Source organism: Arvicola amphibius, chromosome 6 (genome assembly GCF_903992535.2).
Source record: "Arvicola amphibius chromosome 6, mArvAmp1.2, whole genome shotgun sequence".
Lineage (NCBI taxonomy): Eukaryota > Metazoa > Chordata > Mammalia > Rodentia > Cricetidae > Arvicola > Arvicola amphibius.
In genome coordinates, this window is record NC_052052.2 from 21,956,823 (window position 1) to 22,010,796 (window position 53,974).

At 49.9% G+C, this 53,974-nt stretch overlaps 1 protein-coding gene across 1 annotated transcript; it reads right to left on the reverse strand.

The window, feature by feature from the left end:
- Positions 1–755: 755 nt before the first annotated feature.
- Positions 756–43,606, reverse strand: Nkain1 (sodium/potassium transporting ATPase interacting 1). The gene is made up of 7 exons (XM_038334599.1): positions 43,553–43,606; positions 9,899–10,036; positions 7,682–7,762; positions 4,385–4,582; positions 3,455–3,515; positions 2,691–2,772; positions 756–2,504 (listed from the first exon to the last, which is right to left on the reverse strand). The coding sequence occupies exons 1-7, from the start codon at positions 43,604–43,606 to the stop codon at positions 2,495–2,497; spliced, it is 624 nt and encodes a 207-aa protein (XP_038190527.1). The 3' UTR covers positions 756–2,494.
- Between the last annotated feature and the right edge of the window lie 10,368 nt (positions 43,607–53,974).

The following is a 53,974-nucleotide window of genomic DNA, read 5'->3' on the forward strand; positions in this document are numbered from 1 at the left end:
CAGGAATATATAATAAAGGCTAAGCAAGCTGGTGCACACTCATAATCCAGCACCGAGGAGCCAGAAGGAGGAAGAGTATGAATTCTAGGATAGAGTGAGCTACATAGTGAAACCCAGTTTCAAGACAAACCCAAAATGGGGAATTAGCTCCACCGGGAAAGGCACTTGCTAAGTAAGTCTGGGAGCCTGAGTCTGATACCTGGGACTCACATGGTAGAAGAGAACTGGTTCTAGCGAGTGGTGCTCTGACTTCCATGTGTGCTCTGTGGCTTGTACATGTCACTCCACTCCCACACCACACACACACACACACACACACACACACACAAACAGAATATAAGAAAAAAAAAGTAGGAGAGAACAAACTCCACGAAGCTGTCCTTTGAACTCCACATGAACACTGTGGCACACAGCCCCCCAACACAAATGATTACAAATATTTCAAAAAGGGCAAGTGTAGTGGCACACACCTTTAATCCCAGCACTTCAGAGGCAGAGGCAAACAGACATCTAAGAGTTCAAGGCCACCCTGGTCTACATAGTGAGTTCCGGATCAGCCAGGGCTACACAGAGAGACCCTGTCTCAAGCAGAAAGATAAATGTATGTATATATGTTAAAAGTGAAGTGACCACCCAGCTTTGCCCATTGTTATCACCCAGTTTTGCCCATTTTTTTGGCAGGGACTTTCCCATTTGGAGGTCTTTCTGACCATAGGGCAGGACAGGCACACAGTGAAGAAAACACCTTTTTTAATCAAACCACCTGCATGGATACCAGGGAGGTCCCAGTCCACAAGGTCTCACTGAGAAGCAAACCCAGTCCCTCTACAAAACCCGGCTTATAAAACCGAAAGTCTTCAAAGCATCAGTGGCTAAACCCTTCAGTAGAAAGAGGCCTGGGGAAGGGATGGGAGAAGCCAGGGCTGCAGGTGGCAAGAGGCAGCCTGGCCTAAAGGAAGTCTGTCGCCCTCTAATTTGGGCCACCAGCCAGGGACCTGTGAGGACCAGAGGGGCTCCTGGGCTGGGCTGTTCTGTGTGGCATTTTTGATGGGACAGTGGAGTAAGTTCGCCATCCTAGCTCAGGAAAGCCTGGAGTGGAGAATGGGAAGGATGTGGTCACCACGGTGTGGCATGAACTGTCTCCACTGCCCAAGCTCTCTGATAGGTTCCTGTGCTTCCTAGTTAGGGTGGCTCCAGTTCCAGAGATTGGGCACTGATGTCTACTCTCTGGACATAACTCACCAAGCAGTACTCAGGACACAGGGTCCTCAGGGCCTCTGTGGAAGGAGGTAATGAGGACAGGCCTCCTCTCTGCTTGTTCCCAGGAAGGGTGGGGTGCTGACTCTCCACCCACACCCCCACTCTGCCCCTTCAGTGCTCCTGGACACCATTTTCTTCCCCTCTGAGACCACAATGGTGAAGTACTTGTAGAGTTTAGTTGGATTGCTAGGGGAAGGGGGCGGGGTAGCAGCAGAGGATCATGGGATAGGAGACCCAGGCTTAAGGACCTGGTGGAGGGTAGGATGAGAGGGTGGCCCTGCTTTCCTGGAGGATGAGGTTCGAAGGTTTGCCAAAGAAGGGCAGGCTGAGACTACAAAGGTTTCCTGTGGGTCAGGCTGAACTCTAGGCTTTGGGCTCTGTCTGTCTGGTTCCCAACAAAAGAAGAAACTGGTATATTGCTTTAAGAGTGGAGCTGGTGAGTGGTGGTGATGGCATGTGAGTGTGTGGGAATGCCCACGCTGCAAGGGGGTGTGTAAACCAAGTCCGGAGGCCGGATCCTGGGTTGCAGAGTTTAAAACTACAGTCTGCGGGATTCAAAGCCTGCCTCCACTAAAGCCTTACTGTGTGGCTTCAAGCAAGTCAAGTCACTTCATGTCTCTGGGCCTCAGTTTTCCCATCTGCACTGTAGCCCAGGGAATTGAGAAATGAGTGTGCCAGAAGTGTCATCTGCCCAGGGATTATTTTAATTATCTGAGGTGGGGAAACTGAGGCCCAGAGAGAGCAAAGGCTCTGCCAGATGTCACGCAGGATGCCAGAGATGCCCCTGCAGCTGGAGCCCAGGAATCCTGCTCCTAGTTCATAGTGTCGTTCCCCAGTGCAGGTACACGAGGGATGAGATGGGGATGAGTCCGTCTGTCTTGCTGTTTGGAGTGAGGGCAAAGTACTAAGTAAGGAGCGAATCTGAAGAAAGAGGAAGACCCTGGCACGTACCAAGGCTGAGATTAAAAAAAATACAAACCCAGCGATTCCCCCTCCCCCCAGTCCCAACCCTGAAGTCCAGCTGCTAAGGGCCATGGCCAGAGCCAGGGTCAAGTCCAAGTTCGAGTCTTAGTCCGCATTTGCTCCAGGGGCGGCAGATTCAGGAGATGCTGCATAAGTTGCAGTCAGGCCGTGGGCAGCCAAGGAGCGCACCTGCCCATAGTGATCCGAGCTCCCTTACGGCGCGGCTTCTAACTCCAGTTGCCCAGGTACGCGGGTAGGTGCCGGGCAGAAGCTACCCCGACCTGCAGGAAACAAAGACGTTTTAGGGGGTGCATCTGCAGGTCTGCGAGTAGGTGAGCAGAGAGACCCGGGTGCCCATGCCTCCTCTGTGTCCTTCTCTCCACCAACACTACAGACTCCGCCTCCAGCCACACCCAGTCACCACCTCTCTGCCGCCTCCCCCCCCCCCCCCCCGCACAGGAACCCACGTGTACAGAGGTTGCAGCTGTAAATGCGACGTCTTCTGCGGCGCCTGGTACCCATAGGAGTCAAAGCCACCGATGAAGTCAACTGCGGAAGGAAAGGGGTGAGTTATGAGAGACCGAGTTCTGAAGGTGAAAAACCCAAGACTGGACTCCATTCCCTGCGTAGCCCGGCCTGATGAGTGAGTGGTGCCGGGAACGGCCATGCCCATGATCAGGATGAGGGCCTAGAACGGGGCGTGCATGCGTGCGAGAGGGGAGGGACAAGTGTGCCCCATACCCTGGTGACAGCAGTAGGAGAGAGGTGGCTAGGTTAAAGGAAGGCCCTAAGGCTCGAAGACCTTCAATTGGATTAGATCCAGCAATGGGAACGAGCGATTCTGAGTCTTGGACTTGGTCATCTGAGTCGTAACCCAGAATGGTTACGAAGACCTCATGCACCCTGCCCTCTCTTCTTTCCTTAGAAACGGGTCCCCAAGCTGACCCCGGGGCTCCCTGGAGGGAGGGGGAGGAAGCCCTGTCCACGGTGCTAAGACCTTCAATTGGATTAGATCCAGCAATGGGAACGAGCGATTCTGGAGCCTTGGACTGAGCACCTGGTCATCTGAGTCGTAACCCAGAATGGTTACGAAGCCCTCATGCACCCCTGCGCTCTCTTCTTTCCTTAGAAACGGGTCTCCAAGCTGACCCCGGGGGCTCCCTGGAGGGGGGGGGGGAGGAAGCCCTGTCCACGGTGCTGAAAAGACGGTCACCGGGGGAGCCGCACTTACAGCTGTCCTCCTCTTCCAGAAACACTTTGCTGACGTAACAGGCAAACACGAAGCCGAACAGCTGGCAGGGAGGTGGGGGGGATGACAGTCAGGAAGAGCAAGACAAGTTGTCCCTGGCCCCCTCTACCCACCCGACTCAGCACCCTGGCCAAAGCAAACACTTAAGTTAAATGCCAACGCTTCAAAGACTGTGTGTGAGTGACTTCGACAAGCAGCTTGTGTCTCAGGCTTCTCAGGTCGGCCCCGGGTTGTGCCTCACTAGACTGTTCAGTGAAAGGATTATCTGACCCTGCCTGGTAAAGTGCTTAGGGGCTAGCCCTCCGGTTAATGGTCTCAAGTAGCCCAGGCTGGCCTTGAGCTCTGGATCCTCCTGCCTTTACCTTCCAATGCTGGGGTCACAGGTGTACACCACCATGCCTGTCTGTGACCCCTATTTGGAGCCCCTTTCCTAGTCTCCTAACTCTGTAAGGTTGGCACTGTTTTTTCCCTGCAAACAGGAAGAAAGCTTAGGTTTATCCAAGGTCCCATGGTGTGTTAGATAGTGAAGTCCAGCAGGAGCTGGCCTGAAGTCTTGTCCCATTCATGAAACTTGTCCGTGCCCTTCTTAGAAGCTGGGGGAGGGGTGGAAGGGAGAGGGAGGTGGAGCCAAGAGAGGCTGGAGTACATAGGTTCCTCCCTCCCTCCCTCCCTCCTCCTCCCCCTCTCTGTCTGTCTCGGGTGGGGGATAGGAGAGTCTGGAACTCACTATGTAATCTAGGCTGATCTCCAACTTGTAATCCTGATCCCCCTGCCTCTATCTCTCCTGAGTGCTGGAATTGAAGGTATATGCCACCACACCTGGCTTGTCCTCTCTTAACTGGGACTAAAGAACAGGATGGGTTGGACTCTGCACTTCTGGGAAGATGGGGGTGGGTGATGAACAGGACTTACAGCTAGGAAGATCTGCAGGGCACTGCTGAGGGCTTCAATGTAAGGATAATCAAGCAGGCAGCCCGTGACGGAGATGACATGGTGGTCCTCCAGTGCCAGGCGGGAGTTCAGAACAGGAGTCACTAGGCAGCCTGGCCCATTCTCCATCCACCACGAGCGATGCAGGGATGTGTTGAAGGTCATGATAAAGTCCCGGTCCTGGGGGGCAGAGGGGCCTGGGATACTGAGCAGTGGGGAGGGACAGAAGGATACTTCCCAGGCTCTTGCTACCACCCACTCTCACAGCCTGCAAGTCCACACACTGCCAGCAGGTGGCAGTAGATGATCACGTAGACACTACCCTGCTATCCGTGAAATGGAAAAGGGTGGGTGTTGAGCCTCGGAATTTCAGAATTAGAAGGGACACTAACAGGCACAGGTCTAACTCCCCAGGCATTGGTGAAATCCTCAATACAAGCTTCCATTGTTCCCTTTGTGTGACTCTGCACAAATCTCTCTTCTCCTTGTTCCAAAATCTCCCATTTGTTACATGGAGAAGGGCATGGTGTGCAGCCTTGTGCCCATCAATGCCTTTAGTCCTTTACTCCTTCAGTCAGACCAACAGCCACCACGCTGGCAAGAAACCAAACACACAGGCCCGGGATCAAGCTTCGTCTCCTGTGTAACTACATGGTCTCTACTTTTTTTGTTGTTGTTGTTTTTTAAGACAGGTTTCTCTGTGTAGTCCTGGCTGCCCTAGAACTTGCTCTGTAGACCAGGCTGGCCTCAAACATAGAAAACTGCCTACCTCTGCGTCCAGAGTGCTAGGATTAAACATGTGTACCTCCATGCCCATCTTGTACTTTAATGTATGTGTGTGTGTGTGTGTGCGCGCGTGCACGCGCACGTGAATGTGCATGTGCACATACTGAGGCCAGAGGTCAAAGTTGGCTGCCCTCCTCAATTGCCCTCCCACCTTTTTTCTTTTACATTTTTTATTGTTGTGGTGTGTGGGGGTGTGTGTGTGTGCATGCATGCGTGTGTACCCAAGTGCCACAGGACATGTCCAGAGGTCTGAATACAATTTTTGGGAGTTGGTTGTCATTTCTCCTTCCACTGCAGGGTCCAGGTTTGAACTCAGGTCATCAGGCTTGCAAAACAAGCGTTTTACCCACTGAACCACCTCTTTGACCCCGCCACATTGTTTGAGTTAGGGCCTCTCAATGACCCTGGAGTTCACAGTGTGGCTAGACTGGCTGGCCTGCAAGCCCTTGGGACACCTCTTTCTCTGCCTCTCCCAGTATTGGGGTTACAGATACACACCACTGGAGGGTTTTTATTGTGGGTGCTGGGGATGTGAACTCGGGCACTTGGCCAATGAACCATCTCTGGTTTAGAGGAGGACGTGGAACGGGGATGCCGCTCAGGTGGAAGAGTGCTTATTTAGCATACGTAGCCTTGGGGTCCCTCCCCAGCACCACATGTAGTGGGGTACAACTGTAATCCCATCATTTGGGGTGAAACATGGAGGGTCAGGAGTTCAAAGTCATCTGTAGCTATGGAGTGTTTGAGGCCTTCCTGGGCTACAAGAGACCCTGTCTCAAAAAAAAAAAAAAAAAAAAAAGAGGGGTGGGGCTGGAGAGATGTTTCAGCAGTTAAGAACACCAACTGCCCTTCCAGATCAGGGTTTCAGTTCTAGCACCCGCATGGCAGCTCCCATCTGTCTGTAACTCCCGTTCCAGGGTTCATCTGCCCTCTTCTGGTTTCTGCCAGCACTGCACACACAATGTACAGAGAGACATACCTCCAGACAAAGCGCCCTGTGGTGGTTTGGATGAGAATCGCTCCCACAGAGTCATATGTTTGAATATTTGGTCCCTAGTTGGTGGGACCGTTTGGAAAGCATTAGGTGTGACCTTGTTGAGGGCATGTCACTGAGGGTGGGGCTCCGAGGCTCTACCAGCACCCTGATCTCCCTCTTTGCCTTGGGTTGTGGATCAAGATGTGAGTACTCTCCCTCTTTGCCTTGGGTTGTGGATCAAGATGTGAGTACTCAGGTGTTTCTGCTGTAAGCCCTTGCTCCGCCATCCTGGACTCTAACTCTGAAACCCAAATTAAACTCTTTCTTTTATAAGTCACCTTGGTCACAGTGTTTTTTATCAGAGCAATAGAAAAGTAACTACCACACACCCATACACATACGATAAAGAATAAATGAATCTAAAGAAAGAGCTAACTGAGGCACAGAAGAGGCCATTTGCCCAGTTGTCAAACTGCCAGGCAGTGTTCAGCTGGGACTTAAACGGAGCAGGGTCAAACCATGAAGACAAAGTTCTTATTCACATATGTGGCCTCCTTCATATCTAAAAACAGGAGCTGTGTCTCTCGGGCTTGCTCTTTGTGCAGCTTCACACCTCTACCTTCTTCAGCTCTTCTCCACATGGCATCGTGTGTTCAGTTTCCCCTGAACAAATGCCACTTAGTCTCTCCCTTTCTGAAAAAGATTGACCAGCCCTGGGCCCACCACGTCTTTGTGCCTAAGCGATAAAGAATGCACGTGTAATGTTTTCACCTCCTTCCTGAGCATCCTAACACGAGACCGACACACCTTCCCAAGCATCCTAACACGAGGGCAGCACACACCTTCCCAAGCATCCTAACATGAGGCCGGCACACACCTTCCCGAGCATCCTATCATGAGGCCACCACACACCTTCCCAAGCATCCTAACATGAGACCGACACACCTTCCCAAGCATCCTAACACGAGGCCGGCACACACCTTCCCGAGCATCCTAACACGAGGCTGGCACACACCTTCCCGAGCATCCTATCACGAGGCCGGCACACACCTTCCCGAGCATCCTATCATGAGGGCAGCACACACCTTCCCGAGCATCCTAACACGAGGGCAGCACACACCTTCCCGAGCATCCTAACATGAGGGCAGCACACACCTTCCCAAGCATCCTAACACGAGGGCAGCACACACCTTCCCGAGCATCCTAACACGAGGCTGGCACACACCTTCCCGAGCATCCTATCACGAGGCTACCACACACCTTTGGTTTTTTACTGAGCTTGTGGTCAACAGAGTCCTCAGCTCATCCTCACAGCAAATGCTCCTTGGCCTCATCGGTCTTATCGTTTTGGAGACATGCAGAAGAGGCCAGGGGCAGAAATGGAGGTCAAGCGGGCTGCACGGATTACTTGAGTGTACAGAGGGGGAAAGGTGTGTGGGGAGACACACTGTCCCAGTCCCCCGTAGGGACGGCAAAGGTCAGGCTGTGCCCTGCACACCACCAGGCCGGAGGCTTACCTGGGACAGCTGTCCAACCTCCAGGTAGAAGCAGATGATGAAGGCGTTCCAGCCAACCCAGAGCACCAGCCAGGCTGCGTACTGAGGAAAGCAGAGGTGTGATCAGGGTGGGGGCCGAGGTGGCTCAATTGAGACAGACTTCAAGGGCAGGGGGATCTTTATAGCAGAGGTTACAAGTCCACATCCATCCCTCACAGCCCTGCAGGGCAGGCAAGCATGTCATCTCCCCTCTATGAAGGCCCAGAGGAAGGCTCATCTTCTCTGGATCACACAGCTGGAAGGAAGGGCTGGCCCTTAGCCCAGGCTCTTGTGGAGTGACCTCCTCTATGTGTTCTTTAATTACATTGAATAGTTTATTAAAAATACAAATTGGGAGGGACTGGATAGATGGCTCAGAGGTTAAGAGCACTGACTGCTCTTCCAGAGGTCCTGAGTTCAATTCCCAGCAACCACATGGTGGCTCACAACCATCTGTAATGAGATCTGGTGTTCTCTTCTAGTGCGCAGGCATATAGGCAAGCAGAACACTGAATACATAATAAATGAATCTTTAAAAAAAAATAAAAATTGGGGTCTGGGCAGTGGTGGCACACACCTTTAATTTTAGTCCTCAGGTGGCAGAGACAGGTGAATCACTTAGTTCGAGGCCAACCTGGTCTATAGAGTGAGTTCCAGGACAGCCAGGGCTACCCAGAAAATCCTATTTCAAAATCAATCAATCAATCAATCAATCAATCAATCAATCAATCAACACAAAACAAAAACAAAAACCAAACTGGGGCTGGAGAGATGGCTCAGCAGTTTAGATGAGATTTTTGTTCCCAGCATCCACACAAGGGCAGGCTCACAACCACCTGTAATTTGAGGTCCAGGGGATCCAATGTCCTCTTCTGATCTCCTCAGGTACCCACACTCAAGTGCACCCCTTCCTAATTAAAAATAAATAAATAAAATCTTAAAAACACAAACTGCCAGGGCTAATGGGATGGCTCAGTGGGTGAGGAAAGCTGCCATCAGAGCCAGCATGGTGGAGCTGGCCTTAGGAACCAAAGGATGACCTAGAATGAGCAGGATGGGCCACCGGTAGCATGACTCTACATGTCCTTGATACCATAGGTATCAAGTATGGATGTAGGTTAATCTAGTAAAAAATATCGTCCTTGATATGGTTACCTGAAGAGGCACCGAGGCCCAGCAGGGAGCATGGCTGAGGATGTCTGAGGTTAAAAGTCTAGCAGACCATTAGCAGGGGAGGGCTCTGGGAATACTGTCATACCCCTGGGGCTGGAGCACAGGAACCACTGATCTCAAAAGGCCACCTCAGCTACCTTCAGACAAACCACGTTTGTTTGTTTGTTGAGATAGGGTCTCACTGTGTAGCCCAGGCTATAATGAATTATCGATGACACTGCCTCTGTCTCCCAAATTCTAGGATGACAGATATGCCTCACCATGCTGCGCCTGCCAGACCACGCCCTCAGTGAACGTCACTCAGTAGAGACCGAAGCTGTGACTTCCTGGTGGTTCCTTGCTGCTTCTGGAAACACAGCTGGATGTGTGTTTTGTCCCCATAGCTTATAGACGGTGACAGTGTAGGAAGGAACCCTCACTCCACACCTGGCTCTGCCTTTCTTAGCTGTGTGACCTGAGGAAGACTCTTAACCACTTTGAGCCTCTTCCTCAGCTGCGTGGGGAGGTGGTGAAGCTGCTTTAAAGATGGGACACAGAGGTAGAACTGAGCATTCTGCCTGGCCTACCCTGGACAGGAGACATAACTCTCTTTTTAAGATTATCTATCTATCTATCTATCTATCTATCTATCTATCTATCTATCTATCTATCTATCTATCTATCCATCCATCCATCTATCATGTATACAGTATTCTGCCTGCATGTATCCCTGCAGGCCAGAAGAGGGCACCAGATCTCATTACAGATGGTTGTGAGCCACCATGTGGTTGCTGGGAATTGAACTCAGGACCTCTGGAAGAGCAGTCGGTGTTCTTAAACTCTAAGCCATCTCTCCAGCCCCGTGTTGACATATCTTGCTTATGAAATATCTCATGTTTATCCCCTGGGAAGATTCTCTAGTAAAAAAAAAATGGCACCCTGGTATGTTGTGAGTGCATAACTTTGAGGTTTGGGTATTTGTGTCCCTTTGGGCTCATGGGTAGGAGACAGTTACAGTCAGAGGCAGGGGCAAGGAAAGGGACGTACCAGAATGAGATACCGGGATCGATACTGCACGGTGCCAAAGATGCCCAGGATGACAGCCATAATATGTAGGAAGTTGGCCAGGATGGGAGCCCACTGGTAGCCCAGGAAATCAAAGATCTGTCGCTGGAGAGCAGCCACCTGTGGAAGAGACAGGCTGAGACAACTGCCATGCAAAAGGACAGAGACTCAAGACACCCGGTCCCTCAGCCCAGAGTAATGCAAGAGGGAGTCCGGCCTCTACAGCTGACCTCTACAGCTGACCATGACTTTGGGGTGGGGTGGGAATTGGAGCCAGGGTCTCCTTCCTGCTGGAAAGCCCAGGAAGACCATCTCTCAAAACAAATAGACATGGGGTGGGGGTGGGACAGGATGGCTGAGAGGAAACAGGTGCTGACCACTGAGCCTGACTAGCTGAAGTTGATCCCCGGGACCCAAATGGTGAGAGAACCGAATCCCACAATGGGTCCTCTGATATGCATAAGGCTTACTCCAAATAAATGAATGTAATTAATTTTTCGAGATTGGGGGATTGAGAATATAGCTCAGCGGTAAAGCACTTGACTAGTACGTGCAAAACCTTAGGCTGGATTCTCAGCATTAAAACCAAACAAGAACATCTCCATAGACTGAAGCAGAGGGCTTGCTTAGGAATGAGTGTGTGTGTGTGGGGGGGGGGGTTTGGGTCAAGTGATAGATCCCAGGGTCTCTTCCTGCCAGGGCAGCAGGATGGTACAGGCTGATGCCACCACACAGATGGCACAGCTTGGGAAGAGACCAAAGAAGCTGCAGGCTTGGGCAGGATATGAGGGGAGCCTGGTCTTGCCAGGCTTGGGCCTGGGCACCTTCCCATCTGCCTCTTGCTGGTGACAGCCCTCACAGGGCTCTGCAAATGGTCAGAGGCATCCCAAGTTCATGTCTCCCTGCACACGCCTTGGCAGGAAGATGGATCTGGACTCCTTACGTCATCGTGAGAAGAGAACGTGTAGTTCAGATAGAACAAATGACTTGCCCAAGGTCACACAGCAGGCAGGTGGCAGAGTAGGCCTTTTGCTGCCACCTGTCTCATCTAAATACCAAGGTACCATGCTTCCCAGCGGGCCCTGGCTCCGGAGTCAAGGGGCACAGGTGGGGAGTGTGCCTCTGTCTGCTGGGGGACTTTGGCCAGGTCACCTGCCCTGCTGGGCCTCAGGCTCCTCACCTATACACAACAATTAATGGATTCCACAATCCAGCCCCGACTGGGTGGCTGGCTGACCTTGGGGAAGGACTCGCTAGGCACGTCCTCTTCCTCACTTCACTGAATTTTTTTTTTAAATTTTATTTGTGCATGCATGCCTGTGTGTGTGTGTGTGTGTGTGCGCGTGCTGACCAGAGGACAACCTGCAAGAGCCATTTCTCTTCTTCTACCATGTAGGTCGCAGGGATAAGGTTCACGTTATCAGATAGCATCAGGTGACTTTATGCCACCTTACTGTCCCCTGACTTCTATGCTTTCAGCAACTGGGTTTAGAACTGAAGCCTCCACCTCCTTTCCTTTCCTTTCCCCAAGCCCTCCTGGGTTGTGGAAATACAGTTTGACTCTCCCCTTCCACGGGTGGGAGGACCCCAGGTGGCTCCATCCCTAACCCTGGATGCTGCGTTCCTGCCCCTCACAGCCATCACCTATCCACTCCAGCACTGAGCTCTGACCGGGTCACCATCCACCTGACATGCAGTGTGTCCCACCCGCTAGCTCCTCCACCTCTCAGAACAGTTGGTACGCATCACTTGTGCAGGCCTCAGACAGATGTCAACACAGCCTTTATCTAGTGTGGTAGTATAGTAGTATACCCCATAATTCCAGAACTCAGGAGGGAGAGACAAAGGGACCCCAAGTCAGGGCCAGTGTGGGTTACACAGTAGCACCTTGTCTCAAAACACACACACAAAAGACACTTTTAAACATTCAAATTGGTATGGGAGTTGGGGGGGGGGATGGCTCAGTGGGTAAAGAAGGCACTTGCTACCATGTCCGACAACCCAAGTTCAATCTTCAAAGCCCATGTGGTAGGAGAAAACCAATTCCTGCAAACTGTTTTCTGATCTCACATGTACATTTTGGCATAAGCGGTCCTGTACACACACACTAAATTCATAAATGGAGAAAGGATGTATACAATAAAATGTTTTATTCAAGGGGCTGGAGATATGGCTCAGAGGTTAAGAGCACTGGCTGCTCTTCCAGAGGTCCTGAGTTCCATTCCCAGCAACCACATGGTGGTTCACAACCATCTGTAATGCAATCTGATGGCTTCTTCTGGCCTGCAGGCATACAATGGAGATAGAATATATGCATTAATAAAAAAATTAAAAAATGCTTTATTCTAATTTGCCAGCTAAGCGTACCTTGACTCAAGATGAGTGGGAAAGATTCCCAATAAACATCTTGGATACTGTCTGGCATTGTGGCACTCACCTTTAATCCCAGCACTCGGGAGACAGAGGCAGGTGGATCCCTGAGTTGGAGGCCAGCTTGGTTTGCAGAGCAAGTTCCAGGACAGCCAGGGCTACACAGAGAAACCTTGTCTCAGAAAAACAAGCAAGCAAACAAACCCCATCTTGGATACTAAAGAACTTGCTGGGAGTTGGCGGTGTACAACCATGATCCCAGCACTTGGGAGGTGGGAGCAGAAGAATCAGAGTTCAAGTCCACCCTGGGCACACAGTGAGTAGCTCAGTTGCTGGTCTTGCACTCCCAGAAACTTCCTGACCTCTCTTCCTGCTGCGAGGCTCCCAGGTGTGCATCACCACCCTCTTTCATAAAATGCAACTTTATTGTTATTATTATCATTATACGTGTGCAGTGAATGTGCTACAGTGAGCATGTGGCAGTTAGAGGGACAACTTTTGGACGTCTGTGGCTCCCGGGATCAAACTCAGGTTGTCACGCTCGGTGGCAAGGGCTTTAACCACTGAGTCATCTTCCCAGCCCTTTATTTTATTATTTAATTAATATTTTGTTTGGCCACAGGGTCTCATGTAGCCCACTCTGGGCTTACACTCACCAGGTAGCCAAGGTTACTGGTGACATCCTGTCTCACTTTCTTTCCTGGAATGCTGGGATTGCAGGTATGTGCCACCAAGGTGTTTTGTGCAGCTAATGGTGGAAGGGCAGGGAAGGCTGCTAGAACCAGAAGCCGTAAGTGGTCTCTGGGGGTCTGTTACTTTGTCATACATTATGATTAATAACAGTAGCAAAATTGTGGTTATGAAGTTGCAAAGAAATAATTTTATGGTTTGGGGGTCACAACATGAGGAACTATATTAAAGTGTCTGTCGCAGCATTAGGAAGGCCGAGAACCACTGCTCTATGTAGATCAGGTTGGCCTCAAGCCTATGGGGTTATGTGAGGCCTCCCTGGGCTGTGCCACTGCCACACTGCCATCCCCTGACCTTGGCCCTATCCCATGCACTGCACCCTCCCAGAAGCATCCTCAGGAAGTCCGCTTCTCTTTCCTTCTCCCATGCTCCCAAAGTCCCAACAGGGGTTGACAGTCTTTGGATCACAACACTACCCTAAGGCTATTTCAGCACCTTCAGTGCTGGCCATATCACCCACTGGTTGGTCTCTGAATACAATTTTTCTTTTTTTCATACAGGATCTCGGAGCCCAGGCTGTTCTGCAATTCAAGATCCTCTTGCCTCAGCCTCCAGAGTGCTGGGTTTACAAACCCACTCCACCATGTCTGACATTCACTGTAAACCTAACCTTCTGGCCCTGTCCATTGCCAGTGTCCACTCCCCTGATGTGTCCAAATGCAAGAGCGAGAAACCTCAGTTCTAACTCAAGCGTCCTTCCTGCTCTCTAACACCCCCAAGTCTAGGGGTCACAAACGGAACAAGTCTTCCATCTGATCACGTTCACCATGCATGTTTCCTCCCACCTGGATGTCCCAACCCTCCTCTCCCAGATACCTCAAGCCTGACACACACACTCTCTCTTCCAAGACCTAGTCTGCCTGGCTGCCCTTCCCCAGGCCCTTAGCTCCCCACCCCCAAACCCTGATTATTTATTTATCGGGTGGCTGCAAGCTGAGGGGGATGCTGTTGCTATGGGAACCTTCAGCCCCTTGTCAGGGCTGCCTCTGGTCTCAGTAGGATGCTCTTGTCTGTCTAGACTCCAACCCCAGGAGCCCAATCCCAGGTGGGAACTGGAGTGGGGGTGGGGAATAATATAGATGGATGTACCGGAGGCAGGGAAGGGGCTGGGCAAAGGGCCATGGAACTTTATCTGAAGTCTCTGGTACCTCAGCCCTTGCCCATCAATTTTGCAAGTCAACTACTTCCCTGGCCAATATTCCAGTGTGCGGCCATATGCCTTAGTTGCAGAAGTCTGGCTGTCTGGGGGAAGAGGAGGGTGGCGCCCTAAGAGTCCCAGAGGAAGGGAAAGAGCAGCCCTTCTGCCTCTGACTGATTCTGAGGAGCAAATCTTCCCATTTGGGGTCCGGCAGACTGGGATGGAAACACAGTTTAGTGACTCATCCTGCAACCCTGCAACTCCCTCTTCAAGCCTCAGTTTCCCCACTGGTGAAGTGTTCTGTCACAAAAAGCGCTCAGCTAGCAGGGTGTCTGAGGCACAGCCCCTCGTGTGCCTCGAAGCCCCCCTTCCCAGTGGATTTCTGAGGCAGCTGATAAAATTACACTTGACTCAGCCCCTCATCCGTGAAATGAGGGGGTGGGCTGAAGCTGATGCCGCAGGCTGGAAGGAGCCCAGAGATCCCCCTAGTGCAGCCCTCATTAGGACTCAGCACAGTGACAGCTGGGAGGGACAGCCACTTGCCTGAGGGGAGGGGGCTCCCAGTTCCTAGACTGGACCCACCTCGGGGGGGTGGGGCTCCACCTGGGACCAGCACTATTGTGTGTCAGCTGAAAGAATATCCTAGCTGGCTTAAAGGGAGTGTGGTGGAGACCAGGTGGGGCTTTTAACAAGGGCAGGGAAGGGATTTAATCCACCGAAGAGATTTCTTAAGCGCCTTCTGTGCCAGGCCCCAGGGCTAAGGACAGGGGGATGTGAGGCAGTGAGCAAACCATGTGGCCTCTGTCTTAGAAAGCAGGGGTCCAAGATGTTATGGTGGCACGCACCTGCAGTCCCAACATTTGGGACTGAGAGACAGAGGCAGGAGTGCCTACTGCAGATTTGATGCTAGCCTGGGTTTACAGTGAATCCGGATCTCAAAACCCAGAAGTGGGGGAGAAAAGAAAGTAGGAAGAAGAAAGGACGAAGGGAGGGAATGAAGAGAAAGGAAGGAAGGAAGGGGGGAAGGAGGAGGAGGAGGGACAGACCATGGTCTCTGGCGGTTGATATGGGGACACTGTACAGGCCCCCTCTCTCCTGTGCCTAGTGACGTTCGGGGACACCACTGACACATACACACTGTGTCCCTGCCTTCTCTGGGAGCCTCAGCCGCCCTCCCCAGCCATGATCCCACTGGAAACCAGCCAACGCCATCACCGTTAAGTTAAAAAAGCAAGTGGCAGAGCAGTATGAATCCAGTGTAAAAAACAAAAGACACAAAATGCCTGTGAGAGCAAAGGCAGCATCAAGAGACAGGAAAAGGCAACGGTTATGAGGGGTCATCTCAGGGGAGCAGAGCAGGGGACAGGAGACGAGGCTCTAACACACACACACACACACACACATATCTGGAGCTGTGAACTGGCTTGCAACTAAGATAATAAGGTTTAAGGAAGTTAAAATCAGCCAGGTGCAGTGGTGCCTGCTTTTAATACCAGCACAGGGGGAGGGGGGATTGTGGGGCAGAGGCAGACTGATCTCTGTGAGTTTGAGGCCAGCCTGGTCTATGGAGTGAGTTCCAGGTCAGGTTCCAAAGCTGCACAGAGAAACACCATCTCAAAAAACAAAACAAAACAAAACAAAACAAAAAAACAAACAAAAAACAAAAATCTAATCTACATGAGAAGTAGAAAAAGGCAAGATCTCCTGAGTAAATTGGGAGTGTGGGGACTATGGGGAGAAGGTAGAAGGAGAAGGGAAGGGAGGGGAATAGAGAAAAACATATAAAAATATGTTAAAAACAATAAAAATAAATTCTAGCCGGGCAGTAATGGTGCACGCCTTTAATCCCAGCACTCAAGAGGCAGAGGCAGGCGGATCTCTGTGAGTTCAAGACCAGCTTTGGTCTACAAGAGCTAGTTCCAAGATAGGCTCCAAAGCTATAGAGAAACCCTGTCTCAAAAAAACCAACCCCCCCCAAAAAAAGATAGAAAAAACTCTAAAAAAACAAAAACAAAAGAATTAATTATAATTTATTTGTATTTAAAAATAAAATAAAAAATTTAATTAAAAGAACCTGCCTTTGCCTCAACTACATTACAAAAGTAGGAGAAATTATCTGGTAAACTGTAGCCATTGAAAGGGTTGAAATTTGAGAATGTTTTATTCAATATATTCTGGCACTGTGAAAGACAAAAAAAGAAAAAAGGAAAGAAGGAAGGAAAGAAAGAAAAAGAAAGGAAAAAAGAAAGGGTTAACGTTTGGAGGCTGGAGAGGTAAATGGCTCCGCAGTTAAGAGCATTGGCTGCTCTTTCAGGGGAATTCCCAGCACCCACATGGTGGCTCACACCTGTTTGTTATTGCAACTCCAGCAGTTCTGACACCTTCACACAGACACACATCCAGGCAAAACACCAATGCACATAAAATAAAAAATAAAGAAAAAAGAAAGACCGTTAAGGTGGCAGGTGAACAGCTGAGGGACAGGGCTACTGTGTGTGAAACTGACTCAAATCCCAGCACCTACACACACACACACACACACACACACACACACACACACACACGTTCTCAAAAGCCAGGTGTGGTAGCATATACCTATAATCCTGGTACTGGGAAGGTAGAGGCAGGAAGATCAGGAATTTAAGGCTAGCCTCAGCTACACATTGAATTTGAGGCTAGCCTAGGCTATATATATTTAAAACAAAACAAACCACCACCATCCTCCAACAAAAACAAACAAACAAAAACCAAAGGAGCTGGGCTGGTAAGATGGCTCATTGGGTAAAGACAGTTGCTGCCAAGCCTGACCATGACCATGGGCTACAAGACCCTGGGCTAGCCTGTCCCAGACTCTTCCTGCCCCTGGTTGCTCTGCCTCCTCCAACCCGACTTTATCCAGATTCACCCCCTTTTCTTTTTCTTTAAAGAGTTATCTATTTATTATGTATACAGTGTTCTATAAGAGGGCACAGATGATTGTGGTTGCTGGGAATTGAACTCAGAACCTCTGGAAGAGCAGTCAGTGCTCTTAACCTCTGAGCCAACTCTCCAGCCCCTCCCAGGGGTTGAACTCAGGCTGTCAGGCTCGGCAGCAGCATCTTCACTGCCTGAGCCAACTCAGTGCCTTTTGTGGGCCAAGTCCTGAAAACTCTCTGGTGAAAAATGAGCTCAGCTCCTACCTGGGGACACGGCTCATGTCATTTTTTTCCTCTAAGGACACTAGTACTAAGCACAGAGAAAGGGAATGAGGAACACAGACAAGTGAGGAGTGTCCTTCTCATACTAAGGGACAAGCAAAGCCCCCAGGACAGTGACAATCTTAAGGATCTACCTTAGTGTACTTTATTAAGTACCACTGTATACTGACCTTCACTTCCGTGTGACATCCCCTAATCCCACCCCAAGGTACAAATGAGGAGGCTGAGGCCCAGAGCTGCGGAAGGGCTCATGTATAGACACTGGAACTCAAGTTTCAGCCACGGTGTGGCCCAAGCTCTCACTATTCCCTGCCCCACAGAGCTTAGCAATTGAGCCTGTCTGTACTACCACTTAAGAGGCCTGCTGGAGGGGCCTTCTGCTCTAGAAGCAGGCACCCTCTTCCTCATTTCAGATCTCTGGATCCAAACCCCAGACTGCCATCTGTCTGTCCTCGGGCCCTCCTGCTGTGGCACAGCCCTCCACTTGGACTGGGTCAGGGGGGAAGCTGGAGAGCAGTTGGTCCTCACCTTCTGGGTAATTAATCCTCAGAGACCAGCTGGGAGCTTTAGTGAGGCCCAGCAGGCTGATCTGGCCAGTCTGGTCCTGTCAAGAGGCAGGACTTTGGCCTCTGTATCCATGGTAACCCCACCCCTTCATCTCAGTGACCACTGACCCATACCCCTTTCTCAGCTGGGGGCTCCTTGGGCCCCTTCTGGACAGCTCTGTCTCACTATATCTTTGAGCTGGCAGCTCCATTAGCGCAGGCTGACTGGTAGTGATCCAATTAACATAAATCTACATTAATTTGCATAAACCCCAGAACAGCCCAGGGCAGGGCTATGAAGGGAAAACCAACAAAAAATCAAAGTACCCTCACCACTCCACTGGGCCTGTTTCTTCATTCACCACCTGGTAAGCCCTTAGGGGAGGCAGTGCAGAAGGCAATCAATGCGTCCGTGACTCAGTTTCCTTCTCCGAAGATGGAGACAAGGCCATAATCTTTGCAGTATTGTCTGGATTCACTCTGAAACCCTGGGACTCTCCAACTCAACACCCCGTCAGTCGCTCGGTACCCAGGAGAGCTCACAAAACCCTATAGAGCTTGCACCTGAATCTGGGGCTGCAATGCCCCACTTCCAGCCCAGATGCTGCCTGCCTAGACCCGGACCCTCATTTCTGGGTTCTGGCATGGCATGGATTTGAACCTGATTGCCAACTTGTGGACTTGACTTTCTGATGGAAACCTCCTATGGGCTTTGCCTTTGAGGTAGCACATTTCCCATCCCCCACCCCTTCCCTGGCAGGCTCTAACCCTGCTCTGGCCCCCAGCACCACACACTCTGGATAGCAAGAAGCACTTTATGGCGATAGCGAGAGGCAGAAGGTGCTCTGAAGTCAGACTGCTCCAGTTTATGATGCTACTATGTGAGCTTGGGTTCATTTTCCCTATAAGCCCCGGTTTCTCCATCCTATGACCTCCCTACTTCCTGGAGTTGCAAAACTAAATGAGTCCACATAGCGATCATTAAGATGGTGATGGGGAGGGCTGGGGTGAGGCGAGCTCAGTCCATAAGGTCCTTGCCACACAGGGACGAGCACCCATCCTGATTTCTAGATTATAGGTAGAAAGGGCAAATGCTTGCCCTTTTGATTGTGCGCCCAGCCTTCAAAGGCTGAGCAGTCACTCCAGTCTGGCACACATTTACTATCCCAGTGCTGAAGAGGTAGGGACAGACAGGTCCTGGGGCTCTCTGCCCATCCTTAACTGGGAGGCTCAAGTTCCAATAAGAGACCGTGTCTCAGATACACAAGGTAGGAGGCTGGAGAGATGGCTCAGTGGTTAAGAGCACTAACTACTCTTCCAGAGGACTCAGGTTCAATTTACAGCACCCACATAACTTACTGCTAACCATTCTCTATAACTCTAGTTGCAGGGGATCAGACACCCTCCTCTGGCCTCTGAGGGCATTGCATGCACAAGGTAAACCTGTATACCGGCAAGACACCCAAACACATAAAATAAAGCAAATCCTTCCCAAAATGTAAAGAGATCATGTTAAAGCAAAACAAGAGGTGGGTGGTGGTCGAGGCGCACACCTTTAATTCCAGAACTCCGGAGGCAGGGGCAGGTGGATCTCTGAATTTGGGGCCAGGCCAATCTACAAAACGAGTTATAAGACAGCCAGAGCTACACAAAGAAACCCTGTCTTGAAAAAAATCAAACCGGGGGGCTGGAGAGATGGCACAGGGGTTAAGAGTATTGACTGCTCTTCCAGAGGACCGGGGTTCAATTCCCAGCACCCACATGGCAACTCACAACTGTCTATAACTCCAGTTCCAGGAGACCCAATACCCATGGAAAAATATCAATGTGCATAAAATTATAAAAATAAATGAATTTTAAAAAGAAAAACAAAAACCAAACCACAACAAAAAATAAGTTAGCTCCTAAAGAACATCTGAGGTTGACCACCCATGACCCCCACACAAAGCACTCCTGCACAACGAAAAGACAGAAAAGAGAAAACCCCTGGAGTCCCTTGGGGAGTTCAGGAAGGCTTTACAGAGATGGCATCTGAGTTTGGCAGAGCAGACTGTCTGCACACAGTGGGGCACAGCGTAGCTGCACACTGTGGGACACAGCGTAGCTATTACAAGAAGCTATGAAAAGTGGGCTGGACTATGTATGATGTGGAGGCAGGCTGCAGAAACATGTGGACGGTATGAGGGGAAAGGAGACGGCAGGACAGAGATTTTGAGACTCAGTCATGGCTCTGTAAGGCTTTTCCTTTGAGGAGTAGTCTTTCATAAGGAAGCAAAAGTACGGCATGAAATAAGTCACGGATGACAAACATACACAATCCCTGTGCCTGAGGCAGGTAGACTAACCATTCCCGATTACCTGGGGGTTTCTTGGGGCACAGCACTTTGGGAGACAAACAATAAAGTCCTAGGCAAGTTGGGCCAAATTGGGATAGTACAGATGACCGGATGGATGCAGATGCAGTGAGAGGTGACAGGAAGGGGAAGCTGAGGTTGCACCTCAGGCTCCATCTGTGGTCTAAGGGGCAGAGAAATCTTTTTCTTTTCCCTTAAGATTTTTCTTTCTTCCTTCCTTCCTTCCTTCCTTCCTTCCTTCCTTCCTTCCTTCCTTCCTTCCTCCTCCTCCTCCTCTTCTTCTTCTGTTTTTGAAACAGAATTCTCTATATAATAGCTCTGGCTGTGCTGGAACTCATTACGTAGACAAAGTAGACCTCGAACTCACAGATATCTGCCTGCCTCTGCCTCCTGAGTGCTGAGATCAAAGGCATACCCCACCACTACCCAGCAAGATTTTATTTTTAATTATGTATGTGTGCACATGTGTGAGTGCAATACCAACAGAAGTGGGTGTCAGATCTCCAGTACCTGGGATTATAAGCAGTTGTGAGCCACCTGGTGCAGGTGATCGGGACATCTTAACTAGTGAGTCATCTCTTCCTGGGGCAGAGACATTCTAAGCAGACAGTCGAGAAAGTTGGGGCTTTTGAGGAAGCCGGACTGGAGACGGGGTGAAGAGATGAGTGAGGTGCTCCTGGCAAGCTTAGAACAGCACCCAGAATTCTTCTCCAGGCCTGAGTTCCAGTTTTCCCAGGACCCTCAGATCCTGGCAATGCTGACATTGCTTATCTTCCTCTCTCCAGACTATTAGCTCTCAGGAGGCCCAGCTTCCAGGCTCTGGAGCAGGCAGGGAAGGCCTGCAAGGAGAATGTCCTCTGAAGAGGAGCCCTGAAGGCAGGAGGAGGTTCTTCCAAGCCAGGCGACCTCAGCACAAAGACCTCCCCAGAGATGCTGGCTGCAGACATACATCCAGATAAATAAAACACAATTCGTCAGATCCCCTGACTAAGTGCAATGCACACCACCCTATAATTAAGCCAAAATCCCCGCCAGAAAGCACCTTAACGGAGCCGGAGCCGGCACTTAGGCACAGGATTAATTATGGCAGAGCTCCCGATTGTAGGAGCGCTAAGTGGGAAGGAGATAAGGTGGGGAAAACCAGAACAAAACCAGGCTTGGTCCTTTTTTCCCTTTTATAGATGGGAAATGGAGGCTGAGGGAGGTATTAACACTTGCCAGAGGTCACACAGCTAGTAACTGACAGAGGCTAAGAGGGTGTGTTAGTATCTTCCAAAATGATCTGCAGACTCTGCTTAGTCTCCATCCAAACAGTAACAACCTTTGTTTTTAAAGAAATGGGCGGGGCATAGTGGCATATAACAAGCACTCAGGAGGAGAGGTAGGTAGATCTCTATGAGTTCTAGGCCAGTCTGATCTACACAGTGAGTTCTGGGCCAGCCAGAGCTATCATGGTGAAACTCTGTCTCAAAAATAAAATAAAATAAATGGATAAACTGATCTTTAAAAATCATACGTATGCTGGGTGGTGGTGGTGCACGCCTTTAATCCCAGTACTTGGGAGGCAGAGGCAGGTGGATCTCTGAGTTTGAGGCCAGCCTAGCCTAGAGTTCCAGGACAGCCAGGGCTACACAGAAAAACCCTATCTTGAACCCCTTCCCCAGCAAAAAACATACATACACTCACACACACTTTTTAATTGGGGGGTAAAAAGAATGAAATCAGAGGACTCATGCATTGATTTTTAGAACCTGGGACAACCAGGTATGGTGGTGTGTGCACTGTTAATCCAAGCACAGAGGCAAAGACAGATGGATCTTTAGGAGTTCCAGCCCAGACAGGGCTATCTAGTGAGACTGTCTCTAAAATAAACCTACACCAAAACTACAGCAAAGTGGCATGGTGTGCTTGCCTTTAACTCAACACCCAGACCAGTGGAACAAAAGCCCAAGAAAAACCCATCAATTACGGTCAGCTGACACGTGCGTGTACGTGTACGTTTTGCTCTGTTTGCTGTCTTTTGAGACAGGGTCTCACTGTGTAGACCACGCTGGACTCAGACTCAGAGAGCCATGCACCTCTGTGCTGGGATCGAAGGCGCACATCGCCACTTTCAACAAGGTGCTGAGACCACTGGATGGAGAAAGTGAGTTTTCAGCAAACTGCACTGATAACTGGCTCCGGATGTGTAAAGGATGAAGACGGAGCCCTGTCCCACACCGCAGATACACATTCGCTCAGAAGGAACCAGCAACCCACCTGTAAGAGCTGAGTGTGAAACTCTGGGAAACACAGGGCTAGTAAGGTATGGTAGCACACCTTTATTCCCAGCACTAGGGAGGCAGAGGCAGGTGGATATTTGTGAGTTCAAGGTCAGTCTGAGTTCTGGGCCATACCACTACATAGTGAGACTCTCTGAAAACAAAGCAAAAATCAGGTGGTAGTGGCACAGGCCTTTAATCCCAGCACTAGGGAGGCAGAGACAGGAGGATCTCTGTAGTTTTGAGGCCAGCCTGGTCTACAGAGCGAGTTCTAGGACAACCAGGGCTATAGAGAGAAACCCTGTCTTCAAAAACCACAATAACCAAACAAACAAAGGTATAGGTCTGATCCTGCAGGACCTTAGATTAGACAACAGCTCCCTTGCTATGATATCAAAACCACAATCAGTCAAATAATGAAGCAGGCAAGTTGCACACCCTGAAAATGAAGAACTTGCTGGGCCTGAGCCAGGAGAAACCACAGTTCAAGGTCTGCTTGGGCTACAGAGTGAGTCTGGAGCTGGCCCGGGCCATATGATTCTTAGTCTCAAAAAGCTTTTGTAAAAAAGTAATGGGGCTTGGGCTCAGTAACTGAGTGCATTCTTAACATGTAATATATGAGCAATACACGTGAGTGTACTTGTGCAGACACACACAAATACATATATACACACACAAGGGAAATTTTATAACTTGTCAATTGCATCTTAATATCTCAAATCTTTTTTCTTTTTGTTTTTCAGTAGCTATGGAGCCTGTCATGGAACTCTCACTGTAGACCAGGCTGGTCTCGAACTCACAGAAATCTGCCTGCCTCTGCCTCCCAAGTGCTGGGATTAAAGGCATATGCTACCACCATCTGGCTGCATCTTAGTTTTTAAAGATATTTTTATTTTATGTGTGTATGTATAGGCACCAAATGTGTTCAGTGCCCAGAGAGGCCAGAAGGTGGTGGATCCTGAAACTGGAGTTCCAGGTGGTTTTGAGTCACCTTATGTGGGTACTAGGACTCAAACTCTGGTCCTCCAGAGGAACTGCCAGTTCTCTTAACTGCTGAGACATCTCTGCAGCTTTTATAACTCAACTTTCAAAAGAGAAGCAGGAATGGAAGTGCACGCCTATGATCCTAGCACTTGGGAGGTAGAGACAAGAGCATCAGGAGGTCAAAAGCTAGCCTCAGCTATATAGCAAGTTTGGCTTACACGAAACTTTGTTTCAAACACACACAAACACACCCCTATAGAGCAAAATTACTCTGTGCTCTGAAGGGTCCAGGAAGAGAGCTGCAGTAGGCGTGGTCAGGAAGGCTTGCCTGAGGATGGGACCTGAAGGTGAGGAGGCAACAGGATTAAAGCAAAAATCTTGTGGAGGGAGGAAGCCTGGAAACACCCATTGGCTAGAGCTGACAGCATGGAGGGCACAATGTGAAAGGCCACTGTGTCTGGAGGACAGACCTGGCAAGACTGGGGCAGAGCAGGAAAGCAGCCTAGGTCTGGGGAGTACTCCAGTGGGGCTCAACATTACCCTGGAAGCATCCAGCACCTGATGTGGGGCATCCCTCCTGGCTGATGCCACCCTTCCTGTAAAGTGAAGCAGGGAAGGAAAGCGCCCTATCCCTGGCTGACTTAGCGGCTCTCCTGCCTTGAGGCTCCGGGGAAGGAAATGCTGATGAAAACCAGCCTCACTGCTATGGCAACGGCAACCACTTCTGCCTAAGAGCCAGGTGGGGAAGTCTGCCTAGCAACAGTAGTGGGAGCCAGCAGCCAGGAGCCAGGAGGCAAAAGTGCACAAAAGACCCTCTACCTCAGGATCCCAAACACTGAGTGTCCCTGCCCCAAAAGGTGCAGATTGAGTTACAATGCCCTGGGACATGTTAGCATTAGTCCTACGGGATGGATGGAGGGGGCAGAGGCTTGAAGGGATGAGGGAGCCTGAACCATTGGCACCCTTCCCCTTTGCACTGCCCTTACCCTCCACATGCTGAAAGTTGATTGCATAGATATTAGAGCCATTGGCATTAAGGACTCAACAATAAATAAATGGAGAGACTGTGGCTCATGCCCACATCCACTTTCCCTGGTTATCTACCTGTCATAGGGGATAGGTTTGGCCCTAGTAAGGACCCTGTGAAAAGCTATTTGGGGGCTTATGGGTATAAAGTGTGAGAAGGCACTGTGGGAGAAGGGAGGGCTGCACAGGGCATTCTAAAGGGATACCCCCTTGAACAGACTTGACAGATTTCCGCTCTGAACTTGGGCACAGCTAAGATTTTGCATGCACCGACAGTACCAGGATTTGTGCCAAGCACTTGCACGCACCATCTCATCTAGTCCTCACGATCACAAATGACGAGTGGGTCATCAGCCCACTCTTCTGTGGGTGACAATTTCTAGCCCAAGATCTCAGAGCTAATAGGGTAGATCCTCAGCAAGCCAGGTGGTATGACCAGAGCCCAAGCTCTTTCTCAGACACCCACGATCTGCCCAGGGTAGGCCTGGAGATTAAAGAGGGATGCCGGGGGGGCCAGGAGGGACAAAGCCTGGCTACCTTTTGCAATCATTTCCTGACCCTGAGCCAGAGTGCTGGCAGAATCCATGTGGAGGTAGGGGGAAAGGCTGGCTGCACAGGAGGTCAGAGTGGAGCAGATGGGGGGACCTTGTTCATAGAACCCACTATGTGCTAGCGCTGAGAAGGGCTCGTCTCAGGAGGCATTTGGTCCTATAGCTCCAGAACGCCAAGAGAAAGTAGCATCAGCAACACCTCTACGCCATGGACCTCTTGGTTCTAGAAAGCCCCCATTCAGTTAACCCTCACAGACATGCCGCACAGACTCCGATCTTTGTACTTGAGAAAACGGAAACACAAAGTAACTGGTATGGTCACGGGGCTGCCGAGGACTTCCACCAGGGTCTCTGGCTGGAGTGCCAGCTCTTGCCACACTCACCGCCCATGAGCTGGTTCACCTTCTCTTCACGAATGAGACCCTTCCTGAGTTCATGGGGGTTGTGGGTTGGAGTTTTCCTTCCCGGGAATGTCTACAATGTTATGACTTATGCAATGAGACTTCCAGGCTGTGGGTCACCTGCCCGTCCTGTTCCCCATGCACTGTTCCCAGGAGCACCAAGACCACAGAGCAATGCTCAACAGCAGACTCTTGCCCACAGTCCCCAAGAAGAGAGAAGGCAGCAGCTGCCACTTGTCAGCATATTGTCTGGAATTGTGTCCCCCAACTGGATCCTCAGTAGGAATGACAGGAACCTGCTTTCTAGAACAGTCCTTAAGGGGCCACTGATGCCAGGGCCCCTGTCCTTCCCTGGAGAAGAAAGGAAAGGAGATCGGGACTGGGTGCCATGCCCTTCTCTGGGCCCATGCTAGAGGGATGCCTTCTTATATTATAGGAGCCCGTGTAAAAATGTAGAGCGTGTTCACACTAGCCAGCAGTCATGACTGAGCCTGCACAGACACCCCTCAGAAAGTCTAGCGGTGTGCATGAAGGCCACTATTACTTCAGCCACCACTTGCAAAGTCTTAGTTAAATGCCAGCTGGACATGGTAATTCACATGTGCAACCCCAACTTAGGAGGCTGGGGCAAGAGGTCAGCCCGGGCTACAGAGTTCCATCCTGAGTAACGGCTCAGTGAGTAACAGTGTTCACTGACAAGGCTGATGATACAAGTTTAAACCCCAGGACCTTCATGGAGAGCGAGAAAATCAATGTGTGCAAGCCATCTCTGACCTTCCTTTCATATACACACCATGGCATGCATGTGTGAACTCACAAGTGTGCACGTGTGTGCGCATGCTCACACACAAACACACATAATTTGTTCTGGCTAGTTTTATGTCAGTTGACACAAGATGTAATCACCTGGGGGGGGGGGGGCGGAGAGGACCTCAACTAAGAAAATGCTTCCATAAGATCTGGCTGTAGGCAAGCCCTGGGGCATTTTCTTAATTAAGGGTTTCTGTGGGAGGGCCCAGCCCATGGTGGGTGGTGCTGTCCCTGGGCTGGTGGTCCTGGGTTCAGTAAAAAACAGGCTGAGCAAGACAAGGGGAACAAACCAGCAAGCAGCACCCCTCCATGGTCTCTGCATCAGCTCCTGCCTTCAGGCTCCTTCCCTGCTTGAGTTCCCGTACTGACTTCCTTCAGCGATGAACTATGATGTGGAAGCTAAATTAACCCTAACTAAAACAACGCTAAATGAATAAATAAGTGTAAAACCCAAAACCACTAAATTAAAGAAACAAATAACTAGGTGCCAGGTGTGGTTAATCAGCACCTCCACTTTCTGGAAAAGGGGACCGGCTAGGAGAGGCAGAACAATTGACTGCTGCTCATGCTGGGGGAACAGGAGCACATGGCAGCATCTCTGCAAGACAGAGAGGGCTCACCACTGTCCAGGGCAGTGTGGGTCCCCCATCAGGCATCTGACCTAGAGAGTCTTCATAAACCGTGTCTCCCCCTACCCTGCCATGCCCCAATTCCTGTGGAGGAGCCCGGGCTCCCACAAGCCTGGTCTCAGACACTTTCTCACTTCGGCAGAGGGATCCTTGTCCCTGGTGACCTGTCTTGGGAATGACAGCTTGTGGCAGCTTGGGGACAACAGTCCACTCAGCCCGTGGGGCTGCTGACCAGCAAACAGGAAGAGACAGGCTGAGTGAGCAGCTGGTGGTGCCAGAGGCTGATCAGACCCCTAGGGGAGTCTGAGTCTGCACCCTACACCAAGGTAAGGCCTTCCTTTAACAGCTGAAGGCCTCAGGACCAGGGAGGAACAGCAACAAAGGCCCATGCATTTGTATCTGAACATTTAAAAGTTACGAGCAGCTAGGTGTGATGGATCATGTGGTTAATCCTGGGACTCAGAAGGCATAGGCCAGGTGATCGCTGCAGGGATGAGACCAGCCTCAGCTACATACCAAGGTCCTCCCAACCCAGGCTACACAGCAAGAAAACAAACAAAATAACAGTCATGAACTAAGACAACAAACCTTAAATAAAGTATATTCCATTTTGATTCTTGACTTCGTGGTCTGGAAGCCAGGCTGAGTTTTTATCTCCCTGGCTGTGGAGTCCTCTCCCAGAAGAAGGGACGTCTCTGGATATTTAGGAAAAGCGGCCTCAGGCAGCCTTGCATTTCTGGAAAGGGCCTCATATACAGGTCAGGAGCCACCGTCAGGAACAGCTGGACTTGGCCCATCCCCTAGCAGCTGGGCTCTGCTGTTGAGTGAGTAGACTCTTATCTAACAGCAAGGGGCCTAGTCAGAGCAGGCCAGGCCCCTTAGTAAAACCGAGGTCCCCTGTAAGGACTGTGGTGTCTGCTATAAACAAACTGCTAAATCCTCACTGGAGACCTCACTTTCAGAGGAGAGTTTCGGGGTTACCCAAGTTCAGTGCAGGGTTTGAAGAGCTAGGGGCTCAGCATCAGGAATGCCAGGTTCAAGTCCCAACTCCACCACATAACAGATGCAGCCCAGAAAACTCACCTGTTGGGTCCAGCTTGCTCCTTGACTGGACTGAGGAGGGATACAACGGCTTGAGAAAGGTTCATGCCCTCCTTACACACAGACTTACGAGCTCCACACTGACCTCCAGGGGGAGCTAAGAAGCCCTTTCTATGGTGTCTTCATCTCCATTTTTTCTTCAAAATTGTTGTATGAGTTGTACGTGTGTGTGGTGTGTGTATGACATGGCACACATGTGGAAGTCAGGGGACAGTTTTGTTCTCTCTACCTTTAGATGGGCTCCAGGACCCTAACTTGGGGGAGAGGGGGAGAATTCCTTGGCAAGTATCTTTACCCACTGAGCCGTCTAATCTGTCCTTTTTTGTTTTGTCTTGTGAGACAGTCTCATGAAGCCCAGGCTGGCTTTGAACTCACTGTGTTACAGCTAAGGATGACCTTGAGATTCTGAATCTCTAGCCTTCACCTCCCAAGAACTAGGACAATGGTCGATGCTATGCTGGGCCATAGTCAGGGCTTCATGCATGTTAAGCAAGCACTCTCCCAACTGAGCTACATTCCCAGCCCTGCATCCTTCTCTCTTCTGGTCCAGCACCCACAGTATCCCCACATCACTGGCACCACTGAACCCCAGCACCCGGCACACAGTGAGACCAGCCAACGTGTCACCAGCCAAATGAACCATAAAGCCCTTCACCCAAGTACCCCATAGTCATCAAGGGCATTCAGCGGACTGTGCTTGGTGACAAGTTCTGGGAAAGGATCCCAATTCAGCCTGGGGGAGGAAGTAGGGACAGGGAGTCAAGGAGAAAAGATAAATTGGCTTTCCTATCCGAAGAGGAGGAAACAGCGAACGCCAGGGCCACAAACTGGGAGGGCCTGGGTGTTCAGGTGAGCGCGGCTGAACGTGGGGACATGGATATGGTGGGAAGTCAAGGCTGAAAGTTGAGCAGGAGTGAGATGGCTGAGTGGGTAAAGATTGACAGATGCTGCCAGGCCTGACTGACTGACAGCTTGAGTGAGATCTCCAAGCCCCACATGATAGGAGGAGAGCACCAACTCCCTAAAGCTGTCCTCTTGCCTCCACAGGCAAGCCATGGAGAGCACATGTGCGTGCACGCACGCACGCACGCACGCACGCGCGCGCATGCGCACACAGAGACACCCCCCCCCCCCGACACGCACAACATAAATAAGTAAATGGAAAACAAAAAGAAAACTCAGCAGGACAGCTTGGATTGACCACAGTCTAGACCACTGATTTATTTAGTACCTGGACCAGCAGCAGCAGTGCCACCTGGGAAACCATTAGAAATGCCAATCGAGGGTCCCACTCCAGACCTACCAACCAGAAGTTCTGGGGGATGAGACCTAGAAATAGTTTGTTTCTTTGAGACAAGATCTCACTATGTAGCCCAGGCTAGCCTTCTGGAGGTTGTCCTGCCCTGTTTCTAGGTGCTGGGATTACAGCTGCCACCATTCCATCTCTCAGAAATCTGCAAGCCCGTTGGGCAATCCTGGTGCACACACAAGTTTGAGAAGGTGGCTTCGCTTCATTTAGAAGGCAGGAAGGCAATGAGGAGTCGTGGAGGGTTTTAGGCAGAGGGGGATATCAACATTGTATTCTCGTAAGATCCTGGCAGCTAGTGAGGACAGATCCAGGGCTGACAGTGAGGGGCAGGTGAGACGTAGAGGCCCCACCTCCAGTTAGACAGAGCTGCAGCCAGCAGCACAGTGTAGCTTTCTATTTGAAAGGGAGGGGCCGTGACAAGTCACAGGCCCCTGCTGGGCAACAGGGCCTGTTGCCAGGGTGACTACCTGTCACTCAGAGAAAAAGGGCAGGGTCCCACAGAGAGGTCAATGATGGGAAGCTGGTTGTCATGGCAATTTCCCCTAAGGTAGGTCAGGGAAAGGGAAGAAAGGGGGCTGGTTGTCTCCAGATGCCCCACTATATCCCTCCATTTGCAGAAGGGAGTCCACTAAGCCACCGGCCCCTAAGTTCCCCTCTGACTCCATCCAGCTCATCATCCCAGTTCTGCCCCTCTATCAGGAAGCCACAACCTCTGGTCTCAGTTCATGGGCTGGGGGGGGGGGGGAGAGCGGCTGTCTCCATGGCTACAACCTTGGTAGCCATGGTGATCTCCCCTCAAGAGGCCAGGGCCTCTCATTCTCTAAGCTTTGGCCTTCCTTTGCCAAGAATGCTGGGGTGGGGGCAAAGACCAGTCCCGGGATGTCGACTCAAGTCAGAGGTGGAGCACGAGAAAGGTGAAAACGGAACTGGGAGGGGCCATTCCCAAGGAAGAGCACACTCAACAGTGTCTCAAGGCCCTCCGCAAGGAAGCGCAGGGTGATGAGGGCCTAACGGGCAGATTTTGTCATGTCCTGAGACTCAGTTTCGCCATCGGTACATCAGACCAATGTCCACACAATGGTGCTACCACCCAAGGTCACCAGCAAAGTGAGGAAATGGACCTGAGAGGAAGGGTCCTGCTGGCCAGCGCTGACTTGGTCCTCCTGACCCTCACAGAGGCACAATGAATCCCGGTGGCTTCTCCTTGCTGGTGGGTCACCACGTGGAGAAGAGCAGCCAGCTTGGTTTAGAAATGTCCCATAAGGCTAAGCACAGTGTGCATGTCTTTAGTTTCAGCACTCGGGAGGCAGAGACAGGCGGATCTCTGTGAGTTCGAGACCAGCCTGGTCTACAAGAGCTAGTTCCAGGACAGGCTCCAAAGCTGCAGAGAAACCCTGTCTCGAAAAACCAAAAAAACAAGCAAACAAACAAACAAACAAAACAAGTTCCAGGCCAGCCACTGCTAAGTAGTAAGACACAATCTCAAAACGAAACATCAAAAAGCTCAGTACGTATTGGCCAAGGACCCCTTTATTATTAATTTTTCTTGTAGTGGTTTGTTTTAGAGACAGCGTCTTACATAGCCCAGGACGGTCTCATATTTCCTATGTAGCTGAGACTGACGCTTGCATTGTGATCTTTCTGCCTCCACCTCCCAAAGGCTACTTCTGTTGGTTTTTGAGGCAAGGTCTTACTATATGGCCTAGACTAGCCTCAACCTCTCCATCCTCCTGCCCCAGTCCCCAGAGATCTGGGATTATAGGTGTACACCACTACACTCGACCTATTATTAATATTAATCATTTGGCAGTGAACGGAGCCTTAGCTGGTAAATGGCTCCCTCCTGGTGATTTATAACGCTCTGCCCTCCTGGCAGTCCTTATTCACTACAGTGTGCTAAGCAGGCTTGCTGGAAAGCAGGAGCCATGAGGCCTTTTAGTTTTCTCGCAATGCGTGGCTGGGGATCCCTGGGAGGGTGAGCCCGAGAGCTCGGCACTCAGTCATTGGGAGACTCCTCGCAGGAATGCCTGACTGTGCGTGCAATGCAATGCCGAGAGCCTTCCTCCCGAGCCCCGTGCAGCACTTGAGTGCTTCAGTGCCTCCGGAGAGTGGTCCTTGTCCCTGCTGAGGGTGTCCCTGTCTTTATGAGTGAACAGAAGCTGAGTGGCCACTGCAGAAGCTGGTGTGGGGGGGAGCTACAGGGAACTCCCAGGGCCACCCCACCCCTGCTGGTGATAGGAGTGGCTCTAATTACGCTCTAATTGCTTTCTTCCGGGCAGTTCCTCAGGAGCCAGGGAGTTCAGAGTTCATGAATAAATGAAGAGGGAGGAAGCAGGAAAGGATGTTTATTGATCCACAAATCTCTCTGTGCCAGAGTCTGCCCCACAAACGCTCAGGTCTGCAGTCGTGTGCAGTTTGGAATGTGTACAAACATGTGCCTACAGCACGGACAAACTCCTCCTTCCCTATAACCAACTGGTGCCTACGTCATAGATCCTAACCCTTGGGAGGCTGAGGCTGGAGGACCAGGAGTTCAAGGTCCCATCGTCACCTCCACACTGAGTCTGAGGCTGGACTACATGACATTTGGTCTCAGACAACAACAATACAACAATACCTTCTCACCTCACAATACACTGGTAAGGCTTATGGGAGAGGCTGAGAAAAGTGTCCCAAACTTACTTTGGGTCCCGGTTTCAGTGCTACCCTAACTTATAAGAAGTTTAGAACGGATCAGAAATTATCTCTGGGCTTTAGTTTTTCTGATTAGTGCAAGGTGAAACTGATGTCTGACGGACCAACTCTTCAAAAAAAATCTAGGATTTTTCACATACCAATTAGGGAATTTGCAAAGTTAGAACAGTCCTGAGCTTTGCCAAGTAGGCAATGACCCTCCAACCAAATGCTTCATTCTCTTAAGAAAACTGGCAAGATGTTCCAGAAACATGATACCTCTGTGGGGTGAGATACAGCGTGGCTGAGATGCCCGCTCTACCCCTCAGGGGCTGTGCACCCTGGACAGGGCTCTTAAGCCTTCTGGACCTCAAGCTGCTCCATCTATTTAGTGGGAGTGGGTGTGTGGAGGAGGTCCTCGAAGGGCAGACAAGGCTCAGTCTAGCACCCAGCATACAGTGCCCGTTAGGGAACAAACTGCCCTCTGCAATACAGGTCAGGTCACTAAGGTATAGGGCTGGGAGTGTTGTTCCCAGGTAGAGCCAGGTTCTGCTTCAATTATCAGTACCACAAAAAAAAACAAAAAACAAAACAAAAAAAAAAACCAAAAAAAAAAAAAAACCACCACATGCTGGGTGGTGGTGGTGCATGCCTTTGATCCTAGCGTGCAGGAGGCAGAGGCAGGCAAATCTTTGTGAGTTCTAGGCTAGCTTGGTCTACAGAATGAGTTCCAGGACAGCCAGGGCTACACAGAGAAACCCTGTCTCAAAAAACAGAAACAAAACCAGTCAAACAAACAAATAAACAAACAAACAATTCAACCAAGTGATGCTGATGCCAAGGCAATTTGATCAACACCATGCACTAAGTGGCCTACTTTGCCTGACCTATCTGTGGTTTTAGGAGCCAGTTTGTAGTAGGTACCCATAAATAATATTGGGGGGGGAGGGTTTGAAGAAATAGCTTTTTTTTGAAGCTCTTGCAGAGGATCTGGGTTTGGCTCACAGCCACCTGTACTTCCAGTTCCAGGGGATTAGATTCTTTCTCCAAGCTTCCTCGGGCTCCTGCATGCATGTGAAGGACATATGCAGGCAGGCTTACACATAACATAATTTTTCTTTTACAAAATTATGTTCTTGGGCCAATAAAACAGCATAGCAGAAAAGGGTGCTTGCAAATTTAAGTCTGGTGAATCCACATAATGAGAGGAGAGAAGTGGTTCCATAAAGTTGTCCTCTGACTTCCACACGAGCCCTCTGGCACACATATACACACACATCTCGCACACACACCATAATAACAAGAAATACACAATAATATTCTCAATTACAGGAAAACGGAGCAAAACCAAAACCCAAAAGCCAGGTGAAGTGGTGCACACCTATAACCCCAGCACTTGGAAGGTGGGAGCAGGAGAATCAAGAGTTCGAGGTCACCGTTGGCTACCAACTTGTAGGCAGGCAGACTATAAGAGACCCCATCTCAAAACAGACTCTGCTTCTACTGACCTAGGTAGGATCTGCTGGGTAGAAAACTAGATCCAAAATGTTTTCAGGATCATAGCATAGTGCTGGGTCTGAGGGACCCGGGACACCTTCCCTCCTGAGCAGCTGCCACCAGGTGGGGATGGCAGGGATCCTCAGCATACACCAGTGGAAGGAAATCTTTTAAACCCATCTTTACTTCTACTAAGAGCAACAGTATAAGGGGCTGGAGAGATACCTCAGAGGTTAAGGGCACTGGCTGCTCTTCCAGAGGACTTGGGCTCAGTTCCCAGCACCCACACGGAGGCTTACAACTGTTTGTTCTAATTCCAGGGGATCTGAGCCTTCTTCTGGCCTCAGCAGACACTGTATGCATGTAGCAGACATACAGGTAGACAAAACACTCATATACACATTAAAAGAAAGAAATCACAATGCAGAATCCTGACTTTGGGCACCAGGCGGATGCTGCACTGCAGTTCTGCCCATTCTTGGAGTCCTCAGCTGGGAGAAGGTGATGCTCTTGTGGGGACTGGACATGACCCTGGTGAAACCCTAGATCCCAGCCCTGCTACTACCTACCTGGCGAGACTGCAGTAGTCCTCGGATGCTGTTTCTGTAAAGAGGGATGACAGCTGTCATCACGCATGGATCCTCACACAGGAGCAGAGGGAAGATACATGGGTTATAGCAGGTAGAGCAGTTACAACCCGAGGTATGTCCTAAATGTTTGTCCACTTCTATGGAGAGACCTCGTGGTTCATTTCATATGTGGGGAAATAGAGTCCCAGAGAGGGATGGGAGGTGTCTGAAAAACCAGGAACAGCAAGAATATCCACATCTTGGCCTCTCCAATGACTTGGAGATGCTGAAACAGATTTCCACAAGACTGGGTCATCCTGCTCATGGCTGAAGGACTCTGGGGGAACTGAAGTTCCCTAGTGACTCAGGGACCGTTCAGGGCCTTCCTGGTGGACCCAAGACTAACTTGCACAGGGAGGAGTGTTGGAGGACAGGAAGGGCCAACCTGCCCTCCTGACCCACCTAGCTAGCACCTCCACTTCCAAGGATGCTGCAGAGGCCATGGAAACAATCCAAGGGCCACAGTACCATTTGTCAGCTTTGCATGGTGGCGGCAGGCTCATCTCCATGGCAACAGTGCAGTTCGAAGGCATCTCGGCATCATTAAGGAGTGCGTTGAGTAGTATAAACAGAGGCTGCAGTAGATTACATGCCTGTTATGAGCAGTCTCGGGCTCGGAGCATTGGTAATTATGCCTAATTGTGCATTTAATTGTGTAATTGAAAACCCACATCTCTGGTTCAGGCTGGGGCTCCAGAACTTGCCCCCCTCCCCAAAGCAAAGAAAGAAGACTTAGGAGCAACCCGGACTCTGAGAAACTCAGGTTGCCTCTTCTCAGGCAGGGAGTAAAATGTGCACATACTCTCATTTCTCTGCTTCCAGTGTCCAGAACTCCACAAAGCCCAGAATTAAGGAGAAATCAGGAAGGCACAGGCTCGGGTAGAGAGTCCGAAGAATACGCTTTTTATTTGTTACAGCGTTTTATGCTACTGACACTGTCCTCTCAAGACCCACCATCTGGTGGTTCCAGAAACCTGGGTCATCTTCAGATTTATTACAGATCCAGAAAGTCACCCAGCCTACCCATGAACTTAGTCACCACTGCAGATAGGTAACCTGCCACTCGGTTATCAGCCCCAACCCAGATGGCCACTGGCTTATGGAAGTGCCGCAGGATGAAGTTGAGGCAGAGTCTATAGCTCAGACTGCCCTAGATCTCATTATGTAGCCTAGACTGCTCTTGAACCCACAGTGATTCTTCATCGCTGGGCCTCTGTAGAGTTTGAAAATACTGATGGAGTTCAATACCTCCTCCAATTTCCCATTTCACAGACTGGGAAAATTAAGTCTAGAAAGTTGTACTGTGAGTATCAGGATCCTGAACTCAAGGTCACAGATGAGGGTGTATTTCAAACCCCATGATGAGCCAGCCTAGCTTCAGGTCATACTCTTACAGTCCTTTGAGACGGCAGCTGTCATTCTCCCACTTTACAGATAGATACAGGAGCAGCAAGTCCACATGATTAAACAGAACTGTTGCTCCACCCTGCTCCTCTGCTGTTGAGGAAGGAGACAGGCTTTTCCTGTCCCAGAGCATCTAGCACAACCTTTTGGCTCCAATGCTCTGCACTCAAGGGGATTTCCCAACAACATGCAGGCTGGTTATGATTACCTCAGCTTAGAACAGTGCAGGTGGAAGCTCAGAGATACTGTCTTGCCCAAGGCCACTGGACTACAAAAAGGCAGGATGGAACTCAGAGCCTAGGTAGACCTTGAGCTGGAGTTCCCCCAATCCACACCCGTATCCCTTACGTCTATCAGCTTTTTTGAGAACCTATCACTGGCACGCCTTTAATCCCAGCACTTGGGAGGCAGAGGCAAGCGGATCTCTGTGAGTTCAAAGCCAGCCTGGTCTACCAGAGCTAGTTCGAGGACAGGTTCCGAAGCTACAGAGAAACCCTGTCTTGAAAAACTGTAAGAAAGAAAGAGAGAGAGAGAGAAAGAGAAAGAAAGAAAGAAAAGAAACCTACCACCAAGTTCATCCCAAACCTCTGTGTTCAGTTTCCCACTCCGCTGGCAGAAATGAATATCCCCAGAAAGGAGGTGTGTGTTGACATTCAAGGTTTTCAGTCAGTCTCAGAATAACCCCTGTTGCTCTCTAGGTAAGGCCAGGGAGAGCCAGGGACAAGACAATCAGCTCTACTCCATGGCTTGGAGCCGCATCCTTCCTGAATGAATACACACACACACACACACACACCAGGATATTATGCAGTCCAGGCTAGCCTCAGACCCACTGTGTAGTCAAAGATAACCTGGACTTCTGGTCTACCTCAACTTTCTGAAGTCTGTGTGCACGTACTACCACATCAGTGTATGTGGCACTGGGACTGAACCCAAGGCTTCATATATGCAGGATATCAGGCTTGGCAGCAAGCACCTTTACCAGCTGAACCGGTTCACTTGCCCCTCCCCCGCCCCGCGAAGATATTACTATTGTAGGGGATGGAGAAACAGCTCAGTAGTTCAGAGCTCTTCCAGAGGACCTGAATTCGATTCCCAACACCCAAAGGGTGGCTCACAACTGCCCCATAACTACAGTTCAGGGAATCTGAGGCCATCCTCTGGCTTCTGTGGGTACCAGGCACACACGTGCGACACAGACATACACAAAGGCAAAACACAAGTACACACAAAATAAAATTAATTTTCTCTTGTGCATGTATACACGATGAGAGAGGCTTATGTGCCGTGAGGCACACATGGACGTCAGAGGACAACTTGTGGACTTGATTTCTCTCTCCACACTGTCATGTGGGTCCTGGGAATTGAACTCAAGTTGCCAGGCTTGCTTAGCAAAGTGCTGTTGCCAGCTGAGCAATATTATTGGCCTCTTATTTTGTTGTTTGATTTCCTTTTTGAACCATGGCTTCATTCTGGAGCCCTGGAACTTGCTCTGTAGACCAGGCAGGTCTCAGACTCACGGAGATCTTCCTGCCTCTGCCTCCTAGAATGCTGACACCAGAGATGTGCATCACCAGCTCCAGTTTTTTTGTAGTTTTTTGTTTTATTTTTTGAGACAGGGTCTCACTATGCTGCACTGGCTGTCCTGGAACTCACTCTGTAGTCCAGGCTGGCCCGGGACTCACAGAGATCAGCTTGCCCCTCCCACCCAAGTACTGAGATAAAGGCGTGGGCCATCACTCCTGCCTCCCGTGTATGTGGCTTTCTGTTTGCTTGTTTTAAGACAGGGTCTCGTTTCATAGCCTGGGCTGGCCTGGAATTCACTGTATAAAGCAGACTGGTCTCAAACTCTCTGCAACTCCTGTCCCAGTCTCTTGAGTGCCAAGTTATAGAGGCTGTTGTTTATCTACTATTTATGAAGTCGTGAATAAACCAGATAACATCATGGGGTAGGCAATCACAATGCCAGGCTCATAGCAGACCCCACACAGAAAGACGGGATTATTCCCTACCCAGCCCCATACATTCCACATAAGGAAATGAAGTCTTGGGCTTGGTGTATTCCTATAATCCCAATATTTGGGACAGCGAAGCAAGAGGATCAGGAATTTGAGACCAGCCTGGGCTAAACAAGACCCTGTCTTTAATCCTAGCACTTGGGAGGCAGAGGCAGGTGGATCTCTATGAGTTCAAGGCTAGCCTGGTTTACAAAAGCTAGTTCCAGGACAGGCTTCAAAGCTACCAAGAAACCCTGTCTCAAAAAACAAAAAACAAAACAAACAAACAAAAGCCACAGAAAGAAGGAGGGAGAGGAGAGGGAGAGGAAGAAGAAAGGAAGAGGAGGGCTGGAGAGATAGCTCAGTGGTTAAGAACACTTGTTATTCCTTCAGAGGACCCGAGTTCAATTCTTAGCACCCACATTAGGTGGTACCCCTGTAGCTCCAGCTCCGACCTCTGAGGGCACCTGCACTCACATAGACACACAATTAAAAGTAAATCTTTTAAAAAGTAAAAAGGAAGCCAGGTAGTAGTGGCACATGCTTTTAATCCTAGCACTTGAGTGGCAGAGGTAGTTGGGTCTCTGAGTTCAAGGCCAGCCTGGTCTATAAAGTGAGTTCCAGGACAACCAGGGCTACTCAGAGAAACCCCACCTCTCTCTCCATAACAACGGAGAGGATTATGACAAACTTGGATAAACATGGATCTTTATAGGAATGACTTTGATCAGTAAAACCTCTGATCTAGGCAGAGATGGGGCTAAGTGACCAGTCCAAATAGCATCCAGCCGTGGGGAGTGCCTTCCCAGCCAGGTTCATGCCTGACACTGTGGGACACCGGCTCACCATGTCCCCAGACGGCCATGCAGCAGAAGTGCTGCTCTATTTCATAGGTGAGAAGGGGGCAGCAATGCTCCCTGATCACACAGTTGCAATTCTCATCCCCACCATTCACCATCCCACCCACCCTGCAAAGGGGTCATCGCTGGCCCCAGAGCCCTGCTCAACGGAGCAGATCTCCCAGCTTCATTCTGTCCACAAGGAGCTGAAGAACCAAAGTGACCAGGACAATGTCACACCCCTAACAACTCTGAAGCCAGCCCTAGGACAATGTCACACCCCTAACTCTGAAGCCAGCCCTAGGACAATGTCACACCCCTAACTCTGAAGCCAGCCCTAGGACAATGTCACACCCCTAACTCTGAAGCCAGCCCTAGGACCGCAAGCCCCAGGTGAAGAGTCAGTGCCTGAGAATGAGCCACAAGCTTGCAGCTGTGGCTGCTGTGGCGCACAGGCCCCCAGAGTCGCCTCCCTCCATCCTCACCATCACTAATAACGACATCCATCAGCTTGACCACGTTTCACGCCATTACTCTCGGCTCAGCTGGAAGCCGAGTTATTTCCCCTTCATTCACCCACCACCTTCCAGAAAGCACAGAGCTTTCCAAAAGGGGGTGGGGAGGACGATTCCATTATTTTTTTTTTCTGATTACCTACTATGTGCCTGACTCCTGGCTAAGAAAAGCCTTTCTATCGCTCTGTAGGCGGGGACGAGAACCTGGGGCCCGTGGAGAATGCATCAGTCCAAGGTCACACAGAGTTGCGACAAGAACCACCATAGTAGGAAGCCCGTGCGAGTTCATAACGGGGACACAATACACGATACCATTAACACCTCACGTGAGATGAAGAAACTCAAAGCTGGAAGTGTATGACATCAAGACCTTTTTCAAGGGGGCTGGCATTCAGGTTCTGTCAACCAACTAGCTTGGTGACCGCGGGCAAACCTCTTCACCCCTGGCCACCTCAATTTCCTCATCTGAAAAAGGGGATAATAAAACCATCCATCCCAGAGTGTGGAATTAAGACAATGCGAAGGGCAGAGGCAGGAAGCCGGCTAGCGTTTATTGATCGTTTAACATGTGCCAGGCACTCTGCCAAGCACTTTACATATGTAAGCTCATTTGGTTAAATGAGGGAATGCATACAAAGTGCTTAGCACAGGCCTCCTGAAACGGGAGCGATAATGATGGCGATGAAGAAACCCATGATGAGTCCCTGGGGCAAATGTCCCTGGTTCATCCCCCTTACCAGAACAGAGTGGCCGTGAGAGCTTGGGAAGGAGGTGAGAAGAGAGAGAAAATATGCAAATGAGCGAAAATCAGAGGGTGAACGGAATGAACAATGTCAACATGCTACAGTAATTAGAACCCAGGAAACCGAAGGGCCAGAGAGGGTCTGCGAACCGAGGGAACTACAAAACCTCCACACCAGCTCAGATGTCCTCTCAGATCCCAGGCAGGCAGAGCGGGGATCCCAGGAACCAAGCCTCAGGTTCTCTGTATTTCATAGATGGGGAAAAACAAAACAAAAGAAAGCAAAACAGGTGAAACAGGCGCACAAATGTGCAGGACGTTGAGGGCGGAGCAGGGTAGAAGCCAGTCCTCCCGTCCCTCAGCTCAGGGTCCCAGTACCTGCCACTTCCTGTAAAGGAAAGCACAAGACCCCCTGCACATGCTTTAGTCGCAGCTCGGAGGAGGCAACCCCTATAACCCTAAGAATCAGGAACTTGGGCGCCAGGAGACAGCTCGGTCAACCCAGTGCTTGACACACAAGCATAAGGACCCGTTAAACCCCCAGCACCTACCTAAGAAAGCTGGGGTCAGCTGTGTGTGAGGAGGGGACGGGAGGACCTCTGGTGTTTGCCGGCCTGCGAGCTAAGAGGATCAGTGAGATCTAGGATCACTGTAAGGTACAAAAGGCGGAAGGGGCTGGGGGAAACACTGACATTGACAACTGGCCTTCGTATTTCATATGCATGTGCACTCCTGTGCACCTACACCCTCAGGAACTGTTTATACATGAGAGACAACAAAGCCGAGCTTTGGAGAAGGGAGGTAGTGCATGGTGGCACACGCCTGTAATCCCAGCACTTGGGAGGCAGAGGCAGATGAATCTCTGAGTTCAAAGCCAGTCTGGTCCAGGACAGCCAGGAAGGACCACATAGAGAAACTCTGTCTCAAAATTAAAAACAACAGTAAACAACAAAAGAACAAAACCAGAAATAACAACAATAAGGAAATCAACAACAGATGAGCGCCATGGCTCAGAAAGTAAAGGTGCTTGCTGCCAAGCCTGCCAACCTGAGTGTGTGATCACTGGAGCCAGTGGTGGAAGGAGAGAACCAACTCTTGCAAGCGACATGCATGCCATGGCATCTGCACACACATACACTAAATAAATAAATTAAAACTGAAAACAAAAGAGAGAGAGAGAGACAGACAGAGACACTCATCCGAGGACACACAGCCAGGAAATGACTATGTGGCAGAGAGATTTGGAACTCAGAGGACTCTGTTCAAGGTCCAGAGCCTCGATTATTACCTTAACTTGTTCCCCCTCAATGTCACAGTCCTGGTTTGCTTCCTCGAATGCTCCATCCCTTGTGTTCCCCTATGCCCCAAACAAAACAGCTCCCCCCAGAGAAGGGTTTGGAACTGGCTTGCTTCGTTACGATGCCTAAACTCTGGAAGAAGAAAATGATCCTTTCTTTCCTTAGGCTTTCAGCTGAAAAATAACTAACTGCCTCTTTAATACCTCAGTCCTTTGGATGAGAAAGCTGAGCCTCTGTCTCCCCTCAGGCTGGCACATTCACCATCCTGAGAGCACATTCTGGAAGCTGCCAGGCTGCAGGGGCTCTAGGGGGTTAGTGAGTGACAGCTGGAGGGACCCTCTCTGCAATCAGCTCAGACGGAGCAACAGAGCCAGGAGACCAATTTTCAAGTCCCCCCAACTCCTCCAGAGCTGCCTAAATTGTCTCACGTAGCCCCCACAAGCTGCCTAAGCCAACCAGGCAGGGCGTGGGAGAAGTGGAATCCCACCCAGGTCCCATCTAAGGCATCTCCGTGTTGGTGAAAGAATGGGCTGGAGGGGTGGCTCAGCAGTTAAGAGTGAGTGCACTGTTCTGGCAGAGGACCTGAGTTTGGGTCCCAGCATTCACCATCTGTATCCCCAGCTCCAGGGCACTATGGCCTCTTCAGGATGCCTTGAGCACCTATGCACAGATGCATACGTGCACATGCGCGCACACACACACATATGCATGCATGCACACAATTAAAAAATTAACAAGTCTCCAAAATTTTTTTAAAGAAAAGGAATCCTCTGAAAAGTCTGAAGATTTCTTGGCATTTTGTGTTCCTCAACATAAGATACAGGAGCCAAGCCGGGCGGTGGTGGCGCACGCCTTTAATCCCAGCACTCGGGAGGCAGAGGCAGGCAGATCTCTGTGAGTTCGAGGCCAACCTGGGCTACAAGAGCTAGTTCCGGGACAGTCTCCAAAAGCTACAGAAGAAACCCTGTCTCGAAAAACCAAAAAGATACAGGAGCCAGGTGGTAGTGGGGTAGTGGTACACGCCTTTAACCCAGCACTTGGGAGGCAGAGGCAGGAGGATCTCTGTGAGTTCCAGCCCAGCCTGGTCTACACAGTGAGTTCCAGGACAGCCAGGGTGGTTACACAGAGAAACCCAGTCTCGAAAAACAAAACAAAACAAAAAAGATACAGAAGAATGTTTCTACTGTGAGCCCAGATTTGCCAAATAACCGGTTCTTCATTTAGTTTACAAATATTAATGAGGTGTCAAAGTCCATCCAGCTGCTGGGGATTTAACAAGAACAAAATGAGCTATTTCTGCCCTTTTGAAGTTTTCAGCCTATCTGGTGGCCATTAACCCCCTCTACCGTCCTTGAGAATGGACACCTGACAAACCAGGTGGCCTTGTGAGGGGCAGACACTGGGCCACCAATCTTGGGGTAGAGGAGGTTCTAACGGAGTCCAAGAGGACAATGCTGTGGATGGCAGGCTTGCGGCTCCTTTCTCAAAAGGAAAATTGAGAAGACGGGGTCACCTACACACCCCACTCAAAGTCCCTCCATCGCCCTATGCACCTGTGCGGGGAGCAGGAGGCACAAGCAGGTCAGAAAGCAACCCCAGATGCAGGGACCCACAGGAGTGAGGCAGGGGCACCCCTGACTCCTCCTTAGACCCAAGTGCTGTCTGCAGTTCCTATCTGCCACTGCCTAGAGGCGTAAAGCCCATAGGTGTTGGAGCCCAGGTCCAAGGAAGGCAGGAGACCCTTGCCTCTCTCTGTCACCTTCCCAGTTCACAGGCCAGAACCTCAGCTACTCTTAGCCTCCAGATTCACTCTGCTGCCCCCGGCCCCCCCAGTCAAAGACCTTATTTCCCCAAACTGGAGGCAGCACAGAGTCCCCAGATGATCTGATTCTTCCCAGGACACCTAAGTGTCCCCATCCAATGGGACCAGGGAACTCTTTACCTGACCCCACCCCGCTGCTGATGGAACAGATGGCTCCTGGGATGTTGGGGGACTCGGTGACCTGATCAAAGCCACAGAGTGGATCCCATGCCTGCCAAATCAGGTTGGCTCAAGATACATCAATTCCTGGTGATCCTCCTCACGGAGGTAGCTCTCTGTTTCTGGCCACCCAGTCAGGAGGGTTCCGGAAGGCAAAAAAGAAGCACAAAGGACGGCTGAGGGCTCTTAAGAGTCCCAGATCCCACCATACAAACAGGAAGCAGAAATGGCTAGAAATCTAAAAACATTCCAGAGACACACACAGGAGCAGAAAGAGACTTTGTGAGAGACACTCACAGGGGCGGAGCCCAAGGGACTGGGGTACCCACGGAACCAGCGATTTGAAGGGGAACATGCGGTCAGAGACCTCGCCGAGTGCACAGACCAGCATCGGACACACCCCCCAAACCCAAGGGAGCCACAGTCCCGGGGCGCAGCCCCAGCGGGAACCCACGCGCACAGTACGAGCCGACGCGTGCAGCCCGGGCGCGCTGGACCGTGCGCGCGAGCGCCGGGCTGAGCCGAAGAGCGCACACAAAGGGACAAGCCGGCCCGCGCGGGGCAGGCTCCGCCCGGCCACCCCACACCCCGGGTGGCGCCCACGCGCGGCTGCAGCCCCACCCCGCCCCGCTCACCAGCTGCAGGCAGCAGAAGGCGACCAGCGTGCAGCGCCCGCTGCACTTGCCCATGGCTCCTCCTCGCGCCGCTCGGGGCCGCGTCGTCCCGATGGCGCCCCGGGGCGGCGGGGCCGGCGACTAGGGCCGGATCCCCAGAGCCGCGGCCGGCCGCCCGCGCCCCGAGTGCATGGTGCGCGGGGTCCGCTCGGGCTCCGCGGCGTCTCCTTTGTCTGCGGCCGGCCGTCGGTACACCTCCCGCCCGCGGCGCCGGCCAGCGCGCAGCGGCCCCCGCAGGCACCGAGCGCGGCGCGGTGCAGCACTGCCCAGCTGGGGCAGCCGCCCGGGCGCTTGGCGGCTGCCGCTTCCCGGCCCACCACGTGGCTCGGCCGCCACCCGGGAGGGAGGCGAGGGAGGGGCGGAAGAGCGAGGGGGGCGGGGGAGGGGAGGGGCGTGGAGCGAAGTGGAAGAGTGCAGGTCCTGCGAGCTGGCAACTCTGAGTCGCCTCGAGGCTGCTGTTCGCTGGCTGTGTCACCTTGGGCAGATCACATTACCTCTCTGGACCCAACCCCCGGGGGCCTCACGAGCAAAGTAGGAAAAAGTCCCTTGCAGGCCGAGCGTTAGCCCTTAGGCGGGCCTGCTGAGTGAGCCGGAGCCACTCTGCCAGGAGAGCACTGGGGTTCCAACTTTGTCCTCTGTTTTCATCTGCGTTCTAAGCCCAGTTTGCCAGCCCTCCTGGTTTCCTGGACACATTTTCTTCTTTCCCACTTTCCTTCTTCTGATGTATCCGGGGTTTCTGGAAGCCAGAGGTACGCTTGAAGCACTCTTCAGTTCCCATGAGTCCTCATAGCTCAGGGACCAGATAGGTCCCCAGGGTGGCTTTTAGGAGATCCTCCTGCCTCAGCCTCCCAAATCCTGGGATTACATGAATAAGCCACTATGCCCAACTAAACGTTTTAAAACACACAAGACAAGCGTGCTTAAAGCCTTGGATTTGAGCCCTTGCTTAGTCAACAACAACAGAACAAAAGGCCTTGCAGGTTATTCCCTGAGGCAACCATCCCACATACTCAGAACAGCTCCCCCTCCCACACACACTCACACAAGAAGCAGCTAGGATAGCAGTGGGGATTTTTCTCAGTCATTGTTAGGGAATGACAGCTGTGTCCAGCCGTTTCCAAGACAAGCCAGGCTTTCTGTAGTCTGTGCAATCCCTAAAATGATACGCAGAGCATGACTTTATGTGGGGACTGGCTCCCAGCTTTTATCAAAGTCTCCAAAGAGACCTTTTCCCACAAAAGAGACAATCCTCAGGTGTACTGGTACCCCACAGGATCCCCTGCAACCTTTTCAGCCAATGTCCATTCCCTCCTCCATGCTGACAGTATGCTCAGACCGTCATATGGATGGTTAGTCAACTCTCACGAACCCAGCAGTCTCTCTCCATACAGTGACAGTGACAGTGTCTATCTCCACACAGTGACAGGGTTCTGCTCTGCTCTGGGCAGTCCTGCCAGGCTGTTGAATGTCCATACGCCACAGGCCCGAGGCCTGACCACCTCTCTCAAAGTCTGAACTAACCCCTGTCCCAGGTCATTTATTCTCCATCCTGTCCTACTGAATCCTGGCCACCACTCTCTCTGGCCCCTCCCTGCTTCTAGGGTTGCTCTTTTTTCTTTATGTTGCACATCTGTGTTTGGGTGCATGCATGTTAGAGTGCCTTCATGGCTCTCAAAGGAGGACGACATATGGAAATCAGATTCCCCCGACGTGGGTCCCAGAGATCAAACTCAGGTCTTTGTACGCAGTGGCAAATGTCCTTTCCCCAAAGCCTTCTCTCAGGCCCAGGATGGTTCCGCTCTGGGGTCCCCATTTGTAGTGCAGCAGACTCCGGTTCATCTTCAGCATTTCAGCTGAGGCCTCACTCCTTGACCATTGGTCACCCTCGGTGTCCCTTCTCTGGCTCATCCCAACCTTCGCTACCTCCATGATAGCTCCTTCAAGAACACCCTTTGCTTTTGTTTCCTGAAGGAGACTGTGAGCCCTGTGAGGACACTGAAGGAAGTCAGGACAGGAACCCCAACAGGATGCGAACCTGGAGGCAGAAGCTGATGCAGAGGCCTTGGAGGGGTGCTGCTTACTAGATTGTTCCCCATGGCTTGCTCAACCTGCTTTCTTACGGAACCCAGGGCAACCAACCCAGGGATGGTCCTACCCACAATGGGCTGGGCTCTCCCCCTCAATAATTAAGAAAATGCTCTACAGGTTTGCCAACAACCTGATCTTATGGAGGCATTTTCTCAATTGGGGTCCCCTCTTCTCAGATGACGTTAGCCTGTGTCAAGTTAACATAAAATTAGCCAGCACCTGGGTCCCTTTCTAACCCTGGGTCTCAATAGGTCCCTTTTACTTTCTGGAGCCTGAGGTTCTCAGAAGGAGGCAACTCAACTGGAAGAGCAGAGCCAGTCATTTCTGGCAAGAGGTTCAGAACTAGGGCAGACATGGGGTGGGGGTGGGGCCTGCAGTGGGTACCATGAAAGATGACTAACAGAGGCCTAGGGAAAACTATGGGAAAGATGGAAGACTCACAGTGAAAAGGACAGCCATGACTCAGATCCCAGCCACATTTCCTGAGTGTGAAGGCGGGATCCTGGTCAGGCCTGGAGGGAGGACTGACAGATACGCTGGGAAGAGGGCACTGGAAGTTCCCTGGCTCTAAATCAAGGCCAGGCAGGGGCTGTGGGTCTTGCCCTCTGATGGTGAGAAACTGAAAGCCCTAGGAACATTCTTTCATGATCTGGCTGAATGTTAAGCCCGATAACTCCCTCATGTTGGAGGGCAGAATCTGCTCACTAATTATAGCTTCTGGGACATTTTCTGTCACTAACCAATTCTTTAAACCAGCTGGGTGTCTGACGATTCCATTCAGTTATGGCTCGAACCACGTGGGACTACCGCATCCCCCACCGGTGAAGGGCTCAGTCTCACAAGCTAGCACCCCTGTGAGAGACCAGTCCCAAACCTCTGGCTATTCTTTGTCCTGCTGATGGACAAGCCGTCCACGGGGGTTCCCAGGCCCCCCTCCTCACATCCCACAATTTGCTAGCGTTGACTTGCAGAACCCTGGCAGGTACTAGACTTACATTTACTGGTCTGTTATAGAGGATACCAATGAATAACCAGATAAAAAGAGGTACCTAGGGTGGGATTTTTTTTAATGTTTGTTTTTTAAAAATATTTATTTATTTATTATGTAAACAACATTCTGTCTGCATGTATGCCTGCAGGCCAGAAGAGGGCACCAGATCTCATTACAGATGGTTTGAGCCACCATGTGGTTGCTGGGAATTGAACTCAGGACCTTTGGAAGAGCAGTCAATGCTCTTAACCTCTGAGCCATCTCTCCAGCCCCCCTAGGGTGGGATCTGATGGGGTCCTTGGTGCAGGCTTTTCTGTCTCTATAGGGCTGGTCTGCTGAGTCCGTGTTCATCAACTTGGAAGAGCCAAAAGGAGCTCTTTGCTCAAAGCTTTGCAGATACCCCTATCTCCAGGACTCCTTGACTCCCGTCATCAAGGAAGAACAGTGGGTGGGCTAAAGGTTCCAATCTGCTGATCATTTGACCTTTCTGATGACTGGCCCTCTTCTGAAACTACCCAGGGGCCGCCCTAGCACCTAGGACAGCTCTGGGAAGACAGAAAGATGCTTAGTGACTATCAAAAGATGCCCCTGGATACAGCCTCCCGGTACATCCCTTGTGGGTGTTTGAATGTAATTGGTCCCCATAAACTCATGGGGAGTGGCAGTATGAGGAGGCGTGGCTTTGTTGGAACAGGTGTGGTCTTGAAGGAGGAAGTGTGTCACTGTGGGGGTGGGCTTTGAGGTCTCGTATCTGCTCAAGCTACGCCCAGTATCTCAGTTCACTTCTTGTCTTCTGATCAAGATGTAGAATTTTCAGCTTCTCCAGTATCATGTCTGCCTGCATGCTGCTATGTCCCACCCTGATGATAATAGACTAAACCTCTGAAACTATAAGCCACCCAATTAAATGTTTTCCTTGTAAGTGCTTCCATGGCCATGGTGTCTCTTCACAGCAATGAAACCCTAAGACACCCCTCTACGGCTGGAGAGATGGCTCAGAGATTAAGAGCACTGGGTGCTCTTCTAGAGGTTCTGAGTTCAATTTCCACCAATCATATGGTGGCTCACAACCATTAATAATGACATCTGGTGCCCTCTTCTGGTGTGTAAGCAGACAGAACACTGTATACATGATAAATAAGTAAATCTTTAAAAAGAGAAAGAGAGAGAGAGGGAGAGAGAGAGACATCCCTCTAATGTAGTAAGGAGGTCACTTGTTGGTTCCCGGCTGCTTGGCCCAGAAATAGTCAGATAGAAACCATATTATTTAAATCACTGCTTGGCCCATTAGCTCTAGCTTCTTATTGGCCAACTTTTACATATTAATTTTACCCATTTCTAATAATCCTCGTATTGCCACGTGGCTTTGACTTACTGATTAAAGTTCTGGCATCTATCTCTGGTGGGGCTACTTGACTTTTCTCTCACTCCACCCTTCTTTCTCCCAGCATTCAGCTTAGTTTTCCCTGCCTACCTAAGTTCTGCCCTATCAACAGGCCAAGACAGTTTTCTTTATTAATTAACCAATTGTATTCACAGCATACAGAGGGAAATCCCACATCACCTCCCCTTTTCTGTTTAAATTAAAAGGTTTTAATTTTAACACAGTAAAATTACATATAACAAAACTGGTATCAAGCAAGAATTACAGTTACAATATTTATATCTACTTTGTCTTGTATCATAACTAAGGAAAACTATAATAATAACTATCTATTCTTCAACTCCATTCAAGACTCCAGAAGGATATAATATTACCTAAGCTAAGAGGAAATGTAAGCAACTTCCAAAACTCTAGAAATGATAGAGATATCTCGCTGTCTGGACAGTCACCCAAAATTCTTTTGTACCATTGGGGCATCCATCTTCAGCCTACAGGCACATAATATTCAGCAGACTTTTCCACAAAACAGGAAATTTCAAAGACAGTTCCACCTATATTGTCAGTTTGTCAGTCACTTTCTTCTGTGTCCTGCAGAATGTCTAGCAGACTCTTTCATGAAGCAGGAATCCTGAAGGATTGTCTCACCTTTAGGCAAGTTCAGCAGCCATTTCTCTGTGGGTCCTGGATGTCCAATTCATCAAGCAGTCCAGGCAAGAGTGGTTTCTTGCCCAAATAGCTAACAAACTCCATAAGGTGGCACTTCAATGCCCATCATCTTGTTGCTGCCAGGAGGAGATGTGTCTCATTGTCATGAAATGTCCTAAATTTTAAAAACATTTTAAATGCCATATTCTGTAGTCTTTGAAAGGTTTGAAGAATACTAATCTATCTGAAATACATCTCTGTACATCTAGAAAATATAACTAAAATGACTACAAGCTTAAATATAGATGATTATCTATTAACCTATATTTCTTAGTTATACATTACATTTTTAAATGAGCTGCACAAACATAATACCTTAATCAAGAGCAGAAATATATATACACAGTCTAACAAAATTGACCTTAAATTTGTATCTATAAACCAAGATCCATACCAATGCAAATCTCTAAAGCATATCCCCCTTTAAATGTAAACAAACCCTTTAAACAATATTTGGGAATTTGGATGTAGTTCTCTAAACTACTTCCTGCTGATTGGGGGGGGCACTGTTAATCAGGACTTTCATAGTGTATCCTGTGTGCTAGGTTCATCTCAGTCAGCCGTTGGGCGAAGTAATTTTTTGAGGGGTGTTCATGGCGACCTCTCAAAGGTCTTGGTCCATCAAACCATATTAGTTTGGAATTAATCCACAGGTTCTCATCTTCTGTGGAAACAAAAGCAGAAGCTCTTTTCCAAAGTAACATATCCTTAGACTCAAATTCTGAAGTCAAGATACCTTTAAAATATATATGGTGGTTTAGCTTAGCAGTCCTTACAATGAAATGTCTCTCTGTACTTAGCTCATTCACAGTCAAAAATTCAAAGAAAACACAATAATATACATAATCCAGACTCTCTGGGTATAGTCCATCTTTATTTTTACTCTGTTACTTTTCCTGTACTCTGTCTCTTTAAAGACTTTAATTTTTTATAAACCATTTACTTCTTTTTATAACTCTCTATATTCTTTTTCTTCTCCCAAGCCTACACACATTTATCCTACACTGTGACCCATTTAGAGGTCTTGTATGTCTGAATCTGTTCTATTGTGTATCTGTAATTCTTTACTGTCCAGGAGTGTTTCTTAAAATGCTAAGCGCTTCTTAAAACTTACACTGCTTCATAGCTAGGTCAAATACAACCTTGCCTGTTTGCTCCGCCCAGTCCAACATGGTGGAAGAGGTCCGTTTACCACCTCTGCAAGCCATGCACATTGCTCCAGTTCCAAGTATGCAGCAGATCTATGTTGAGCCATTAAGCAGTTTGTAAAGGAGCCATGCCTCTTCTTGCTTCCAGCAAACAGAGCCCAACCAAGAAAATGCTGCTACCAAACTATGCTTAACTCTGTTCTTTTGTGTCTAGGATTCCTTTTTAAGCTTTCTCAGGTTTTATGTACATTTAGTTAGCCATATTGGTGCCAATTTTAGTAAGGAGGCCAGTTTTTGGTTTCTGGCGGCTCAGCCCAGAAATAATCACATAGAAACCATATTATTTAAATCACTGTTTGGCCCATTAGCTCTAGCTTCTTATCATCTAACTCTTACATATTAATTTAACCCATTTCTATTAATCTGTGCATTGCCACGTAGCTGTGACTTACTGGTTAAAGTTCCAGCATTTGTCTCTGGCAGGGCCACACTGCTTCTCCCTGACTCTGCTTCTTTTCTCCCAGCATTCAGTTTAGTTTTCCCCCACCTACCTAAGTTCTGCTCTGTGCAGGTCTAAAACAGTTCTTTAATAACCAATGGTATTCACAGCATACATAGGGGAATCCCACATCACTCTAATCCTGGCTCTCCAATGGAGGAGGCAAGAGGATCACAAGTTCAGAGCTGTTCTGGATTACACAGATTCAGCCTTACAAAACACCCTAAATGGGGTCCAGGGCTGTAGCTCAGTTAGTAAGTGTTTGCTTTAGCATGCATGAAGTGCTGGGTTCAGTCCCTAGCATCACATAAAGCAGGGTTCAGCAATTCATGCTTCTAATCCCAGCTCTCTGGAGATGGAGGCAGGAGGATCAGACATTCAAAGCATCCTCTGTTATACAGCTAATGAGAGACCAGCCTGGGGTACATGTGACCTTGTCTCAAAGGATATGGGGGAGGCTGGTAAGTTAGATGAGTAGGAAAAGGTACCTGTCTTTAAGCCTGACAACCTGAGATTGAATCTTGGTAGCCATATGTTGGAAGTGGAGATCTGTCTCCTGCAAGTTGTCTTCGTGTAAGCACACACACATGCACACATAAAGAATGAATACATGTTGAGGAAAAAAGACCCAGAAAACTAAATAGCTGGACTTGGTGACACTTACTTGTCTCAGCCCTTGAAAAACTAAAAGCAGGAGGATTGAGTGGAGTTTGGGTCCAGCCTGCGCTAAATAGTGACTTCCAATCCAGCCTGGGCTACAGAGCGAAACCCTGCTTCAAATAACACGAAATAAAAATTTAAATGTAAATAAAAGACATTCCTGATGTTAAAATGTTTGTCTGGCATGTACAAGGGCCAAGGTTCCATCATTGCAACAAACCAAAGATGCCACTATCATTTAAGAGCCTGCAAGGCTTTAGTGGATTCAGTGCCAGCCACTAAAGAATAAACTGAAACCAGGCGGTGGCGGCACACACCTTTAATCTCAGTGCTCCAGAGGCAGAGGCAGGTGGATCTCAGTGAGTTCAAGGCCAGCCTGGTCTATGAAGTGAGTTCCATGACAACCAGGACTATTACACGGAGAAACTCTGCCTCAAAAAACTAAACCAACCAACCAACCAAACAACAACAACAACAACAACAAAAACCCAATCAAATTATAACACCTCGGTAGCTGGCTCTATAGTGAGATATATATATGAAAGGTGTGGGGGCTGGAGAAATGGCTCAGAGGTTAAGAGCACTGGCTGCTCTTCCAGAGGTCCTGAGTTCAATTCCCAGCAACCACATGGTGGCTCACAACCATCTGTACTGAGATCTGGCGCCCTCCATAGAGGCAGAATGTTGTATACATAATAAATAAATAAATCTTTAAAAAAAAGAGAAAGGCGTGGGGTGGGATGGAGGATAGGGCAGGGCTGTACAGAGATGGAAGGTCAGGATCCTAAATGGTGCTGCAGAAAGTGACCTCTTCCGGGCTGTGGAGCCCCGTGTCTCCCGCACAGAATCTGCTGACAGCTGAGACAAATCTCCTCTCCCACCAGCCCTTGGAGGACACATGGGCTTTCAGCTCAAGTAGGCCCTGAGGCCACTGAGCGGGGACATTGAGAGATGAGGTGAAGTCCTCTCCCAGCAGCCCCGCACTGCTGCTGAGCCTTCATTACGCTGCACCGAGCTGTCCCAGGGCCAAGAGCAGAAAGCCAGCAGAGGGAGTCAGCTCAGGCTAGGCCCTCTGATGGGATCCCTGTTCCCCACTGGCTGTCCACTTTGTGTCATTTTCTGTCACCAGTTGTCTGTTCTTAGCAGTCCGTCAGAGCCTGAGATGACGACCATCATAGGCTCTCAGGAAAGGCCATCTTAAAATCACCGAGTGGCAGCGCTGAGAAGGCCCCGGAGATGGCTCACTGAACAGTTCTATCTGAGCATCTACATTTGAACACCCAGGGCCTTTTCAGGGGGTTACTTTACATAAAGTTCCATAGTCCACCGGGCAGAGATGACCATGCGCTTCTATGGCTAAGCTCCTGAATTTATGTCCAACCAGGGGCTTTGATAGAGGTTCTAGAGCTCACATAGCACAGGGGTGAAGCCAGTGGCTTTCTTGCAAGACCGTGGGTAACGGGGTGTTGTGTGTGTGTGTGTGTGTATGGGGGGTGTTGCCAGTTTTATGCTGCCCTCTGGTGTAGTTACAGGATGGCCAGTACCAGTGTTCTCAGCTTTGATTGCCCATTGGAGCCGCCTAAGGAGCTTTCCTGAGGCCCATGGCCAAGATTCAAGTTCAGTTGGTCTGGAGCTCAGCCTGAGTCTGGGCTTTTAAAGGCTCCCTGGGTGATTCCAGTGTGCATTCAAGACGAGAAGCAACTATTAAAGTCCACACTGCGGTGTCTGGAAAGGATCCAGCTAGGTTAAAAGCCGGCTGTCCTCACACTAGCAGGATGATCTTGGGTAAGTAACTTCCCTTCTTTGAACTTATGGCCCCATGGGATAATGCAAAGCACAGCACTGAGCCTCAAAGGCCAGCGGATCGTGATAGAGTAAACAGGAAAAGCCTCTGCAGTGGCCCTCGGAAGGATCAGAAAGATCAGTGCTTTCTGAATATAGTGCTTCTCAAAGGTGAATCAGCTCCACCAGTATGCTGCAGGCTGGGAAATGTATTTCAGCTCAACGCTTGCCTAGCATATGAAGTCCAAGGTTCAATTACCAGCATTACAAATTAGATTGTTGAATATCACCTTCTCCTTAAGCTGCTGCTGCTTCTTCCTTCCTTCCTTCCTTCCCTCCTCCTCCTCCTCCTCCTTTTTTTTTTAAAGAATTTATTTATTATGCATACAATATTCTGTCTCTGTGTATGTCTGCAGGCCAGAAGAGGGCACCAAACCCCATTATAGATGGTTGTGAGCCACCATGTGGTTGCCGGGAATTGAACTCAGGACCTTTGGAAGAGCAGGCAATGCTCTTAACCTCTGAGCCATCTCTCCAGCCCCCTCCTCTTTCTTTTTTTAAAGACAGGATTTCTTTGTGTATCCCTGGCTGTCCTGGAACTCACTCTGTAGACCAGGCTGGTCTTGAACTCACAGAGATCCACCTAACCTCTGCTTCCTGAGTGCTGGGATTAAAGGTGTGTGCCACCACTGCCTGGCTTTTAGAATTTGCATTTTTAAGAAGTTCTGAGTGTTGCTGCTGTTGCTGGCCCAGGAAAGCCCACTTTTAGAATCACTTATAAAATACTTCATAGCAGGGCTGGAGAGATGGTGGCTCAGTGGTTAAGAGCACTGATTGTTTTTCCATAGGATCTAGGTTCAATTCCCAGCACCCCTGATTGTTTTTCCATAGGATCTAGGTTCAATTCCCAGCACCCACATGGAGACCAGTTCCAGGGGATCTGATATGATACCTTCACACCAATGCACATAAAATAAAGTTAAATAAATTATTTAAAAATATTTGCATAGCATTCCTGAAGCCCTGACTTCAATCACCTCCATGGAAACAAAATGAATAAAAGACATGGAGAAACCCTCTCTTGGAAAACCAAAAGTATGAATGAATTTCACTGTTCTAAAGCAGG

Excerpts from the sequence above, each read along its gene's own strand:
- Nkain1 (XM_038334599.1), bottom strand. The coding sequence starts at position 43,606 with ATGGGCAAGTGCAGCGGGCGCTGCACGCTGGTCGCCTTCTGCTGCCTG. Across the intron at positions 4,583-7,681 it reads AGGTTGGACAGCTGTCCCAG|GACCGGGACTTTATCATGAC; the intron begins GTAAGCCTCCGG and ends TCTGCCCCCCAG. Across the intron at positions 2,773-3,454 it reads TCTGGAAGAGGAGGACAGCT|TTGACTTCATCGGTGGCTTT; the intron begins GTAAGTGCGGCT and ends TTCCTTCCGCAG.